At 39.3% G+C, this 70951-nt stretch overlaps 6 protein-coding genes across 11 annotated transcripts; 3 read left to right on the top strand and 3 right to left on the bottom strand.

The window, feature by feature from the left end:
- Positions 1–15351: 15351 nt before the first annotated feature.
- LOC135653867 (probable 6-phosphogluconolactonase 4, chloroplastic) lies at positions 15352–17223 on the bottom strand. Its single transcript, XM_065175483.1, has 3 exons — positions 16806–17223; positions 16574–16709; positions 15352–16047 (listed from the first exon to the last, which is right to left on the bottom strand). Exons 1-3 carry the CDS (start codon positions 17201–17203, stop codon positions 15559–15561), a joined length of 1023 nt encoding a protein of 340 aa, XP_065031555.1. The 5' UTR covers positions 17204–17223; the 3' UTR covers positions 15352–15558.
- A 4690-nt stretch (positions 17224–21913) lies between these two features.
- On the top strand, positions 21914–24773 carry LOC135581317 (protein yippee-like At4g27745). Of its 4 annotated transcripts, XM_065175525.1 has the most exons (4): positions 21914–22340; positions 22432–22584; positions 22783–23019; positions 24465–24773. In XM_065175525.1, exons 1-3 carry the CDS (start codon positions 22233–22235, stop codon positions 23008–23010), a joined length of 489 nt encoding a protein of 162 aa, XP_065031597.1. In that variant the 5' UTR covers positions 21914–22232; the 3' UTR covers positions 23011–23019; positions 24465–24773. The 4 variants fall into 4 exon arrangements, with proteins under 4 accessions (XP_065031597.1, XP_065031596.1, XP_065031598.1 ...); XM_065175524.1 differs by lacking the exon at positions 24465–24773 and having other exon boundaries at positions 21919–22340; positions 22783–23269; XM_065175526.1 differs by lacking the exon at positions 24465–24773 and having other exon boundaries at positions 21942–22340; positions 22432–22575; positions 22783–23269.
- Positions 24774–29940: 5167 nt separating this feature from the next.
- On the top strand, positions 29941–39325 carry LOC103970990 (uncharacterized). The gene is made up of 3 exons (XM_009384908.3): positions 29941–30356; positions 31636–31784; positions 38957–39325. The coding sequence occupies exons 1-3, from the start codon at positions 30171–30173 to the stop codon at positions 39087–39089; spliced, it is 468 nt and encodes a 155-aa protein (XP_009383183.1). The 5' UTR covers positions 29941–30170; the 3' UTR covers positions 39090–39325.
- A 2425-nt stretch (positions 39326–41750) lies between these two features.
- On the top strand, positions 41751–44226 carry LOC135653904 (RHOMBOID-like protein 3). Its single transcript, XM_065175545.1, has 5 exons — positions 41751–42170; positions 42550–42713; positions 43045–43208; positions 43303–43553; positions 43890–44226. The coding sequence occupies exons 1-5, from the start codon at positions 41896–41898 to the stop codon at positions 43999–44001; spliced, it is 966 nt and encodes a 321-aa protein (XP_065031617.1). The 5' UTR covers positions 41751–41895; the 3' UTR covers positions 44002–44226.
- Positions 44227–45218: 992 nt separating this feature from the next.
- Positions 45219–54299, bottom strand: LOC103970976 (probable transcriptional regulator SLK2). Of its 2 annotated transcripts, none has more exons than XM_009384885.3 (10): positions 54096–54299; positions 52757–53594; positions 52516–52647; positions 51677–51725; positions 50458–50672; positions 50277–50345; positions 47878–47978; positions 46986–47079; positions 46838–46907; positions 45219–46233 (listed from the first exon to the last, which is right to left on the bottom strand). In XM_009384885.3, exons 2-10 carry the CDS (start codon positions 53567–53569, stop codon positions 45392–45394), a joined length of 2385 nt encoding a protein of 794 aa, XP_009383160.2. In that variant the 5' UTR covers positions 53570–53594; positions 54096–54299; the 3' UTR covers positions 45219–45391. The 2 variants fall into 2 exon arrangements, with proteins under 2 accessions (XP_009383160.2, XP_009383161.2); XM_009384886.3 differs by having other exon boundaries at positions 50458–50564.
- Positions 54300–55554: 1255 nt separating this feature from the next.
- LOC135653866 (calcium-dependent protein kinase 26-like) lies at positions 55555–59031 on the bottom strand. 2 transcript variants are annotated; one of them, XM_065175481.1, is made up of 5 exons: positions 58858–59031; positions 57488–58215; positions 57108–57404; positions 56217–56621; positions 55555–56138 (listed from the first exon to the last, which is right to left on the bottom strand). In XM_065175481.1, the coding sequence occupies exons 2-5, from the start codon at positions 58062–58064 to the stop codon at positions 55870–55872; spliced, it is 1548 nt and encodes a 515-aa protein (XP_065031553.1). In that variant the 5' UTR covers positions 58065–58215; positions 58858–59031; the 3' UTR covers positions 55555–55869. The 2 variants fall into 2 exon arrangements, with proteins under 2 accessions (XP_065031553.1, XP_065031554.1); XM_065175482.1 differs by having other exon boundaries at positions 57488–58117.
- Positions 59032–70951: the final 11920 nt, after the last annotated feature.

Genomic DNA, 70951 nt, shown 5'->3' with positions numbered 1-70951 from the left:
GTCGAATTCAGGGTATGTGTACACCTTGAATGGAGGAGCAGTGTGCTGGAAGAGTTCCAAGCAAGATACCACTGCTGACTCGACCACAGAGGCGGAGTACATTGCTGCATCAGATGCAGCAAAGGAGGGAGTCTGGTTGAAGAAGTTCATCACAGATTTGGGAGTCGTGCCGGATAGTGAGGAGCCGATCTCCCTATATTGCGACAACAACGGGGCAATTGCTCAAGCGAAGGAACCTAGGTCTCATCAGAAATCTAAGCATGTTCTGAGGAGGTTCCACCTTATCAGAGAGATCGTGACCCGAGGAGATGTAGCAGTGGAAAGAGTTCCATCCGAAGATAACATTGCAGATCCACTAACAAAGCCATTGTCTCAGATTGTCTTTGAGCGTCACAGGGGTCTGATGGGGATCAGACACATAGGTGATTGGCTTTAGGTCAAGTGGGAGATTGCTAGTCATAAGTGCCCAGCAAGCCAATCACGTGAGTGATGGCACGTGTGACTTGATACAGAATCTTTTTGCTTATTATATTTTGGCGTATATCATTTTATAACTATTGCATAAATGCATATATATTGTGATGTCCTTGGATTTGTGCAATGGGAATCGGATCGTGATGAGATCACGATAATGAGATCGATTCACCTTTAAACACATATCCTAAATAATCCCGGTCATAGGTTACTCGAGAGGGACATCGTGATAACCGGATAGACTGGTGTGCTGTATACCCGTCCATATGATGGATGCAGCTGGTCTCATAGCTGCTCGTGTAGGGACACTAGGGATACAGTACAGGTGCTCATTGGAGAATGAGTTCACTGATTGATCCGCTTACGGAATGCTGGATGGTTGATGATGCCTTATTGTCAAACAACGATTCCGTAGTCCTAGTGGTGTATCTGGTTCTTAGACTTAAGACACCAAGGATGTCCTGTATGAGTGCTCCACTCTTTGATACCAGACTTATAGGTTTGGCTGTTCCCAGATCTAGTACAGCTGGTCATTGGGAGTGGTAGTCGACCTTACGAGGGCTATTGAGTGTCGATAGAGGATCATCCACTCTCGGTATCATGAGAGGAATATCCCATGTGTTCTTGCTCAGACAAATCCCTGGCCAGGGTCATTCGGGTTGAGAGAGAAAGAGTTCTCCGGGAGAATTCGATTAGAGCGAGACTCGAGTAGAAACCGTATGGGTCTGACAGCACCATGCTCGATATACGGTCTCTGGGATATTAGATGGATGAGGGACTATAGGTACATGGTAACTGAGGACAGACAGGTCCAATGGATTGGATTCCCCTGTATCGTCTGGGGACTACGGCGTAGTGGCCTAGTACTTCCGTAGTCGATGAGTCGAGTGAATTATTACAGAGATAATAATTCACTGAGTTAGAAGGAGTTCTGACAGGTATGACTCACGGCCAGCTCGATATTGGGCCTAGAGGGTCACACACATATGGTAGGCATTGCGATGAGTAGAGGTTCGGATATGAGATATCCGACGGAGCCCTTGTCTTATTGGATGCAGATCCAATACCCACTAGGGAAAGGACCCATTAGGGTTTTGACACGGGATCTCTATAAATAGGAGGGATTCACAGCCTCATAGGCTAGAGTCTTTGCTTGCCCTTCCTATTCTCCTCTCCCTCTCCCCCTCAGAGTAGGCCTGGAGTTTTGAGGAGCGTCGTCGCAACCCTGCTGTGTGGATCACCGCTAGAGAGGAGGACGCTTGACCTCCTTCACCCTCTCCTAAGGATCTGCAAGGAAACAGGGATATACGATCTCCCTAGGTAACACAATCTCTATACGTAGTTTTGTGTTTTTGCGGATTTTGCGCACCAATCTTCGCACGACGATGAACATCTTTTTGGGAATCGAGGATTTTTGTTTTCTTGTTCTTCCGCTGCGCATATGATGTCGCCCCCCCTATGATTTCCCAACACTATGAACGTACTAAGCCACTACACCATAGTCTCTAGACAATATAAGGGAATCTAATCTATTAGACATGTCCGTCCTTAGTTACTATATACATATAATCCATCATCCATTTAATATCCTAGAGACCGTATACCAGGTATGGTGCTGTCGGACCCATACAGTTTTTACTCAAGTCTCACTCTAATTGGATTCTTACAGAGAACTCTCTCTCTCAATCTGAACGACCTTGGCTGTGGACTTGTCTGAGCAAGAACACATGAGATATTCCTCTCATAACACCGAAAGTGAATGATCCTCTATCGATACTCAATAGCCCTCGTAAGGTTGGCTACCACTCCCGATAACCGATTATGTTAGATCTGAAATTTACAGACCTATAAGTCGATATCAAAGAGTGGAGTACTCATACATGACATCCTTGGTGTCTCAAGTCTAAGGATCAGATACACCACTGGGACTACGGAATCACTATCTGACAATAATGCATTATCAATCATCCAACATTTCGTGAGCAAATCAATCAGTAAACTCATTCTCCAATAAGCACTTGCATTGTATCCCTAGTTGATATGACCCTAGTAGGGTTAGGTCCTACTCAACCAAGAAGCAGCTAATAAAACCCTGTGAGATTGTAATAAACCCCACATAGCTGCCTCTATCATATAAAAAGGAGTAATTAGGGATTATATTTGGGTCTTTGGGCTTCCTAGCCACCGCCCCCTTTTACTGAGCTGGTTGGTTAGGATTGAGAGCAAAAGGGGTAACTCACTTAGGAAGCAGCCCCTAGGGCTATGGTTTAGAGTCCCATATAAGCACGTAGCCTTTATCTCTTTGAGAATAAGATTCATCTACAATTGAAGCTATTTGATCGATTTCTAGGAGGGTAGAACCCTTATAGTGTTCCAAGGGTTGATCCCCCTCAAAAATCAATCTACATAGAATTCCTTTGGGGTTTTATCATCTGGTATTAGAGCAGCGATCTTACTGCTTTTGCTACCATCCCTGCCACCTACAACTAGCCAAGCAATTCCTACAATTGCTCTTGACGTCGTCATCTCCACTGTCATCTTCTGTTGTAGATCAAATCTACTATCGTCACCTCTAATTACATCAGAGATCTAGTATTCTCTTATCACCAATACCTTTTGCTGCTACAATTTTCCATTCAAAATACCAAGAAAAAGTCTTTTTAGCTATCCCATGTTGCGAATTCCTTTCATCATAAAAGTTATCATCTTTGCAAACGAAGGATTGCTGTAGAAAATTTCGACCGTATATTATTGCCTTTAACCAATCTATTTGATATCCTTTTTGGACAAATTTTTTTAAACACTTCATATATCATCTTGGCTTTTATCTAAGTTTGATTTATTGAGGAATTCATCTAAAACAATGTTTTTGTGTTGTTGTAAATTTTCATCGTAAACCATTGGAATTTTTTGACAAGAATTCTGCTATCGCAACTTACACCAATTTCTTTGCTGTTATACTATCAAAATTTTCTTTATTAAATTTATCATTATTGTTTTTATCTAAACCAAGAATTTGCTGTCAAATTTTCTCCTCAAATCTCTTTGTTTTTGTTGGAAATTTTATCGAGAAATCGATGTTTCTTTGACGATAATTCTGCTCTTACATGACAATACCTATCTGCAGCAACTTCCATTGATTTCTATCTAACCTTTGTTGCCATCTACCACATATCTAAAACTTTTTTCCCTAACCTTTATCCACTACTATCATAGCCCTTAAACTCTACCAAACCACACCCTCAAACTGCACCCAAAATAATCACAAAACAAGCCTCAACCGTAGCCCATATCCACCAATCCACCAACCCTTTCGACCACCACATCTCTCAACCGATACATGCTTTTAACCCAATAACAAAAGAGGGATCTTAACATTACAAATTTGAAAGCATATACTATAACATCTGAGGATGCAATCAATGCTAAATTCGAAGCCTTCGAGACACGAATGAAAGATAAGATTCGGACCCTCTTTACCGAACTTAGTTTGGGCCGACCACCAAACTCAAAGAAATCACATCAAGGAGAGATCTCTGACTAAAGAGATGAATTCCAATAGAGGGGAGGCTCTATGACTTATTCCTACTATCCATGCATGAGGGTGGACTTCCCTAGATAGGAAGAAGGAGACCCGATTGGTTGGATCTCACGCGTGGAGCGATATTTTTGATATCACAAAACCGCGGACGCATCTATGGTGAAAATTACTGGTATAAATATTGAAGGGAATGTCATACAGTGGTTTGACTAGTTTGAATACACTCATGGAGTCCTCTTATGGCGACAATTCAAAGAAGGACTGCTGATCCGCTTCGGACCAACCGATTACGAGAACATTAACGGACAACTAGCAAAGATCTAACAAACCTCCACCATTCAGGAGTACCAAACCAGGTTTAAAAGGTTATCTAATTAAACTCGTGATTGGTCTAAAAAATAACTATTAGGGACCTTTATTAAGGGCTTGAAGTCGGAGATCCTGGAAGAAGTTAAAGCACGACAACCGTACATACTTATGACAACTAACTCTTTCGCACGACTTCAAGAGGAGCGATTGAACCATGAAGCCCGGAGGACTAAAGTCGCTCCTCGACTAGCAATACTGAAACCCTTAGCCCTCCCTACTATCAATTGAGCCCCTGCACCAAAAAGGTTGACAAGAGAAGAGCTTCGGGAGCGATCTGTGAAGGGGTTATGTTGGCATTGTGACGAGCCGTGGAGCCACGAGCATCGATGTAAAAAAGTGAGACTTCTTATGATTGAACTAGTAGAAGAAGAGGTCATTAAACATCTAAAAAAGAGCCTTAAACATTAAAAAGAAGATACGAAAGAAGAGCCACAACCGACTGACTTTATAGTACATACACTAGCCAACTATTCAAACACGCAAACGATGAAAGTTAGAGGCCTTCTCAAACAACAATCGATCGACACGGGCAGTACTAATAACTTCCTAAACATTAAGGTTGCAGCTTGGATGGCGCTCCACATCGAATGTTACAACAAGTTCGACATAAATGTCGCTAATGGTAGAATCCTAAAGTGCGACCAAAGATGCCCATAGGTGAAACTATTATTGCAAGGCCAAGATATTATCACCGACTTTTTCCTTCTACCAATTGATGACTATAAGGCCATGCTTGGCATAGAATGGCTAGCAACGCTAGGTGATGTCTCTTGAAACTTTTCTAAATTAATTATGAAATTCTACTGCAAAGGCAAATAGATCATCCTATGCGGGAAGGGCGGAAGCAACGTAACCACCGTTTCAACCCAACGAATAGAGAAAGTTTTACACAAGGTAAATGATGATTTTTTTATGCATCTCCATCAGCAACCAGAGGAGAAGAAAATAGAAATTAAAGATCAAAATCTCGCCCAATTGCTTGCTAAATTTACCGACATTTTTGCTGAGCCGCATGGTCTTCCTCCTACTCGGCAATATGACCATCGGATTCCAATTTTTCTAGGTAAGCCACCAGCGAACACTCAATCGTACTGTTATTGTCACCTTTAGAAAGATGAAATTGAAAAGATTGTAAAGGAGATACTTGAAATAGGGGTGATTCGACCAAGTTACAACCCCTATTTCTCATCGGTGCTACTTATATGCAAGAAGGACGAAACTTGACGGATGTGCATCGACTATCGAGCTTTAAATGACATCACAATTAAGGATAAGTACCCAATACCAGTGGTGGATGAACTTCTTGATTAGTTGAAAGAAGCTCAAGTCTTCACGAAGTTGGACCTCCGATCCAGTTACCATCAAATTCGGGTATGTGAAGACGACATTCCAAAAACTATATTTCACACACATGACGATCATTATAAATTCTTAGTAATGCCTTTTGGACTCACTAATGCTCCTTCAACCTTTCAAAGTCTCATGAATGATATTTTTCGAAGCTTTCTTTACAAATTTGTGTTGCCAAAGTGCAGCTTTCTCCAGCAAAAGGTAGAGTACCTTGGGCACATAATATGAGAAGGAGTGGCGGTAGACCCAACAAAAATTGAAGCAATGCAAGGCTGGCCGAAACCTACAAATGTGAAATTACTACGCGAGTTCCTTGGACTAAGGGGCTACTACCGTAAATTTATGAAGGACTATGGGAAGATCAGTGCACCCCTCATTTCTCTACTAAAAAAAGATGTCTTCCAATGGTTGGACAAAGCCTCCGCTGCCTTCGACAAACTTAAGGCAGCCATGATGACAACGCTGGTGCTAGCGCTACCAAATTTCAACCGACTTTTCATCATTGAGGCCGATGCATCTGGAGTTGGAATTGGAGTCGTTCTCATGCAAGATGGTTAACCACTCGCATACACCAGCAAGGCATTATCTCCCACCCTTCAAAAAATATCAATATATGATAAGGAGATGCTCGCCGTTATACACCTAGTAATGAGGTGGAGACCCTACCTAATCGGCCAGCGATTTTAAATTAAAACTGACTATAGAAGCCAAGTAATTTTTGGAGTAGAAGATATCATCCCCTAAGCAGCAAAAATGGGTAACCAAACTTCTGGGATTTGATTTTGAAATTATTTACAAAAAAGGAAAGGAAAACATTGTTGCAAATGCACTCTCACGGCTACCTAAATAAGCTAAAATTTTAGCCATCTTACTTCCTACCACTGGCTTCCTCGAGGACATTAGGGAGTAATGGAAGAAGGATCTAGAGATCAACAACATCATAAAAAAATTGGGGAAGGATCCAAGCGCAATAGCTCACTACACTTGGGATTCGAGGGATCTACGCTACAAGGGTTGTATTGCGCTTCTACCCGACTCCCTTTACATCAAAATCATCCTGCACGAAATGCACTCCACACCTTCAGTAGGGCACTCCGGATTTCTGAGAACATATAAAAGAGTGAAGCAAAATTTTTATTCGAGAATGATGAAAAAAATTATTTCTTAATATGTGGCACAATGTGATATATGTCAACAGCAAAAGGGTGAAATAGTGACGAGTCCAAGGAAGTTACAACTACTACCCATACCAGACTCAGTGTAGATTGACATCTCCATGGACTCCATCGAAGGGCTGCCACCTTCCAAAAAGGATATCAAAATTCACCTTGTCTTCCATGTGTCATGCTTGAAGCCTAAGTTAGGAGAACACGAGTCACCCCAGATCCAATTGCCAAACACCATTGAGGATAGAGATATTCAAGCCCAACCACAAGCCATCCTCGATCGCAGGATCGTGATGCGTCGCCAACGTCCCTCTACTGAAGTACTAGTGCATTGGAATAATTTACCACTTGAAGATGCCACATGAGAATCATATGAGGAGCTGAAGACCCGGTTCCCTGAGTTCATGGAACCTTAGCCTTGAGGACAAGGCTGATTTGGAGATGGCAGGCTTGATAGGACCCTAGTTGGGTTGGGTCCTACTCAACCAAGAAGTAGCTAATAAAACCTTGTGAGATTGTAATAAACCCCACCTAGCTACCTCTATCCTATAAAGAAGAGTGGTTATGATTTATATTTTGACCTTTGGGCTTCCTAGCCGCCACCCTCTTTTATTGGGCTGGTTGGTTAGGATTGAGGGTAAAATGGGTAACTCACTTAGGAAGCAGCCCCTGGGGCTAGGGTTTAGAGTCCCATATAAGCATGTAGCCTTTATCTCTTTGAGAATAAGATTCATCTATAATTGAAGCTATTTGATCAATTTCTAGGAGGGTAGAACCCCTATAGCGTTCCAAGGGTTGATCCCCTCAAAGATCAATCTACATAGAATTCCTCTAGGGTTCTATCACTAGTGTCTCCACATGAATAACTATAAGACTAACTACTTCCATCACTTGTACGAGTATATAGTACACCAATCTGTCCAGTTATCTCGATGTCCCTCTCGAGTAACCTATGATCGGGATTATTTAAGATATGTGTTTAAAGGTGAATCAATTTCATTATCATAATCTGATTTCCATTGTACAGATCCATGGACATCACAATATATTTATGCAACAAGCAATATAAAGTGATAAAATATTAAATAATATAATAAGCATAAAAATGCATATATCACACGTATCATCACTCATGTGATTGATTTGCATGGCACCTATGATTAACACGAATAATATGATTTAGAACCTTAAAAGAATAATGCCCTAAGTGATTATAGTGGCCAAAGCAAAGATAAATTTGGATGAAGATAGTACAATAGTTGATCACTTATAAGCTTCACCAATATTTAGCCCCTCAAATAAGATGTGTCCTCGTATTGAGATCCTTCACAGCAAATGAGGATAAGAATTTAATAGAAACATTATTAGAAGAATATAATTTAGCAATAGATATTAGGTTCTTCTTAGTATTAGGAACATAAAGAACATCCAAAAATAAAAAGGATTTTGAGGAAAAAGAAAGATTTGTAAAACCATTGAGTTATTTTTAGATATTTACTATCACCTATCATGATATTATTTAAGCCACCATAATACGAATGAAGAGACAAATTATGTAAGTCAGACAAAGCATGATGAGAAGCTCCAAAATCACTGATCTAGTTTAATAAAGGTTGAAAGGATTGAAAAGTAAAATTAGCTTCAAGTAGGTGTGGTACAGTAGGATACATAGAATAAGACAAAAATGATGGTTGAAACATCGATAAAATAATAAATTATAAATGATAACATTTCTTAGCAACATGACCTTGCATGTTATATATTTAATATATGACTTTATTATTGAATTATTATCCAAATTTATTAACACTTTGTTATGGCGTTGTCTCCGGAATGATTATTTGAACGATTGTCTTAATTGTAGAATTTACATTTGTTACTAGTATTAACTTTGTTAACAAAATTAGTAGTGATAAAAACAATACCAAAAGGTAGTGATTCTTGCTTAAGATAAAGTTGTTTTTAAAAAAAAAAATAGAAGTATCACGAGCATGAATCACAGTTGAGATCTTTTTTAATATGAACCAAGATCATTTAATATATAAAAAAGTAATCTCTTGGTGCATCAAACATAGCCTATAATAGTTAGAAATAGATTTTATGCCTCTTAAAAACCTTGAAAGGAGTTTCTCAAAGTTGTATCAGATGATCACGAGATTGGTTTTCAAACATTGTTGTAAGCTTAAATCATACTTCATGTAGGGAACGATTTGAGAGAGAGAGAGACAATGATATCACTTCTAAAAAGATAATCTGGACGGATCCAAAAATATATATTTAGGATTGATAACTTTAAGATTATTCTTTTTAATTTTTTAGAAAGGCAAGTGATGGTGTCATATGCATAACCCATAAGATTATAATAGATTATAAGAGAATAAAATTAAGTATACAAAGAGATATAGTTTATGAGCATAAGTTTGAGAGAAGCTTAAGCTACAATGTTAGTTGAGACAATAGTATTTTTACAAGTGGGAAATGATGTGAGATGAAGTAACTTCCAATAAATAAAGACTTACTAGAGCATAAAGGTTTGATATTATGAAAGAAATAACTAGCTTAATTTTTTATTGATAATAGATATAAATTTATCTAAATAAAAGAAATTATAAAATATAATAATTATATGATTTTATTAATTAATAATAAATATAAATTACTTATTTAAATTATTTCATAACGTAGAAGATCATGTTGAGATCATGATTCTCATTATTGATAGAATCATGATTACATATTATCATAATTTTTATAATTTAAAATTATATTAATATATTATTAAAATATTAAAAAAAATTATGATAATTTTATCATAATTTATTATTTATAATAATATTATTTATAATATCAGGAAGCAATAGTAGCCGACGATTGAACATAGGCTCACGTGCGCATCTAGCTCTGATCCCCTCAAGCACCTCGATCGACCGCCCAATCATGGCACGAGGAGAAAGAAAATGATGTATGTAATGACACTATGATTCCCGCATCGGTCGACTTCGAAGCATCAATGGATTGATTACGACCTCCTACCTATTACCCAGAGGCATGAACCTCCGGTCAAGCATGGGAAGACTTCATTCCCCATCCTGTTATTTTCAATGGCACTTGGATCACTTACTCGCATCTTATCATCATCCGCCGTGACCCCGATGCTTCCTCCTACAAAGTAAATACTGTCAAACAAGCCACTAGCACAATAATGGCGGAGCAAGCGACTTGGGTGGATTTCGCTTAAAGCATTCCTGAGTGTGAGCTCGCTATATAGCAGCACTAAGATGTCGATGTCCATTTCGATTTCGTCCTTGTCTTCGATGATGACAAGTAAGAAGCTGAGTGATACGTGACATCAGCCGCATTTGCTCTCGAGTATACGGTGGACTAGTTGCAGTGGTTCTGTAACCCTGAACTGTGATTGATTGGTGGACTGTAGGAACTACCATGAACTATGTGCAAGCACCCCTTCTGACTTCGTACCCCTACCAAGAGGCTTCTTCTACTAGAAACCGTGGCAGGAGGAGCTCTGGGTGATTAGTGTCGGGTGTGAGCGGACCCTAGGATGAGCGACCAAAGATATGCGAAGACTTTTTGCCCAGAGGTGCCTGAGACAGTTGGTCAAACACCTTTCAAGCACCACTATCGGTAGTTGTCAAGGGGTCAGGATGTGAAGGGAGAGAGAACAATTCCCTGGTGGAGGCTGTAGAAGATGTGATCGAGTCAATTTTGTGAGGTAGCCCACAGTGTTGCCCGGAGGTAAAAGCTTTGCATAGGAAGTGACGTGACGTGAGACGATATCACATCCCCTTTCCAGAACCTACCACTGACCGTCATGAATAGGATGTTGATGTTGAGCAGATCCACTTAAATCTCATTTGCAGCTTGGAACGAATAGCAAGGGTCAACCCTGCGCCTCCGATACCCGCGCACATCTAAATACATACGGATAATGCAGTCCTGTTATGGAACTGAGTATGTTGAGAGCGTTGATGTTTCTCTATATGGGCATGAGCTGACCATCTTGTATACCGTCAAAATTCACAACCAAAGAATATATCTAACTAATATCTTTATAATTAATAACCTTTAATATCTCGATCTTAACATTTTTAAAAGTTATATTGACATCCTTATACTTACGAGACTGAAATATTTAATTCAATTTCTTCTTGTGTCATCAATTTTGGATACCGTACGAGCTCAATAATAAACTGAAACGAGACAGAGTCAACCCATGCTTAGTGGTAAACCCTATGATATTTTCATCGGTAGAGACAACGATAGGAGAAGAAACAGTGTCATCAATTTTGGATACCGTACGAGCTCAATAATAAACTGAAACGAGACAGAGTCAACCCATGCTTAGTGGTAAGTATAGATATCTCAATATAATTTTTAAAAATATAAATATCGAGATACTCAGGAGATAACATGTAATTAACCCTTACATATAACTGAATATCCATTACTATTTGACTTAGTCAAAAACGAAAACTCTAATGAGTATACTATTATTAATTTAAGATTAAAATTTTTAATTAATAATTAAATTTAACCAAATTAATGAGTCAATTATTATATCAAGTTTATAAATTATTTTATTATTTTTTCATTAAATTGAACAAAATTGAGCAATTGTGATTCTGATTGATCATTTGTTATAATTGTTATGCTTAACTAGTTGCTTTATAATTTAGAGTTGGGATAGAAAGAAAAAAAAAAGATTGAATCCTACTTAAAATTAATAATTTTTAAAATAAAATAAAAATAAAAAATAAACTAATAATCAACTTGCTGCTTCGACCAGAACTCAAGAAAGAATCACTATATGAGATGAGTGGATCAAAATCAAACAAAAATGAGCAATTCTAAATTTACAAAGTTGGATAAAAAATTCAATTGATCATTTGTTATGTTTCACTAATTTTTTTTCACACTTTAGAGTTGGGATTTAAAAATAAAAAAGATGAAGCCGTACTTAAACTTAATACCTATATAATAATAAATAACTAATTACTTCTTATCGATGAAATCCCAGATGAATGGATCAATCATATACTGTTATAGCAACTACAACTAGAATCTTAGTATCAGAGCTCTCTAGATATAATAACATTCTAATTTAATCTCATCTCTAAGAGCAAAGCAAACCAAAGCAAAGCATTTTGTATCAATGATTTAGACCTAATAAAATTAATAGAACATCAATCCCATTGGCTCACATCCCTCTCGTGTTGTCTTCTCCCAAAGTGCCCCCATGTCCATGTTCTCTTGTATGTTAGTCCAGACAATTATGGAGTCTTATCGTTCCTCATATGGCGCCGACCTTCGCCTCTGTCAAAGAACAAACACACATACAAGTCTCTAAACAATGCAACAACCACTTGCAATATTTATGCTTGTCATAGTTGTAGACCTATTATGACTCGTTGATTTCATCCACCATTGTCCAGCCTGAACATTACTCAATCAAGCTTACAAAATAGGAATACAACTTGACCTGATCACACCAGACATAGTGACCTTGTCAAATCTTTGTTGCCTCCCATGTTTCTTAAGAGAAAAATCTAGGTTTAGAATCCCAATTCCAATTGAGTTTATGCACACAACTGTTTTCTATCTATCCCCTGCATCTGGCACATCTTTAGCCATCTGTTGAATCATGATAATTTAAGTGACTTCTTTTGTGATTCTGTATGTGTCTTAGTCCATAAATCTTCCTGGTTTTGGTCAATGGGAAATAGTTCTCCCTGGTAGTATGCTTCAGCTCAAAGACCTTCAAAGAATAAGATGTGAGCTTCTACAGTTGCATCAGACATTCACCTACTATAACACCAAGTCGGATATCCCATCGAACTTTAATCCACAACCATGTTTCAATCTGCTCAACTGATATGTCCCAGCACAAGATACAACTTGAACCATAAATAAGTGTAAACTTAGTGAAACTTCATATTTTTGTAGAGGGGGCTTAAAAACTTGAAATACCAGAAAGTGGATAGCAAAATGACAGTGAGTAAACCCAATATAACTTGCCTAGCATATTTGTTTCAATGAAAAGGAACATAGGCATCGAATGCATAAACATAAAAATCACAGTTTAGAATCACTGCCCTGCCGAAACAAAATTCCTCAGCACTCAGTCTTGAAGAAATAACTTTATGCTCGAAATGAATGGATCGCATCATAAATACATATTCAGCAGAGAGGCCTAACCACCGCTTAGAAAAATTTATATCTTTCCGTTAAACGCCTAATCCAAATCTACATAGAAGGCTGATAACGGAAATACCTTCACAAGAAAGGATCATAGTGCAACTGTAACTTCCATGCTGTAGCAATAAACATTAACCAACATTGTCATTCTACTTCTTTTTAAAGCTCAAGTCTGGTGCTATGACTAATTTTATCAATGCTGCAAATAATTTGCCTCCACCACGCAGATTTATTGTTTACCCATTTTTACACATCCCAGATTGTCGTATCATATGTGTATGCCAGCTCTATCAACTGAAATTTATTATTAGGAGTTGACATGGGGGAAATAACTAGTGTAATTTACACAAACAGAACTCTTTTTTGCTAAACCATTCCATAATCACAAAACAAAAAGAGCAGCTACTTATTAGATAATTTATCCATATAAGCTTCAAGTGAACATATATAGCAGAACTGTTAATACAAGAGCCAAATTCTCTCAAGATGTAGTTTTTGGTAATATTAGTTCTGTCATGCTATATTAACGAAGCAATATCAAGCAACCAACAAGCAGTGGTGCACTCATCATGAAACTAATAGATCTAAGCATGAAAAGCTGAACCAAGCTAGAAAGAGAAGACGTGAACTTTATTTTTTTCATGTTGTCCTGTGAGTAGAAGTTCCATCTGTTAGTTCCAGAAATAAACATTTTGTAAAATGCTAAATTAGATAAACTACATGTTAGCAGTTTATTGCCTCTAGCTCTATATTATATCTGTATATGTTCAGGTCAGGGGTGCAGGGTGGTGGTTGGCGCTGAACAATTAACCAATCTTAAGAACAGGTAAATAATTCACAATTTTAGAAACAGATTATAATCACATGATCTTGATGAGGATACTCCGAGAGCTTATCACTCTTAGGTTTCAATCGACCAAGTGAAAAATATGGTCATGGAGTCAGCTCAAAACCTAATTTCTTTTCTGATTGCCCACTAGCTGCCACAACTAATCTTTGACAAGTGACACTAGGATTTGGATTATAAGATCAGGATGATTACCATTTTGAGTAATGAAATAGGTATAAATAATTTTTTCCTTAACTAATTACAAATAAAATATAGCTGTTATACATGTGCAATGAATAATATTAATAATAATATTGTTTAATTCTCTTTGTTATGTGTTTTTTTAACCATGATGGATGGCATTATATTATAATTGTTATAGTTAGTACCTACGATCTTAGTTTTACATGTGTTAGTACCTTAAGAGACATCTTCCAATAAGAAGATATCACAACGAAAATTTGAATATTCTTAGTACTATATTTTTTTCTTAGTACTATAATTGGATTAACCAGTTTGCATGGAAAAAATTATAAGGAGACAAGGAGAACACTTTTCTGTTTTACAAAATTACAACTTATAAATCAAAACATCAATAATTTCATCTTTTCTTCTCTAGGAAAGATATATTTTTCCTTTTTTTTTTTGACAAATAATCTTCCTTTTCTAAAACATACTGGACTGCTTCAATTCTTTCTTTGCTAGTTCTTCAATCATTATAAAAATTTCCATTTATCAACGAAATCTTTGATCAACCCTTGGAAACTCCAATCATGCTCAAGACTTTCTTTTCATTTTTTTTTGGCATGCCTTCATTTATATTCTTTTTGACAATTTTGATAACTAATGTTACATTATTCAAGATGTTACTATATGGCAGCTTATAACATTTGCAAAAAGAACACCAAACTAGTGAAAAATTATTCAGAAGAGAAATAAAACAAAATGGTCCCATGTTAATATGTCATACTCTTACAATAAGTTACAAATCACCACAATATTTGCACTTATTTTTTATTAAATCTGTATCATATACACCATTTTTGCTAAGAACCCACCAAGTTTATGTATTTCTAAGGTGTTACCCCCTATAATTGTCTAGGAAGTTTGACAATTGTGATATGGACTACCAACCATCATAAATTTCCAGTTGAATGGTTACTCAATATGAATATATTTTGCTTTATGAAATTCTAAAACTGGATAATTTCCTACTCCCTAAATAAATAAATATATATATATAAATAACCAAATTACTAGACATATTTTTATTTTTTCTATTCTTAAGAGTCTAATTTTAAAAGAATAAATGTCAACATAAAAGATGCCATCATGCTGTTAGTTGTAACTCATGCATCACACAATATTTCACAGGTACAAGGAGGCTAGCAACTATTTACTCAGTGATCGAACAACAACCAATGGTTATTAGATTGACACAGTAGAGAAGTTTTAGAAGACAGATGGAGAAAAGTTTTATAGTCCATTAAAGCCTATAGACAAATAGGCCAAACTTGAAGCGTGCAAAGACAACTCAGAACATCTGGACAAATGAACTCTTCCAGACAAGTTATTCAAACAAAGACGACCATGGAATCTATCAGAAACTTACATGACTACACGCTTGCCTTACCTTGAAGCACTGAGACTGCTGCTTTATCGGTAAACCAAGTGAACTCCCCATCTTCAAGGGAAGCCATCTCAACAGGTAGCAAATCAGATGCACTTTTCTCACTTCCCAGAGCCTTACACACAGCACCAGCTTTCCCTGCTCCAGTGACCACCATTGCAATATAAGCGGATGAGTTAATTACAGGCAATGTGAATGTGATTCTCTCTGGTGGTGGCTTGGGGGAGTCCTTTATGAAGGTTACCCATTTCTCTGTCACATGAAGGAGAGGGTGGCCGGGAAAAAGAGAAGCAATGTGACCATCTGGTCCCATCCCCAACAGCATAAGATCAAATCTTGGGTATCCTGTCACTGATGACACTGCCACCACACCAACATTGACCAAATGCTTCAAGGCAGTCTCATAATCTTCAGCAGCACCCTCAGCTGATAAGGCATCATTGATGGCATAAACTTGACCTGGTGGAATTGAGACCTGTCATTTGAGGAACGAACAATGAGTAATGATCCCCATGCAATTTTCTAAAATATCAAGAATATAAGAAAAACTGATATGTCACATTGATACTTGCTTATCTTAAGTAACCAAAGCATCAAAATGCATATATTACCCGCGAAAACTTGATCTAATAAACCAGCAATTACTTGTTCTATTCCTAATTCCAGAGTTCTTGTTATCTAATTCTTGGAAGATAGGAAGAGGGATTCATAAACTTAGTCAACTACTCTCGTATGATTTTGATCTTTCTTGCAAACTAGCAAACAACATAATTCATCAATCAACATATAAATTTTGCAGAACTTACAAGCAATTCAAGCTAACAGTATAGATTTGTATCCATTTTATCTAATGAGCGAAGAAACTTGTCATAAGACATGAGAACCACAGATCAAGGGAGAAGTCACAGCGAGCCCAGCGAGCCACGTCTTCCACGCCAAATATTGCTACCTATCCACTAAAACAATAACAAAAAGGATTTTTTTTGTTAGGATTTTATTACCTTGGACAGAAATCCATCAAACGCCAACTTATAGTTGCTATCTTCGTGATCCTTCGGCACCACCCTTTCATCCACCCAGAATACATGCCATTTAGCCCAATCCACCGATTCCAAATACGGAGATTCCGTCAATTTCCTACAAAATATTCTTTTTGTGGGTGTTCCTCCATGCAAAAATCCACCAAACCCCCTAAAATAATATCCAAAATCTGCAGAGAATTAAGCTCCAAACCTGAGGGACATAATGAGAGATCCGCCAGAGAGTACCACAGTGAAGGCCCCCCTCTCGCGAACGAACTTCTCCGACAGCTCCGCCGTGTACTTCGCCAGCGAGACGGAGAGCACCTCCTCCCTGTCGAACACTAGCAATCCTTGCTTCCCGCTCGCGGCAGTCGCGGCGGAGGTCGCCTTGGAGGCCATGGCGGAAGGCGGGTACGTCGGCCTACGGTGGGATCGGAGTTGAGTTGGGGCGGTTGCGGTGGAGAGGGAGATCCTCGTCGCCGGAGCAAGGGTTTCGCACGGGGAGGCAACTCGGGGGATCGCCGGGAGCCTAGAGACCGGAAGTTGCGGACAGTGGCGGAGACGGCACGTGGGGGCGGTGGAGAAGAGTGGGACGGCGGAGGCGGCCATGTTATAAAGCGGTGGATCGCGTGAAACAGGTGCCTTTAGGTAAGTGGAGCAAATTGGGTTAGCTTGTATCCGTTGAGAGGATGATGGACGGTGATGGCGTGGCTTTGAAGAAGGAAGTAAAGCGTCTTAGTGCTTCGAGATCACGAACCCGGAAGCATTCTCGCTCACCGATTACTTGCGTCCTCCAACACAGGGAACAGGATTCGCAATCCACAACCACGAACATGCATCAATCTCCACATGGTGGAAGACAATGCTGTTATTATTCCCGTCCCGGCAAAACCAGCGAACAGGACTCTTCAGAGGCGATTCCTCCGCGAATGAGTATTATTCTGACGTCATACAAGGCATTTACGACGTCAATGCTCCGACGAATATATCTTAAACCGCTGTTCCCAGACTCGACCAAGACAGATGAGCCAACCCAATAAAATCTTGCACGTACAAACACACAACCAGGAATATGCATCATTTCTCCACGTGGAGGAAGACAACGTTGTCAATTATTCCTGTCGCGACAAAAACAGCGAGCAGGACTCTACAGAGGCCATTCCTTCACGAAGGTTGAATGAACAGAACGTCGTAAAAGGCGTAGTCGATGCTCCGTCTCACATATGTTGTGTTCCCAGTCTCGCCAAGACACATAAGCCATCCAAGGCCACACGCGTATACACGCACACATATACAATAACAATAATAACAAAATCATAAATTCTAATTATCTGAAATAAACTATTTAAATATTTTTATCATCATTAATATTTATTAAAAATATATTTAATTAAATTTAGAATATTTAAATTTTTATTTATTGTTTCTTCTAAAATCTTTTTAGGTCTTCATTTACCTCTCCTCTCACTAATATTAATTATTTAATCTTTTTTTACTATCATATTTGAATATTTTCTAAACACATAATCATGTCATCTTAAACGTTCTATTCTTATTTTATCGTTTGTCAAAATAATATCTAATTATTTATAAATAAAAATATTTTTTTATCTTTCATATTAACTCCACACATATATCTTAATATTCTCATCGTAACATTTATATATTAGTTCTTAACTGCCCAACATTTATATCTATAAAGTATTATTGATCTCATAATTTTTTATAAAATTTTTCTTTTAATTTTAAAGTATCTAATGATTACATAAGACTCTTAATGCCTTCACTATTTTAACAATTATGTTTTTACTCTATGAATAATATATTTATCGATCTTTTTTATCTTATTAAATAATTGATTTAAGATTTCTAAAGTTTTTACTTTTGTCCATCCAATTTAACTATATTCTCTTATCTAATTCTAAAATCACTAATATTATATTTTATATATTCAGTCTTAATCATATTTAATATAAGTATTATCTCCATAGCTTAAGTTTATAATTAATTTTATTTAATATTTTACAATCAAGATAAATATAATCAGTATATAACATATACTAAGAAGGTATATGACGTCACTGACCAATAAGTTTATATATTGATTAATGTAAAATTGTAATGATTTTGTGAATAATTGGTATAATCCTAAACTAATAAAAAAACTCACACTCTCTATAATTCGAACACTATATATATATATATATATATATATATATATATATATATATATATATATATACATATATATATATATATACATACATATATATATATATACATATATATATATATATACATATATATATAAGATACTAAAAATATTAAATTCTCATTTACATCTATAAAACCTTTGCAAGTTATAATTATTCAACATATCACTCGATAATTTTATAAAACCCAAGGCCAACTCAAAAATCATTAACCACCACCAATAAACTACAAGAAAAAGAATTTACATAATTACTAAACTAACAATTTACTATAAATTCATAATAATAGAAAACTTCAAAACTTAACATTCTAAACTTCCAAATATTAGAGTTCTTTTAACTTTTACAAGAAATATTGATTCAGATTTATTTAAAAATATATTATAAGCAATTGCGTATTTTTACAATAATATCATGTCAAGCCACCAAAAACTTATCAAAATCTTTTAGTATTCCACTGCCTTAGCTCAACCCTAATATTATAGTGAATGACAAGCTACGTTGAAAATTTTATATAACAATAGGGTGAGATATAAAGTTTAGCAAAGTGACTAAGATATGTATGGTGAAGGGATAATAGATTATGTGGCCTTAAAATCAAGGTGTAATGCATGAATATAAGAATCATAGATGATATTTCATTATATATAAGAATCATATATCTCATTTTATTAGAAGCATGCATACTTAACAAGGGAGCAACAAACGGTATATAAATTACTCAATATCAAGATATAAGTAATTAGCTTAAGAATAGAGTCATGTGTGACACTTATGTTAATTCCTTTGTAATAATAAAGCAAAGAGAGTTTAGAAACATATCAATAAAGTAAAAAGTATTTAAAAGCATATCAAAAATAAATATAAAATATAAGCTCAAGTATCATATTTGACATTTCATTTATTTCATTCATATCCAAAAACTACATACAAATATATGCAAGTCAAAGAAAATAGAGGATGAAGTGAAATTATAACAGATTCATCCATTTCTAGATGACTATTAATATTAATCTCTCATATTTCGAAGTTTCATTCACTCAGGTTTGAATAAAGTCATTGGGACTGACAAAAATATCACATACTTTACCAATAACTCTTTTTCCCATTTTTGATAAATATTCACATTAGTTTATAAATACCAAAGTACAAAAAAAATATTGTGAGCAAAAAAATTAGTATGTATAGGATGCACGTAGGAAATAATAAAAGCATACATGTGCATATAGAAAAACTTGAATTTTTGCAACTCACATTCAAATTCTAAGATTCACAATTAGGTTATAGCAATAAGCTTTCAATATAAAATTATTTAATGTGAAAATTTATTAAATAAATTCTCATACTTTCCTAAACCTAAATAGGAATACCTTAAGACCCCGCACTTTTAACTATTATTATTTTCGTTAATGTGTCCTTTACTTCGTTAGCTTTCATTTTATGAATAAATGTATGACTATTAAATCTATTATTATTATTTATCATTAAATCTAAGTGTTGTATGAAATATTTATTAAATAATTTATAAAAATAATTTTTTAATCTTTCCTATCAACAAGTATTCTTTGATCTTCATTGTATCTAATATTCTCTAAATCCTTTTATTTTTTATACTCTTGGCAATTCAATATATATCTTTTTCATCATCCTTATTACCTAATTTTTATAAAAATTATCATAAGCATTATCATACTAATCACTTTTTTAAGACTCCTTTTTAGATTCTTTACAACTTTTAAATTTTAAATTTTTATAATTTTACTAATCTTTAAAACATGATATTTTAGTAAAAATTATTTTTTAAATTTCCTCACACCACCACCAACTCTTTCTTAAGGTTACAACTCTACCTTTAGTTTTATTAAATATCTCTTTTGTTAAAGTTCTAATCTTATTAATCATGCTAGTCCAAATAATATTAATATTATCCTCATCTAAGTTTTAAGTTATCTTTCTTTTCATCTTATTTTTAAGAATAGTTATATTATTATATTTAAAATTTAATCATCTGATAGTAGTAAATTTTTTTTTCTTCTCATGTTTTTTTATAGTAAATATCTAATACTATCAAACTATGTTGATTCATCAAACTCTCGTTAGATATAATTTTATAATTTTTATAAATAATTTTATATGTCTTTCTAGTAAGAAAAAATCTATTTAACTATAATTGTGACAATTGTTATAAGTAATTAAATATTCATCTTTTTTCTTAAAGTGAGTATTCATAATTATAATATAATACAAAGTTACAAGATCTAAAATTATGTAATCATCTTTATTTCTCACCTTTATCATGCCTTTTTCCCGCATGATCATGTAAATTTTTTTGAAGTATAAGTTTTTTTATTATAGGCATTCCTTGAATTATATTATCCAAGCTTTTTCAAAATTTTCTTTTGGTTTGATTATCCAATCCGATTTGAAATATTCAAAACATCTTGTTCTTTCGTAAATTTAGAATTATAATTTTATCTTCATTTTTTTTTAAAATCAATAACATTGTTCTTAATATCCTTGTCAATAATAATTTCTACATTATCTCTATGTTATATTTTTTTGTATGTACTTAGTCTCTTATAAGCAAAAGATATTTATTTGATCATAATGTATACCAATTCTATCTAATCTAAAAGTATTTCTTATTCTAAGTTGATGACTTATTATTTATTCTTGGTCTAATTTTTTTATTCTCATTGATCTAAAAGAATGAGAGAATCCTTACTTAGCATCATATTCGGGTGTCAATATAATGGGTCACTTTTGAACAGTCTCCTAACCCTCCTAACCCATTATTTATGGTTTGAGATATCTAGGTGATAGAAAATATTTCACGTCATTTCCAGATATAATGGGTGATAATTTTCATACGATGATCTAACTTTATATTGAAATTAATTATGATCTATATTCGTAAGATCTAAAATAAATTTTATGTTGATTGTTAACGACTTAATATAACTGTATATCTTTTTCATCCGGGGTTCGACCTATATTAACAGAGTAACACACGCAAATACGGGAACAAAAACTTCAATTTGAACTTGGACGAGGATATGTGTCATGACAACATCCTATTTCAGATGAACGTTCTTCCTCGTTTCAAAGTTTAAATATATGTGAGGGTCGACTTGATCGTTACGACATCGGCGGTCTCACATAATTTATGCAACATAATCTTGATTGATTGCACGAATTTGTCGCCTTCTTCTGCTGCCCGTCGTCCGATTCTTCAAGCCCTCTCTTCACTCCAGTTCTTGATGCCCTCCTTATTTAATCTTTCGACCCGACATAGTTTTCCCTTTCCATCGCTCGCGTTCATCCCCACCATTGTTTCCCCTCTTTCTTGCTCGAGTAACCTTCTTCCCCGAATTCTATCGCATGTAATTTTCTCTATCGGCTAGTTTACTCTACTCCACCTAACCATGTCACTTCTCGCCCGCGGTTTTGCTCTGGGCAGGCATCCGAGCTGCCGCGATCAAATCCTTCCTTGGCAGAAGAAGGGCGGTCTCGATCACCTGAGTGAGTCTTCGGTACTTGGAATTCTTTTGAGTGGGTTGTTTGATTGAAGATTTGGGGTTGGTGTTTGTTAGTGTTGATGCATGATTGGGTTTTGAATTGAAGCTCCTTTGCCCTGTCGGTAGAGCCAGGAGGAACGGCTGGGCTGCCTTTGCGATGGAAGGATCGGTTGGGCCTCGAGTTTACAGCTGCAGCAATTGTGGCAACCATGTCTGCCTTCACGATGATATCATATCAAAAGCATTTCATGTAAATCCTGTACTGTATCTGCGTCTCTCTTCTTTCTTTTATGACAACTTCGCTTGAGAATTACATGATCAATTTGCTCATGTTTTAGAACATATTGCAGAGTAATCTTCTTGTTTCGGTATCATATATGTCTTCTGTTATGTTGAGACCCTAAGTGTTAGTGGAAGAAAGTGTTCATATCTGGTAATTTCCTGACAATTGACTTAGGGGAGACATGGTCGTGCCTTTCTGTTTTCTCATGGGAGGAACATAGTCATGGGGCCGAAGCAAGATCGGCTGCTCATGACAGGAATCCACACGGTTGCTGATGTATATTGCCACGACTGCGGGGAGGTCTTGGGCTGGAAGTACGAAAGAGCTTACGAGGAGACACAAAGGTACAAGGAAGGGAAATTTGTCTTTGAGAAAATAAAGATCGTCAAGGAGAATTGGTAGCTACATCGGGTATGGATCTTCTGTTCCTCTGGCACAGTCATCTGTACCAGATAGATCCTCCGCACAGTTTGTCTTTGTACATATTTGTAAACTCTGTCCCTGCTAATCATTCATTCTTGCTTTCTTTGTTGCTTGTGAAGGTTGTTTACTGGCTATTGTTGGTATCTTTGTGAATAATGCACATTTGTCAATGTTGGTCATGCAACCATGAATGTACATTGAATAATAGACAGAACTATCTGTGAGAGTTATATTTTTAGTTTTATGCTTGTGTAAAACTGTGTGATAAAAGTAGCCCAGAAGCAAACTTCGTTATTCATTCGATCAGTATTACCACCATAGAATTAGGCTGGCCCCAACACTGCCTTCTTTGTTTCCTTTAGAGATAAGTTTTAAATTATTAAACTTGTCACTATAGATGTGATCGTCCTATCTTAATTTACTGAAACAACTGATCTTAAATAGTGAATAAAACCTGGAAGATATGTTAAACACAGTATATATCACAATGTTTCTCATAGGTTCATTATCCATGACACGCTAATACTTGAGAAAATTTTCCGTGTCCATCCTTGATACATGTCGAATCATAAATACTCATATTCCTTGGATGGTTGTTATACTTCATTCAAGTATCTGATTCTGTGGTGCTTTTTAAAAAGATAGATGGCCTAGATACTTGGGAAATACTTCATGTATACTCACATGAGAACCATGTTTTTGTTGCAAATTAGTCCTTTGATGTTGTTTGTTGTTAAGCACATTAATGAAGTTGTACATAATGGTTTCATCGTAACTATAAGTTATTGTCACCTCTATATTCTTTAGCATCATGTTATTTTAAGTGACTGCTTGATGAATAGCTTGGCAGAACTCATTGTTTACTCTTTATCCTTTATCATGATCTGTGGATTTATATTTTAATTTTTAAAATAAATATCGCTTTCATACAAATTATATTTAATTCGTTCTTCTACATCCATATTGTATCTTTTCTCCCCAAATTCGCCCTTCCGTCACATCTATGTTATATCGTAATAGTATCTCATATATTCATTTATTCTTCATAAGATGCTATGACTTGCTTTTATAATGTTTATGGAAGAGCTAGTTTTGTTATGTTGCTTCATTAGCATGGGAGACATGCTTACAAAATCTATTTGACTAGACCATGTTTTCTTCATTAGCCTATACAAGTTTTAACAATTAATTTGCTTGTTTCACCTACAATTAGCATGCTCTTCTCACATTTTCTTAAGTGAAGACTGCTTGCCATCTATGTTGGATTAAGGGCTTGCCTGATCATCTATCAAAAGATAGAGAACTTATTTTTCATAGAAATGTCTTAGCCAGAAACAGGATAAGATAGGCTATTCATGGAACTCCTAGGTATTTTTGCTTCATCTTTTTCTGAAAAGGGCATTACTTATCTAGCTGTTTTGTTGCCTTGCCAGTGGGTAAGACAGGCAAATGGAAAGACAAGAATGCAATACGGTGCTCACTAATCCATTTCCTAGCAGCCACTCCAGTGGCTTACTCATGGTTTTGGCCGGAAACGCGTAGAAATCACATTTCATATTTGGAAAATTGGTCTATGAGAAGTAGCCAAGCCATGCATGCTTCACCAAGCTCGCATGTTTTGCTATTTGATTAGCCATGTTCAATTTGGGTTATACAAGTTTCAATTTAGTTTTCTGTTCTGGTTGTATATTTCTTGGAACATTTTGTTTGGCATGGCTATATGATCATTCTGTTCTGGCTTTCGTTTGATGTTTGACAAGTTTTACTAAAGTATACCTTGACATTTTCTCTTAAGAGTTATCTTATAAATAATGGAATGATGTATCTAATTCTCTGGATCCTCGCAAACCTAGTTTTTGGTCCTTTCGGACGTGATAAGTGGAAAATGTTGTATTTGTTTGTATTAACCTATTGTTTTAACATGTTTGGTGACCATAAGTTGTTTGGAAATCAGATATCCTGTTTTCACATGACTATTGAGCAAAGATGATTGGTTGGTGAAGAGGTTCAAAATGATGGAATATTGCTTGAAAAAAAATGGACATGAAACAATTCTACTTGGGGAAATTTCAGAAATAAATGCAACTACATTGAAAAGCAAAAGTGGGAAAAAAATCTGCATCAAAATTTTTAATTGTATTTTTTTAAACAGAAAACTAGATATAGAAATAGTGCAGAAATGTTTTAGATAGTAGAAAATTGAAGCATTAATGCCACCACAGGACTAACAAGTAATAGATTTCATTACCTTTGAGGACCCTTGACTTATGAAAGGTATGGATCATGTGAATTAAGTTATCCTTTAATCTCAGATAACTTGCTTCTGATCTGTAAATGCTTGAAGATAGCACATGGTATCATGACTAAGAAATAATGAGTTCTTTTAAAGGTTTAGACACCTGGAACAAGGATTACACTAATTGATATGCTACTTAGGAGATCAGTTGTAAGATTATCAAACTCATTGGCTTATTAGTTCAAACATTATTTTTTTTAGTGAATTCTCATCAAGCACAGATTCTGTATCTCTTTCATGAAATATAGGAAACTCATAAAAATATTTCAGAGCAGAAAGTTAAGATCATGAGTATCAGTTGACTTGTTTCAAGAATGTTGTTCAGTCAGTGGCTTATGTTTCTTCTTTAACCAGCTTGAGCATTTTATTACCTTTCCTAATTTTCACTCTCTCAACTACAGCATTATGGGTTTCTATTAGAGAAATAGAAACATCTTTTGAGTTGAGTCACATTGCAAATTGTATGGCAAAAATGATCCATCGAAGCACATTTACAAAGAAATCTCAGTGAGTCATGTTAAGACTCCCTTGTACTGGTTCTTTTGTCACTGTAACAAAGAGAAATGTTCTCTTGTGGCAGTAAACTTGTTCTGGTAAAATGATCTCACTTGGTGAAGAAACATGAACAAAAGCTACATCTGGATTTTGATCAATCTATCTGACAATTAAGTTCTTGCAGAAATGGCGCCATTTAGTATTTTGGAGACTAGCATACAATTTTGACATACCATTGTATCTAACTTTATGTTTGTGATGCTTCATTCATAATAAAGTGTTATGCAGCATTGAAATACTATACATGCACTCTCAGCCCAATCAATAATATATGATTGTTATACAGGTAATCCTTTAGCAATGACATTTTTTTAAGACTAACATCTTATAAAAAGCATAAGCAGAAGACAATCAGTAGATTTCACATTTTCACATTTTTCTTTAGGCTGAATCCATTATAATGCTTGATTAAACCATTTCACATTTTCTTCATACATTTCCCTTAGATATCCATCCTGTGTGTTCATAGTATACCTAATATTGCTGCCCCCCCTCCTCCTCCTCCTCCTCTATTGCTTGTTTTATGATACCTTTCTGTAAGATGAGAGTTCTGTACCATGAACCAAAGTAAGTAATTGAAGTATCTCTTATGTTAAAGTTATCTGGGTGTATCATCAAATATAACTAAAAGGCACGTTCTAAGCATCCCAAGGAAACTTGCATGCTTGTTCTCTGTTCCTCAATTTTCCTCGATTTTATTTTTTGATACCTACACACTGAAGGTGATTACATATTGGATTCCTACTGCATTTAAGTTGATATCATAAACAAAAGAAATCTACCATAAATGTCCACTTGTCAAGTTCTCATTAGCTTTATTGCTTGGCAAAGCTATGTTGTAGAGTCATTGTGGTTTTCTCGACTTACAGTCAAATACAAATCTACTTGGGGACTTCCCTCTCAACCTTCTGCTACACCCGTGGAGTTGTTTGATGTTGGTGACCAAATGTCCCCTTCTTTCTCTTGATGCATCTTGCTCGACCTCTCTGCCAACTCCAACTACTGTTTCCTAAATTTCATTCGTTGGTTCATCTCTCGAGTTCCACTAAGAACTTGTGTACAGCTTGAGCTTTGGACATGGAGTAACTTACCCTTGAAGAAACTTGTGAGTATGTGATAGCAGGTGTTGGAGAGACTTGGACATATTTGTTGGAAGGCGAGCAACTCGGAGGAGTAAGGAGAAGATTCGAGATGGGTGCTACCCATGGTCATGGAAGCCTGCAGACTTTGACCACCATCCTCTTCCCTTGCAATGGGCGTTAAGGATCGAGTCAAGGTCTGCTTCCGAGTTGTAACTCATCCAGCAAGCCGGAGAAGACTTTTCCGACGAGCGGACCGTTGACTAGAGCCACAATCCATGCCTGTCTTACAAGGTACGATGCGTTTGACTCCGTCCATACGATGCTCCACTTCAGTTTTCACACGCACAAGGATCATGTGGCTACAATCAAGTCAACTGGAAAGAACTATCAACGGCTATTTCGTGTGATGCCAATACAATATACGTATATTTTCGAGTGACCGAAAAAAAGGAAAGAAGAAAACTTCAGCTAGACAGTCTTATCTGGGACGTACTTGGCATCATATTAAAACTTAATAGTCTGCAGATTATTTCGTCAACTGCAGCTTGGTTGACTTCCCGGAAAGAGTCGACGCAGCGTTGCGCACTTGGCACGGCCACAAGGCGTCACTCACCCGGTTCCAGGTCAACACGAGAACTCTTCTTCTGTATGTTCATCTTCCATCTGACATAATGCAAGCTAGCATAAATAACCTCGAAGTCAAAACTATAGGTAATCAAGTAATAATATTGTGTACGGTGCTGCATTTTTATGGATCTGTGGTAGTGTTGAACAGAGTCTTCTTTAGAAGATAGAACTGAAGTCAGGATGCTGAAGAGTATACCTTCCTTCATGTCCACTTCTAAATGACATTATAATATGGAGCGTGAGAGGGAACACAAGAAGGGTACTGACTGACTTGCATTCATGCATGGTTCTATAACGGTTGACTTTGAATTTTGAACACCTTCCCTTGTTCAACTGGCGCGAATGTGGAGCTTTTCACTTGCACAATTTGATTGCACGATGCTGGATATCTGTGCCCATATGTACTGCTCTAATAGTACAAATGGGTAAAAATTACCCCATTATATTACATAAAGCTGCTGGAAGAGGCAGCTAATAAGTTAATGATCTCCCATGTAACTGGTGGAGTTTTCCATTGTTTAACCCAAAAAATTAATATCCTAATCATATTAACAAGCTGAAGCACAACAATTATGAAGGAATATTTGACTTGTGAACTTCATTTAATGAAGAAAGCAGCTGCTGGCCAACCAAACACTCAACTCTTGTGCTCTTTCTTGTGGACTGTATAAACTACAATCCAGCATTAGGGTTTCTGATGTTGTCATGCATTATTCCCTTCACAAACACAATTACCTAAAACCCAGGTGGATCAGCATCAGCACCTTAGGTGAACTCAAATAAATGCATATCTTTTTTTCTTCACTATTGTAATTAAAACTTGGTTAGGTTAATCAGTCTACCTTTACCATCTCACACTGTAAAACTGTCAGAGATAATTCTGATTTGATTTTGGTAAGATAAGTTTGTATTTAAAATTTAAATTTAGATAGATATTGAATTATGATAAGTTTGAGGCAGAACAGGGAGCTACTCTTGCACTTCTTCTTTTCTATTACTTAAATTCTTACATGGATCATATTCATTATGAACATATTCTCTCTCTATTATGGACATGCTCACACTATATTATGGATCAAAACCAGATTTGAAAGCCAAAACTCTGCATTACTCTACAGTACATGTTTTTCATTTGCTGCATAAACATGAAATTCTTCTAAAATGCTCATTCCACATCATTTTTATACTGTCCCATCCTGAAATATAATGTTGAATAAATATTACATTCTTAGATGTGAGAGTATTCAAAGCAGTCCATATAGAGTTTTGTCAATAATGCATCTGTGCATCTGCAAGGTTAGTAGTACTCTGGTTTCATTGCCTTTATCTATTAATAAGCTAGGGATTCCCATGTCAATTTAACACATCAAATCAACCGTGTTAATGGAAACCAACAGCTTTTATTGTTTAATAATTATGAAGTGACATCAAGTTTATAGTTTGATGATTATGATTGTTTACCTGCTATAAAGGCTTCCTCCTCTGTGTGGAATGATGTGTACTTAGAAAATTAGTATCCAACAGAATAATGCAAGATTAATCCTAGACAGTGTTCGAATATTAAATCAAATTTTAATTATAATAAAAATTTTAATTAGTGTTGAGATTCCTAATAAATTAAGTTAGTGAATAATATATATATATATATATATATATATATATATATATGTATATATATTTTTTTTAGATGAGTAAATTGGTCAAGACATTAACATATGAGATTAACTTATAAACCAACTCTAATATATTTGATCTGATGTTTTCTAATCCTAGAAATGTGAAAGTAATCTCTAAGAAACGAGTAGGTCTTTTAATTACAAAAGTCATAAAAACGCATAAAGATTTCATAAATATAAACAAATAAGATAAAGAGTCAATGTAGTCGATTTCAAGTAGCTTTTTAAATTAATTTCTTCTGTAAACATTGCATTAAACTGTATACAAAAAGACATTATTATACGGACTCTAAGAGATGTCTCAACAAAGACAGTAGACTTTATATAGTTAATGCATATTGATTTATTGTTGTGTTACACCAAATTTAGTAGCTACATGGTACACATCTCATTCATTGCTCAAGCCTTTAAATTGTCATCACATAACTGGTCATACAAGCTAAGCCTTCGAATTTAATCCTTGCAAAAGCCTTGAAAATTATTCCTATAGCGTACTATTCAATGTTTCATCCACAAATAGTCAAAGGGTAATATGAATTTTGTGAGCATTATTGCAGTAATTTGTATAAGAATAAATTCGGTATATTTTGAACTTTGCAAGGGTAGATATGTATAATAATTTACAGTAATTAGTAGTAACCTTAATGACAAGAAGGGGGCGAAGATCCAACCTTTGCCGTCTAATCTCCTCTGCTAGATGTGTTCTTTTCTGGACGCCGACGGAGAAGAACGAAATCAACCGACCCAAAAGTCCAATTACAACGCCTTGACCAAAAGCCATTCTCCTATTGATCTATATTAATCCTAACTCGACTTCGCTTCTCCGTCGCTCGCGCTTCTCGCTTTGCCTTTGCCTTGGACTCGAAGGCAGAGTTCGAAAGGGGAACACACTCGGCGAGGACGATGGCGAAGCTCTACGTGCAGACGGTGCCTCCACCGGATCTGAACAAGAACACGGAGTGGTTCATGTACCCCGGCGTCTGGAGCACCTACATACTCATCCTTTTCTTCTCCTGGCTCCTCGTGCTCTCCGTCTTCCGCTGCACCCCCGGCATGGCCTGGACCGTCGTCAACCTCTTCCACTTCGCGGTATCCGGCCTCTTTTTTTTTTTCCCTTCCTCGCCCCAAAGATTTCATCTTTCCCCTTTTTTGTGAACTTGATTTTGTCAGATGTTTATTTTCTTCTTCGTTTTTTTCTCCTTGATGAATGTCGAAGATCCCATTTCGAGTTTTGATTAAAAAGCTAAGGTTTTGGATTCTGATTGTTTTAGTTTCCGAAAGTTGGATTTTTGTTGGTGAATGTAGAATTGGTCGGAAGATTTCAATGGCTTTGATTTTTTTTTTTCCATTCTTTTTGTGGGTTTTGCGCTTGGAATCTGCAATGCCACACTGAACGCTTGCGTTTCAACTGTATTAGTTGATGTGTGTGGTCTTTTTTTCTGAAAAGTTTCTCCTTTAGGTTATGCTGACCTGAGGCAAGCTCGGTAATGACTTATTGTTTATGCTGGCTTTTCCATAGGCATATTTCTTTGCCATCTAGAAAGTTTTTGCAGCAGTTGAGTTATAATATAGGATCGAATCTGCCTTGAGATGATGGTCGATGAGGTAGTAGGTATCGAAGGAGGCATGTGGACAACTGCAAATGTTACCATCAAAAGTAACTTTGGCACTTCTCTGTCTTTGATGAGTAACTTCACTGAATCAGTTTGTTATTGGAAATTTGCTCTGATGCATTGGGGGGCTAGTGGGCTTAAGGTTTTTGTTCCTAATGCAATGGCCATTGATAATCCTCAATGGGCGACTTTCCTCCCCGTTGCTTGATTAGTGTAATTCTGCTATGCATTGAAGTGGTTCATTTCTGAGGCGGTAGAACATGAATCTTGATATTCTCATGTGATTCAACACGGTTAATTCCATCTAACAACAGTTGTGCTTCGGAGTCTGAGCATTTGCTTTTGTGTGTGTCAAGCATCATTCCATAATCTGGTAGAATTGGAAAGTCTGTTTGAATGTGTCAGATTGCATATTGACCAAATTTGGGTAATTCTCCTGAGAAGGGTCATTAGCTATGGGCCTTTTAGAGCAGCTCAACCTTCTGAAGCTAGGATGTTTCTTGCTTGTTGTTTTGGTGAATAATGAAGAACCTGATAAGTCGAAGTTACATTGACTCTCTTATCAATTTATTTCTCTATACAACCAGGATTGACTGATTACTTTAGATGTTTGTCATTTCTGTTTGAAGTAGTGCATTCTATTGTATTTCTTGGTTTACTTCTCTCTGAAATTTGCATGTTTAAGTTGGTTGTGCAGGATTACCTCTCTGACATTTTGCCTATCCTGATATCATTTTGTCTGGATTGTTTTTCAGATTACCTATTACTTCTTTCATTGGAAAAAGGGGACTCCCTTTGCTGAAGACCAGGGCATCTACAATAACTTGACCTGGTGGGAGCAGATGGATAATGGGAAGCAACTAACACGGAACAGGAAATTTTTGACTGTTGTACCTGTTGTCCTGTGAGTGCTATGTTTCTGAATCTCTATTGCTTATAATTTTGATATGTGTCCTGGACTTAAAACTAATGAAAAACCATCTGTATCAACGGCTAATTCTGTGGTTAGGCGATATGGTGCCACAAATATTAAGACTTGGACAACATGTCATTCTTCTTGTTCCAACCAATAGAGCCAAACTTGGGCATTCGTATGACATGCCAAGCACCAGGAAGCCTATTCCTTGCAAGTAAATATGCTTATGACATGTCATATGTTATATTGGTATAAATAAAGAAAAATTTGAGTACATATGTGCAATATGTACTCAATGATAGTAAAGCTGCAAGATGCTTGTTTAGAGCATTTGACGTTGCTCGTTATAAAGAGAGTCATTCTTATGTCTAGGGTGTTATATCTGTGCCATTGGTTGTCATCATTGTTGGACCTTGCATACCTTGCTGAAACTTGTGCATTTACCTTAGCTATATCATTCTCTTCAACTTGGAATTTAATTGGTTTCTTTGAGCATGTTTTCACTAAAGATTTTGGTCTTCTGGCCTTCCTTTAGATTATTTGCTCAACATCTTTTAAGTTTTCATTCTTCATATGTTCTTTTTCCAAATGAGTTTTATCTCTCTACCTATTTATTCTCCATTTGTTCCATTACAGATGAGGTTTATCTAGTGAAATTTTGTTAAAATTTGCAGTTATACTTGTCCTGTTTCACCCTGGGTTATGAGGAACATGTTCTTATGTTGGTTGTGATCATTTTCTGCTGGTGCATCCCATAGATTTATGACTATATGTTTTCTCTTTCACCCTGATAATCAGAAATTTGTTCTTGTTTCAATTGACATCATGTCCTACTGATGCAGTCCAAGGATAGATTTTATTTAAATTATGCTCATATAAATAATTTTGGTAGAGTAAGTTGACACATATTTGAACTTTTTAGATTCATATGTTTGTTGAGCATATTTTTATGTCTTAATTTTGTGGTACTGGTCTTTTGTGATCCTTAAAGTCTTCTTAGCATATGAATGGTGTAGTTTTCAGATAATTGTTGGGTCAAATATCTAGTCAAGAATAACCAACTTAAAAAATCTGGCTATCTCCAGTAAGATTTAGCATCCCCATAAAGTCAAATTTCTGGTTTCTTTTTTATAGTATTTGAGCATATTTCAATCATGGATCCTCCATATGTTAACAATTTTGTCCTTGACATTTTCAAAATATGGATTCAGAATAGATCATAACTTGAAATCTGAAAGGCTATTGGTAAATCTGTGATTTAATATTCTAATGTCAATCTAATGGCAACTTGCTAAAGTTGTTGGAATTCCAATGCAAGCAAAGACAAGATAAAAACTTGCTGAATAACTTAATAGTCCAGTTGACAGATGGGAATTTAATTTATTGGTTGTGGTTTATTGCTCATGCAACCAGAAGGAACAATCAAAGTGTCTCCTAAATTGAGGAAGAGTCTAGAGCTAGAGAAGCTTGTTACCTGAGAACATTATTTTAGTCAACATCACAGATTTATGATCAAACATTGTGTACTCTTTTTGTAAGATTGCAATTAGAAACTGGTGAGACTTAGATGCTGAGCCTTTTCATGCATTCTGGATATCTTCTGCAGCTCTTTGAGGTCTAATTATTCACAAACTCTATTTTACTTCTACTTACCTAAAGCTAGTACAGTGAACATTAGATAACTAATTATTTATTGCACATTTCGCATTGTGCTGTGATTTGATGGAGTATTGACTTCTAAATTCTAGAATAACTTCTTTCTTTGATCAGGTACATATATTCAGTTTTACTTTCTTCATTAAAGAGTCATGAGAGCTACATTGAAGGGGCCTAGAATTTAATTAGGTTCTAAATAGAATGAAACTAGTGGTGGCTATTAATGCTTCATCTGTTTTGAATATAAATGACAACTTCTATCCTTTAAATATTTATTTCGCTTCACTTTACCCTTTGGATTTCTAAAATGACTACTTAAGAAAATGATTGTATGCCTTTGTCTTTAGGATATATATAAATAGTCAATATGAGTTTCCTTTATGGTTTCTCCACAAATATAATTTTAGTTAAATTAGGATTAGAAATTATTTATTTATGAGCTATGCAACTTATTTATGTTATAAGTTGGATAATATTATAGGTTTAATTTGAGAAAGCTTGGTGAAATGATTGCCATCATTCTTTCTTCGCAATTATACTTGCTCTGTCTATGTTTCTTCTACTATATTTCTTCACTAAGTTGTGGTGTTTTTATGAGGTCTCATAGACTGATATATAAGTTCAGTTTGTTCGCAAGTGTCTTTGGATCAACTGTTATATCTGGTAAAGGAACTGGAGATGATTAGAAGGTGAACTATACATTCAAATGGCTATATCCTTGCGATTGTGTAGCCACCTTGTGTAAGAGCATTTTGTTGAATTTAATCATTTAACCTCTATCAAAGCAATGGTCCTAAGATTTGTTTAATCTTGATCAAAGGTTCATAGGTCAGCCAAAGATTCTTAGGTCTGCTTCGCAGAATGATGAAACAACATATCTGCAACTGAAATCAAAGAGAGCTGGTGCAATTTATGAAAATTTCAACCAACAGGAAGTCAAATCAGTCTTTTATATGAGATCATCAAAATAAAATGTAGGCTGAGGGAAAATGGATAATATTACACAGAATGCATCAAGGACTGCGTTGTGGAAGCTTATTGGCATAGCTTAAGATGTAAGTGGAATTGGTCTAGAGTTGAGTCAGTTAATATTTGAAATATAGTCCAAGGTTCTAATTGCTGTTGTTGAGATGAGGATGTTAAGACGAATATTTGGAGTTAGTAGAAAAGATAGGATTATGAATTTTTATGTTTATAAACAATTAGGTGTAGCTATAATAGAATACAATGAAATTGTTTAAGATGATATGAACAAATCAATAGGAGATCTATAGATACCCTAGTTAGATGAGGCGAATCGAATAAGAATAGTTCGTTGATTGTATATAAGTTAGTGAGCTCACTGAGGTAAGTAATGTGTAGTTTGTAGTAAGTATTTTAATTTTGAATGATACCGTCCGGTTCGCCAACAGACTAGTACTCGAACCGCCCGCCATCGGGCGGTACCGTTGATTGTGGCTAATTTGGTCCCGTTACTGCTTGAAATCGATCGGTAACGGTCGATTTCGATCGTCGTCGGCTACCGGGCAGTATTAGCAGAGGGAGGAGGAAGAGGGTGAAGAAGAGGGAGAAGAAAAGGGAAAACCTGGAGATCCGACGTCGCTCTCCCTCGACGATCCCGATCCATCGCTGCTAGCCTGCCCTCCTTCGCCGGACGCCGCAAATGAGATGTCGCCTCCTCGTCTGAGGCGACGAGGCCTCAGCATCGTCGATGACTTCTCATTCGCGCGAGGAGAAGAAACGAGGTGACACCATCGAGATGACACCGCCCTTTTTTATTTTTTAACTTTATTATTATTATTATATATATATACACGCCAAGTGGTATGCTCGTACCGTACCATACCGAGCTAAGTTCGATACTTGGTACAGTACGAAATTGTGAACCTTAGTTTGTAGGATAATTAATTGAATATTCCAAAGATCAAGGATTTTAATTTTGAATAATACTGCTTATACCAGGCGGTACGTACTGGTCCGCCAACAAACTTATACATGGACCGCTCGCTACCGGGCGGTACTGTCGATTAGGGATGTTTTCGCCCCGTTACCACCCAAAATTGATCGATGACGGTCGATTTCGACCGTCGTTGCCCACTACCGACTGGTATTAGCCGAGGGAGAAGAAAGAAAGGGGAGAAGAAAAGGGAGACCTTGGAGATCCAGGCCTCACTCCCTTGATGATCTCGATTCGTCGCCGCCCTCCCTCGCTGGACGTCGTAGATGAGATGTTGCCTCCTCCTCGTTTGAGGCGATGAGGCCTCGGCGTCGTCGGCGACTTCTCCTCATCCATGTGGGGAGAAGAAGCCTTGGCGACGTCACAGGGAGAAGAAATCGAGTGTCGTCGAGGCGATGTTGCCTTGTCGCCCTTTTTTGCATGGGGAGAAGGAAACCGAGCATCGTCGAGGCTACGTTTCTTCTCCCCACGTAGGCAGAAGAAACGAGGCGACGTTGCCTCGTCGTCCTTTTTTGCGCGTGGAGAAGGAAATCTCGGTTTCTTCTCCCCACGCGGGCAAAAAAAACATCAGTTTTTTTTAACTTATATATATATATATATATATATATATATACACACACACACACCAAGCGGTACACCAGAACGTGCCGCTCGGTATACTCGTATCGTACCATACCGAGCTGATCTCGATAATCTGGTACGGTATGAAATTGTGAACGTTGCCAAAGATGATTTGTACTGCACAAGGGCCTAGACTCCAGGGACTGCCATCTATCTCACGAGTCACTAGCATCAGCTGTGTATGTAGCTTTTGTTGGCAATAATTTGTCTAGATAGATGAGGGTACTTAATGATGCTTGAAATTGAGGTGTAACTCACTTCATTAACTATCACTTAACCTTAGAAGCATAATGAACAAGTTATATACCTTTGTTCTCCAGAAGTATATGAAGTCAAAAACAAAGTTGGTGCAGTCTATACTATTAAGACTAATTGAGATTTAGAAATAGCATATATTGCTTCTAGAAGGATTTCGTTGTCAATATGAAAATTTAGTGACAATAATTAGAATAATAGTGGAAAAATGGAGAAACAGAAGAGAAAGGAAGAGATGATAAACCCTTCTATTGAAGTTGGCCTTACTGCCAGAAAACTATACCTTTTATGATGGTCTTTCGCGGCAAATTTTAGTAACAAATCATAGAACATGACAATATTACACATTAAGAAAGATAATTGAAATTAGTGTTGGTTCTGATCAGGTTAATCTTAATTAACAACAGCAATACTATAACAGCAGAATCGACAGAGATATGCAAGTAGAAGATATATAGACGAAAGACAGGAGGGAAAATCAAGTATGATAGTATCCATAGGTAAGAGAAATAACTTACAATGCTTGTTTCAATCTACCAGACACCATTGTGTTGAATGAATATCCAGACTTTTTTCAAGCTTAGAATTCTACATAAAAGGGGACAATCAAGCTGCTGCCCTGACCTTGTTAGTGTAATTCTTTCAGGACTTGCTGCAACTCATTATCAAATTCCTTTAAAGCCAACTATTTGATTTTTTTTTTCATGGAATCTTCTTCTTGGTTTCTTTGACACTAAAACCCATCCAAACATGTGAACGTGAGATCTTTATTTATTGGCCACTCCAAGAAAACGTATTTGTTACACTTTTGCAACTTCTAAATCAGAATCTAAAATTAGATTTTCTGGATTTCATTATGATTTAATTAATATAATGCAAACCTACACTTCTCTCAATTTTAGGTTTCATCATCTGGTAACACACTTCTAGTCGAACTTTATAAATTTTGTAGTATGTCATGAAATGAGTATCCTTGATCTGAACCCACCAACTAATCCAAATTTGCCCAACTAAATTGAGTTCTGCCGAAATTAATTTTATGTTGGTTCTAGGACATCCGAATGCATCAATTTTAGATGGTCCGATTTTTGCATTTACCACGTCCCCCGATGTGTCAAAATGGTTGAGCTGGGATTTTGAAGTAATTAGAGTCAATCCTTTCTCTCCTCACTCCTAGCATATTTACACCCCATCTCATATTATCACTAGAAGTTTGTGTACTACAAATTGAATCGACCACCATTAATCCTTGAGGCTCAATGCTTAAATTCTCTTAAGCAGTCTAGCTCTCTCTGTATGCATGTTTAAGATGAGATCATGAGATTCTGACCCTAGTCTAATTTTGGCACATCATAATGTCAAATAAGAAAAAAAAATATATGTTATTGTATATTTTTGTTTTGTTGTGTGTTTTTATTTTAAATAATTTATATTTTGACCTGGATTCAATTTTACCCTGATGAGGATGCAAACAAGTTGGGCATAGGTGAACAATATTTAAACTTGTTATAAGAACTTGAATTTGGTTTGACTTTCCTTTCGCAAGCTGCATGTTCTTCTATAGTTACAAGTTTGAAAACTCGCTAAAGTTTGGACTGATAAAACGAAGATTAAGACTGTTAACCAGTCATAACATTTGGACTGATAAAACTGTCTAAAGTTTGGAGTGATATAATGAACGTTAAGACTGTTAACTGGTCGTATAAAGTTTCCAACGAAATCAAAACAACCGAGTAAGGCATCAGTTTTCACCCTAGTCAGCTCTTGACTGTTTAATAAAATATAAGTCCTTCTGGTGATTATTTTAAGAGGATATTGTTGAGTCAAAAATTGAGTATTGACTGCAACAGAAGCCCTTTTCTTTGATTGACAAATTCAATCATGACACATTACCAAGATTCCAACCACCACCCTTGTGTGTAGAGTTGGTACACTCCAAAAGATAATACTAAATGTTAATTTAATTTTAAAACTACAGCTGGTATTGGGTATGTTGGCATATTGGTATCCATTGGTCAGATATGTACCGCATTTACTTCCTTGTATACTAGGAGATTTAAAACCATGTCTGAACATTCACAAAACTGACACAATGTCTCCAATTGTCGGAGAGAACTTTTGATATTTAGTATAGACAATTAAAGGCTAGTATAGATGACTAAGAGGTAATTATTTTTTATGCAATGCTAAAATGAGCTTTTGATTTTTAATTTTACGAGTACATTTGTGACATGCTGAAATATCTTTTTGCCATTTTATCATCTTTTACTTGTAACTTATCAGGTTCTCTGAATTCTGAAATGAGTGGTTGAGCATGCTGGAATTCTAGCAATTATTTTGTTCTTTGCAAAGGACAACAGTGTTTGTTGAATATTACTCCAGTAAACTAGTATATACATTTTATTTTATGGATATATTGCATGCTTCGTGCATGGTTTTTCTTTTCTTTATTTTCCCTTCTCAATTTGGTTCTTGCTGATACAGTAAGGCCAATTAGCATATCTGTGACCACAAAAAATCATGATGCACACTATTTGTAATTGTTTTAAAGAAGCATCTAATGCTTTAGGCATTTGAAGGTAATCGGTTAATGTTGCCCGTTCTTCTATATCTTAAATCGACATAATATGTTCTTTCTAAATCATGTATCCTGCTTTCTGAATCTGCACAGGTACCTGATGGCTCTGCACACGACCGACTACCAACATCTGATGCTTTTCCTGAATACACTTGCAGTGGCCATTTTGGTGATTGCGAAATTCCCAAACATGCACAAGGTTCGTATTTTCGGGATCAATGAATGAGCAGTGACGCACACGAAAGATAACTTGGCGGTTGTCCTTTTAATTCGATAGCTATATCTTATAGGCCTAGTTGGTAACACTGAATACTGAATGAAGTGCATAATGCCAAAGTCGTGGTTTGTTGTTCATATACAGAACATATTGAAGAATATAGGAGTGGATGCTGTTTTGCTTTTGTACTTTCATCTATCGATTTTATATGAATATAAGAAAAGTGGTGTGCTTTTGACTCTCAATCTGGGGTTCTGATTTCTGCATTCTCTTATAAATGCTTATAGTAGCTGCATCATGTTGCATATTTAGACCCAGTAAAAGATCAATATCACAAAAGAAAATGTTAAGGATAGATATGTATAAATGTTGTCTTGTAACTTAATCCTATTAGCCACATATATTAAAAGTAGATGCCTTCAATTTGGCCTAAGAAACTAGTAATGCATTTATTAAGGGATATGATAGATCTTTCTATCGATCACTAGATTTGGGGCACAACTTTTGGGGTGCCTTTGCTGTGTTGATGTCCCTGTGTAAAAATCATTTTATAAATTGTATTTGTAAAATATTTTATTATACTACTGCAAGAAAACATCACTTACCGACCTATTCACGAGTTCTGCTTAGAACAGTGTCGTCGCTCTTTTGTGATGGGTTACTACATAAAATATATTATATGATTATTTTTTCTATGTACTTTTATTTTGCTTTTAGTTTTTTAAACAAATATAGTTGATATATTTGAATTGTCTTATAATTGCTTATTTTGTCATATATATATATATATATATATATATATATATCATTTTACATTTGAATCATAGCAAAATGTAGTATCCGTTTAATATTTGTATGTGATTTCAAGCTTGTCGATTAAAAACAAATGTCCATATTTATCATCTGATCTATCTTAACCATATGTTTTAAAAGAGCTATATTTATGTGCTTTAAAATAGGTCTATAATCCTCTTGATGGAGGTATAAAAAACATTGCAACTAACGTTATAAATCTTATACAAATCCATATCATATATCACAGTCATATCACCTTATTAGACCAGTAGTCGATAGAGTGTAAATAATGTACTTCAATTGTCTCGTTAGGGATATTTCAAGAATTATACAAAAATATGAAGCACCCTTTGGAAATATGAAAAGGGTTACATACAGGAAAAAAAAAAATTGAAGGAGATTACCATTTGCAATCTCCTTTTACTATTTTTAATAGTTTTAAATTATCCTTTTATAAATAAATGTAAATATTTTCTCCTCCTGTTCTTCATCTTCTCTTTCTCTTTTTTTTCTTCTCGTAGAACGATGGATGACAAATGGGATTGGATGACGTTAAGCAACATTAGCGGTAAGCAACAATAGCGAACAACATCACCTCTAATTATATGTGCAATAGCATTAAAGAGTCATCGCATCGTATCGACGATATCAGTAAAAAATAAAAAGGGAATAGCGATTTCCATAACGAATAGAGTTAATGATGATGATGACAGCATCAGTAATCAGGATAAAATAAGAAGCTTTAAAAAAAATAAAATTAATAATATTGAGATTATAAATAATAAAATAAAATGTTTTTTTATTATTTTTTAATGAATAATCAGTAGCAAGAAATGATGTCCGCGAATAGTAAGTTTCCAAAGGAAAAAAGACATAAGAAGCTTCGAAACAATAGACGTGAAAACCTGACTAGAAAAGCCCAAATCAAACCAATCAGGTCCACCACGTGTCAACCCACATGAGCTGCACCGCACTTGGATGTCTCACATCCTCCTCAAGCCTCTCTCTCTCTCTCTCTCTCTCTCTCTCTAACTTGCACCGAAATGATTGCTTAAATCGATCTCTATCTCTTATTTCTCATTTACCCGACATTTCTGTCTTCTCCAATCACTTTCATTCTCCCGCGGGACCCATCAGGAATTCCTCTTACTAATCCAATAATTCATCCCAATGGAAATAAAAGAAGAAAAAATATATATATAATTAGCTACGGTTACAAACACAGTTGAGCGGTTAAATCCATGGATACGGTCATCACGAACTCGAAAGCGAACGTGACGACGAGGAGGGCGGGGCGAAGTGATTGGTTGGCTAATCCACTTTTCCCCGCTTTCTATCTTTTAGCTCACCCACCCCAATTCCAGTGGAAAAAAAGGTGGAACAGTGGTCAAAACGTAGACGGCAAGAAAAAAATTAATTTTACATATTTATCCACTTGATTTCCTATGCTTATCCATCCACATTTCTTCAAATATTCCGATATTACAATTTATATCCTTTCAAATAATTAAAATTTTCATGTGCATTCAACTCAGATTGACCATTATGATTATTAATTTCTCATTCTTTCAACTTAAATCTAGAGGTGCAAATAAAATTATTAATTTACTGCCTAATATTTTTGAAGTAGCAACCACAATGACATATATTATATGCCAAATTAATGGAATTAGTATTAAAAAATCATTGGAGCTAATTTTGCTAAAATAAAATTAAGATTATCTCCTCCACCAAGCGCAGTGATTTAGTAAGTTTTGGTCCCCCAATTGAATCTACCCTCAGAACTACCAAATCCTCCATTTGACGTAACCGACAACGGAAATGAATGAGAGAGAGAGAACTGTACGCGAAAACAGAAAGAATAGTCACCGCCTCTTCACTCTGGTTCAGGAGTTCTTAACTTCCCCAACTCACCCAAGTCGCCACCCTTCGAAGCCAAGCGACCCTCGCTGGAATCCACCCACCCCGCGCAGCCTTAAAGGCTCCACCTTTGGGCGCTGTCGAGAGGAAAGCGACCAGGATGGCGGACGTCGAGGCGGACAGGGGCGGTGCAGGAAAGCGGCGGGGCGGCGGAGCATACGGCTACGGGCCGGCGGAGACGGGGGAGAGGGCCTGGACACCGTGGCTGGTGCCACTGTTCGTGGTGGCCTGCGTGGCGGTGTTCGTGGTGGAGATGTACGTCAACAACTGCCGCGCCCGCCCCCAGCCCTACGGCCCCTGCGTCGCCCGCTTCCTCCACCGCTTCTCCTTCCAGGCCATCCGCCAGAACCCCCTCCTCGGACCCTCCTCCTCCACGTAAATCCCAGCGTCTGCTGCTTCCTTCTTGGTATCTTGATGATAGTTCGGATCTTTACTCGCTTGCAAGCTTTGTTTGACTGGAAGAAATGTCCGATTCAAACCCTCCTTTTCTCTCTCCCTGTTGGAATTTTAAGTTGCTTACTCGACTTCAACTTTTGTGCTATCTTTTTCCTACCAATTCGTTTAGTTCAAGTGTGGAAAGTTGATGGCTTTCTACACTTTATGATCTGCTTGCTTGGTAATGTTTCGTTTCTCTTCCTTAAGAATAACATGATGTGGATTATTATGCTTGGCTAACCTGTGTAGAAGTGTATCTCTTATGCTTCTCAGTGAGAACCTGTTTCTCTTTCTCATGGACATCCCCTCTCCTTTTCAGCTTGGAGAAATTGGGGGCTCTTGAATGGTACAAAGTAGTTCATCGGAATCAAGGTTGGAGGCTTGTTACCTGTATTTGGTTACACGCAGGTCTTATCCATTTACTCGTGAATATGCTAAGCTTGCTCTTCATTGGAGTTCGTCTTGAACAGCAATTTGGTTTCGGTATGCTTCTATCTTCTAATACATTGGTTCAAAAGCATGTATGTGGATTGCTTACTAGCCCTACTTGTTTTGTTAACTGTAAGTAAGAAAATGGATTTATTTTTGTTGCAGCTGGCCATCTTGCATTTTGGATTTAAATTTTATTTTAGTATTAATTGAAAATTTTGAAGTTGGAAATGGAAGATGTTATTAAGTTGTTTCTGAACTATTTAAGACAAATGTATTCCTGGTTCAAATTGTTGTTTGGTCTGAGTATGATCTACGTATTCTGCTGCAAATGGTTGTATAGTTTTTTCTTTTTGCCTAGCATGATGAATTATCTGCCTTGCAGTGCGCATTGGAATAATATATCTCCTATCGGGCTTTGGTGGAGCGGTTCTCTCAGCTCTGCTCTTGAGGAATAGCATTTCTGTTGGTGCTTCTGGGGCCTTGTTTGGCCTTCTTGGAGCAATGGTTTCAGAACTTATTATAAATTGGACTATCTATTCCAATAGGGTGAGCGTATATATTTTATTTGTGGGGCTTGTACCGGTAGACACTTCAGTTTAGTTTTGCACCTTAGATTAACTAAATTGATCCCTTTTTGTAGGTTGCAGCTTTATTAACTCTTATGGTTGTCATTGTAATCAACTTGGGTATTGGCCTGTTTCCTCATGTCGATAACTTTGCCCATATTGGAGGATTCTTAACAGGTTTCCTCCTGGGTTTTGTTCTATTAATCCGACCTCAGTTTGGTTGGATGGAACGCCATGATCTGCCCCCTTCAGCTCAGGTTACCTCCAAGTACAAAGCGTACCAATATGTCTTATGGGTGATTGCATTGCTTTTGCTGATAGTTGGGTAAGAATGCTTCATTAGTGTTTCCAAGGAATTCACTTTATGGATAAAGTTGCATTGTTTAGTATTGCATTTCAAATTAGCATCACATTGTGCTACCTTAAACTACATTATAGTTTGCAGGGATTGTGGCAATTGCCAAATTTTTGCTATATTCTTAACAAGTTTACTTCATTGTGAATTAATCGTCGATCTTCTCTAATAACTTCTTACTGTCGCTACCAATCAATTACCTACGGAATATTTATACATTAGCAATGTGATTTATACTGCCATTGACAAATGTATTCTTAGGAACTCTGCTACTTGGTCGGTTCTCACTCTTTGGTTCTGCTGCAGATTTACAGTTGGCTTAGTTATGCTTTTTAGGGGAGTGAATGGCAACGATCATTGCCATTGGTGCCACTACTTGAACTGTGTGCCTACGTCAAGGTGGAGCTGTGAGGATTGAACAAAAATGAGATTCTTGCAGGGAAAACCAAATGAGTTCTGGGAGGATAGTGAGACAGAGTATCAGATGTTTTGTTCTGTTGTTTAGATACAGCTGTACCAGAGTTGTCGTGTTACCCACATTTTGCATATTTTGCATTAGTTGTATTAAGTTGCTATGTAGTGATGTTTGTTATAGAATATTACTTACCTTTATCGATGAGCTATCCAAGAATGGTAGTGTTAACGATCGGCTATCTGAAGTTAAAGCAAGGCTGTTGAGATTCCCAGGAAGAGCTACCATCCACCTTGCTCCGCGATCGGCATCTTTGTTTTGACTACTTTCTACTCCATTCCGGGTCGGTTGGTAGTTTTCACTCCACAAAAACCTTCATGATCGACAGAGTGTCTCTGTACTTTGGCTTTAATTTACACGATTGGTATTATGGCGATAAAATGCTGTGGATGCTTGCAAGGTCAAGCGAGATGGTGCAACTCAACTCTAAGAACACCCTTTAGTTGATGCTACTCTGCATCTGATGTGTGGTATAAGTTTTGTTAGAGCTTGTCAAGTGTATTGGTTTATATGCAATTCCAATATTGTTCGCCAACAGTGTGCAAGTTAAAATCAAATCAGGAGGTCATGCCAAATACATCATTTCAACTCAGGCTGATGGTTGAGAGGTAGAACCAACTCCATGAATCTTATAGCAAGCAAATACATTATTGTCCTATTCTTGGTCTTAATTCTTTTCGTATCCTAATATATATAGTGCTCTGGCTATCTCAATCAAAGTCCCTAAAAGAAAACTGCGGCCATGTAGAGTTTACTAGGAAAGACCCCTCATTTGTAAGTACCATTGTTGCATCATCCTGCCCATTAAACACACAACACCCACAAAAGACTCCCCAAGTGCTGCAAGCGTACCAAGCAAGACACTATGGCCAGGATGTCCACAAAACATAAGACATTCAGAAGCAGCTTGAAATGTCATAGATCTCTATGACCTTACTGAGATGTACCACCAAATGATGTACATCAATGAACTACAAGCTCACATGTATCTAGTTGTTGAGCCAACCTGGACAGCTCCATGACAGATATTTGACGGATGACCAAACACATGGGAAACAGATTCAGTGCAAGTATTTCACCAAAAGGACAGAGCTACCCTTCCAGCATTTCTATGGGGTTTTACCTATTACAGAAGTTGAAGTTGCAGCAGCAAAGACATGGCAAACCTCAAAACTGCCAATATGATATATCTTTCTGGTATAATTTGCACATGATATTAAATAGCATAACCATTACCGTAATGCAACTAACTGTAGTATACATCACAATTGATTTCCATTTCATTAATCGTTACCAACTTTACAATCAAGTTCACACCATCCAACCATTGTCCTCATCACCAAGATTCCTCATCAAACATCCCATTTGGCATAAGTTCCTGAGCAATATGATCTATTTCTGGCAAATCCATGCTCCCCAGCATGTCGAGACTTGCAATTAAATTGCTGCCACTACTGGTGGGGTTGTTGGCAGCAGTGCTCGATTTGAAACTGTTATTTCTGCTTGGTACTGTCAGTGTGCCATCATTAGGAAGGTTTCTGCACATATTTTGCAGGTCAAGTGTATTTCCAGTTGATCCAGAGTCGATCCTGACTGATGTGCCACTGATGCAACCTCCAATTATATCTTCGGCTGTGGGATTAGCATTTACATCAGAAGCAACAAGAGACTGCTGCGATGCTCCCTTGTCATCGATCATCTCTTGCAGCATTTGTTGAAGGACAGATTGCTGCAACTGTTGGTTCACTTGCAGGGTTTGCAGATTAGTCTGCCGGGACAAGCAACCATCCAATGGAAGTGGCACTTGATGTTGTCCAGATAAATTATTGATGGATGTTTTTGTCAGTATAGATGTGGCAGAACCCTGAAATTGTACATAGTCTGCATGTTTGGAACCACTGGTATTACTCAAAAAAGCTTCTTGCTGACGCACATTCTGCTTTAAATTCAAAGAGCTTTTCAGAAAATTCTGGTGGTTGTTTAGTGCGTGAACACTCTGCTGGCTGCTGTTAACAACTTGGCTAGCTGCCAGATTGTTAATTATACAACTGTTTAACCCTGGATGATTGCCCATAACTTTGTTCATAGATCTGTGATCACCTGGCAAACTATGAGCACTCATCACTTGCTCTGACTCCCACTTTTGTTTAACTTGCCTTGGATAGTTCTTCAAACTCTCTGTGGAAAAACTTATTACCATCAACAATCTAGACCCTGGTTATATTAGCTATTTTCTGCATCAATCATTTTAATAACGTTAAATGAGCGTAAGCAACAGAAAATTCTGAGTTTAAGCAAATATATATTTGAGTCCTTATATGATACAATTTTATAAGTTAAATCATGTAAAAAGAATGAGTCCGAATTCTCATAAAATTGAAGTTAGGTGAAGTCTAAAGTAACCTAATAATAATTTTATTTTAAGTCCTACATGAGTGACATGAACATATACTGTGACCTAAGTCATACAACGGAGGTAAAAATAATGTAACTTGAAGATCATTTGTTTCCAGGTATCTTCTGTGAAGTTGTAAAACTATTTGATATAATGTTATCAACAAAAAATGTATTGGAATCAGATGTAACACAGAAGGTCTAGTAATAAAATTATATAGTTAAGATGTTTAAGTGCCGATGCTTTAGCTTGAGACATCAAATAACATTATCCTTGGTCAAGAAAGTTTCAACCACTGATTTGAATTTCTGAAGCAGCACAGAGAATATAAGGGCAATGCTATGTACAATAACTAAACTATTAGATCAAATCTCGGAAGCATGTTACCTAGTGGTCCAATCTTCTGATCCTGGCTAAAATCAATCAGGTCCTTCATGCTATTGACAACCTCAGATATCTGAAAAATCAAATGAATGATGAACTTAGGAAAAAAGAATATGACAAAACACATTAACCCAAACGAGTTCTCCATTACCTGCAGGCACCTGACATATCTTTTGGAGAATCCTAAGTTATTCAGTGATTTTAAGTCCAAATCTCTTGCTAGTTGATGACCCACTGCTGCAAACCTAACGAAATGATCACATATCGAAGAGCATAAATGTTGGCCCAAAAAAATCACACATCACAATCTTGTCCGATTGAGAAGTAAAAGCTTCACAAGATGTCTATTTATCAAACAAATGAAGATAATAGATGTTTCCAGAAGTCATACAAGGAATCATCTTGTAGAACGGAACCCCCCAAAAATAGACTTCAACAATGCTAGCTGGCTCGGTAAGTCTCTTTCTTTCATGTATATAAAATAATTTACAATTATTTTGTAATTAGACAACATTATTTTACAACTACAAAGCATAAGAAACTAAATTCTTACTGTCCCCTCTTAGCCAGGAATCCTGGCTTCATCTGTGGCCACTCAAGATAAGGTTCAGTTGAGCTACCCGAGGTGCTACCCTTGTTGAACATTGATGGAGATGAAATAAAGATCAAAGACAAGATACAAACCTATGCACACAAGGCATCTCACATAAAAAAGATAATGACTATCCACACACTGAAATTTGCAAATATAAATTCCAGAGATGCGGTTCCAAACGTAACATAGTAAGTCATTCACACATTAATAAAGATAGTACATGAACAGTATTCAAAGATACTCAGCATCAGATATTATAAATGCATTACATTTACAAATTACATGTTCCTAAGAAGCTAAGATAGGAAGACTCTGATCAACGAATGAGAGATAATATAATTTGAAAATCTTTTGCATCAATGTCTAGATAAATGTGAAAAGTAACATATGATCTGAAAGAACTTGTGTTTGCTTTAAAAGCTTAGGATGTTTGAATAAGTTCACTCACAAATTGCAGCTGGATTGCAAGTATTGATATGAAACTTCAGTACTACTGCTTTCAGCTACAGCCGCTTGATATCTTTGAGCAACTTGCAACAATTGGTCAACCTGAAAAATTACAATTGGTTAACCTGAAAAAATTATGTATTGGTTAACGTGAAAAAAATTATGTATTCGTTAACCTGAAAAAATTATGTTAAACAGTTAGAGCATGATGACCTGATGAATTCCCAAAACTAGATTAACTTTAATAACAAAGACTGAAAGCAGCAGCACATGAAGGATACAACTTGCAACAAGCATAAGAGATTCAGAAGTTGGCTTGTAATGCTGAAGAGTAAGCAGAGTTAAAAATAAAAGATAAGTAGAATCTAAATTGGTCACTAAACTGTCACCATGACTGTGGATCAAGATTAACAAAATTAAGGTACTTTCCCCAAGATTAGTCTTTTTTGCATGTTCCTCAATATTTTAGGCTTTCACGTGTACCTTATTAATAAATAAAAGACCTAGATATGAGGTATTCATGGAATATGTCTAAAATAAACCTATACCAAATCGCAGAGAGCATAAATTAGAAGTGATCAAATTTGACATTATTATACAAGTAAGACCAATGTGAAACATGCACCAATATGCTCCTAAGCAGTGGAATCATATTAAAATCCTATGAACTTGGCTTTTTCACTAACATCACTCATGCATAGTCCAGTCATGAAAAAAAAGCAAATATAGATTCCTAGTCAACTACATATAGTTGGAAAGATACCAAAAGCTGGCTAGAAAAAATCCTAAGAGGCACTATCTCAATGTTCTGGAGTTCAACTAAAATATATTTTTGACATAATTGTGCAATCATCATAGCCAACTTAAAATAAGGAGCAAAGTTAATAATCAAATTGTGCATATGATCCCCACATGTTATCATACTTAACTGCATTCCAGCTAAAAAACAAAATAGAATGATTTATTTCACAGTCCAACTGCTTAAAAATGTCTGGAAATTAGGACGCTGAAAGTTCATGAATTGATGGGACCATTGATCTACAAAGCCATCTCCAAGTTGATTTAATTTTAATGAAAAATTTAGTGTTTCAGCAGAACAAGAGCAGTGTGCTTAAAAAGGTTAACTGATGATGACATTCAGAATAATAATGGTAAAAAATCGAATTTAAGTAAAATATTTTAAATAATAAATCACATAAATTGGATTACCATGTCAGATAGATTCACTTTGACAATGAGGTTATGGGTCAAGCCGGTTCATGCTCAAGGTCTTTCTGAAAAGTCAATGATATGCAAGCAGATAGATCAAACTCATCAACAATTATATTAACTTTTAGCATGAATTCTCTGGTACACTATCATTCAATGGCCTCCAAAATCTGTACACTTCACTTATTATGGGTCCTATTAAGATTATTCTTGCTTTTGTAACACACCATTGCCTAAGACATTGAGTCCAACATCTTTGTTGAATGCCAATTTCCCTGAGAGGCAGCAGAGCCCTCAATTAAGTGGAACAGTTGTATCATAACAAATCCACGGACTGGACGAGTAGGACAAGCAGAAGATATATAATAGACAACCCATTCCTTCCATGTTCACTAATCCCATTTTGATAGGCCTGTCGATCAGATTGGATCAAGCTTGCATAAAATATATAGATTTGAATCAAACCAGAACCCCAGCTAGTGGGTTGCTAAACCTGTGCCGGATCCAAGCCACTAGTTGGCATGTAAATTTGACCCGATCATCCTGCCACTTGCATACCAACCGCCCTCAATGTCTTGAAGCTATTTGTCGCGGCAGAGGCTCTTAAGGTGGATGCATGAAGTAACAGGGCAACAGAGCTCAGGCAGTCGACGGTGCCTGCGAAATCAATGATAGTGGCCTCCACATGCAAGGAACCGGAGTGCCAGCTCTGGCTTCCAAGCGATGACAGATCTCATGAAAGCAGGGGTCGGATCCTACAGAGGCACCAAGGAGGGTACAGTGGCAGAAGTCAAGTACGAAATGCAAAAACAGACTTATGGAGACAAGGAGACTGCAGAAAATGAGACAGCATTTGCCCTAAAGTTGCAGCAAGAGTGCTGGCAGTCAAACCAACGAAAAAGAAGGTGAAGGAGCAGCAGCATTCTCTTGGCATGGAATCCATTGATCAAAATAAAAATGACATGCTAATGTGAGTAGTCCAAAGAGGACTGGGAAAAAGCTCCTATGCCCTTAACAACATCAGCAATTATTAAATTTGATGAGAATATTACATGTAATCGAACTAGTTAGAGCAAAAATTCTGCTCAAAACAAATAAGATCATGAGCAAAAAATATTTTTTTTCTTGCTTTATTTTTTAACATTTTAAGAACCTTCCTAGAACTGAAATAGTTGCAAGTAAACCAAATACCTGAAGTGCTAACTGTCTCCGAGGAAGAAATTCTTCATGCTGTCGGGCACAAAACTCCCAGAATAGAATCTGAAGCATAAGAAAAACAATTTACAATTTCAAAACTAATACTGAAAAATGAAATTAAAAAGGAAACCTTCTGGTCTCAAAAGGAAAGCTAGTAGGCCATTCAATTTGGAACCTTCAGTTCTGGTGTAAATATTATTTGGAGTTGTCCCTCTTGAACAATACGTAGATGTTCATAGATACTTTCTTGAACAGCTTTTTTAAACTCCAAAATCACAATTCCTGAAGACAATTGGCGCTCATGGGGCATATCAAGGAACAAATTTTCATCAAAAACACCATGGTCGAATTTAATTTGAAAAAGCCGCGGAAGCACTTCAAAAGTAGCTTCTGCCAAAGAATATAAAGGATATAGTTGAAAGCAAGCAAAACTCAAAAGAGTAATTAGATTCACAAAAATATAAAGAAACAAAGTTGATAAAATAAAACTCAATATATGTACATACTAGTTCATTATCAGATAGATAAAGCTGCATGATTATTAATTTTTTATATGAATTTTAAATCAATCGAATTTCAAGAAGCAACAACCAAAGAGTGGTTCTAACTTCTAAAGACTTGCATGCAGATGTTTTAACTGACATTACTGACTGTGAACTTTCAATCATGAAATGATCTATAAAAAGAATTTTTGAAGCCTAATATCTAGAATAGGGTGAATGTGAATGTCACAGCAATCATGTCATCAATCTATTATTGATGCAACAAAGAAAATATTGAGACTTAATTTTCAATGGATTAAGGTTGACCAAATATTCAGACTCTCACACTCTATATAACTGAATTACTCTAAAATCTTTGGCTTCTAATATTTGTCTCCATAACTTTTTTTTTTCCTTAGTTCTTCTCATTAAAATAACTTATTAAGAAACAATGTAAGGGAGAACCCAATAACTTTTTTTTCCTAAGTTCTTCTCATTAAAATAACTTATTAAGAAACAATGTAAGGGAGAACCCAATTCATGTATCTTCAACCTACATGGGTCTGGGAAGGACCAATGTTACCACTATAAGTAGAAATGTTGTTTTTGTATCGAGAAACAATATACAAAAAAGAAAGGAAATTTGTGTTAAATATATTCCTTAATTAAAATTTTCTTCAGACATGTTATGCATAAGCTCAACATTGTATACAATAATGAATGCTATCACCACTAGTAAATACGTATATAAACCACCTTTCATTTAGAAGAGAAAAGACCAGTCATTATAAAATGTTTGTACAAAATAAATATATAAACTCAACAGAAAAGTTATCATCTATCTCATAAATTCCAAGAGTCAAAAAGACTGCCCTATCTAAAAAAAAAAAAAAAAAAGATGATTATACTAACCAAATCCCTTGACAGATTTGGAACCACAGATGTTGCACTGCCATGCATTCTGCAACAACAGAGAATGCAAAACATAATATTTAGTAAAAAGCAATGGAGAAGAGAGCCTTGTTATACTAATATGGAATAGATACAGATGGTCTCTGCTTTTTCTCTTTCTTTAGAAAGCATGATACTATTTCATGTTCCATTCAATTACAGACAAAATGAATTTTCAAATATGGGTTCATCTCAACAATGAGTACTAAACAAAAATCGAGAAACTCACAAGATACTATTATGTTCAATAAACACAGGAAGGGAACATAACAAAATGGTTCAAGTCACTATAACTGTCAGTTTGAGTCTATACTAGAGTAGGCTGCTTTTAAACACACCTAAATAATTAGTAATGCAATTAGGGAGCTTGAATTTGCAGCAAAAGAAATTCAGTCCCTCTAGAAAAAGAAGTACGAGTTTCACAAGGCGTGAAAGATCTTAGAGGATATCAAAAAGAACATGTTCAACCTTCAACTTCAGTTGCAAAACATCAGAATTAGTAGTAGACAAACTTACTTATGTATCACCTTATAATTCACAACGCAGAAGTTACATTATTTAAGTTGCCTCTACCCTTTTGCTGCAGTCTTGATGCAGCTTACAAGCATTCAGATCTTCCAATTTACAACCTAGATATTACATTGTGTAACTTGCCCCAACATTTTTTCTGCTATCTTGATGTGCTTACAAGGATTCGTCTTGTCACCCTCCTAGATTAAAATGCATATACTAATCCTGGTATAATTCACATGCAGAACAAACATTAAGTTGAAGAAATTTGAAATTCAAGGAACACTTACCACAGCTAACTGTGGGAAAACGCCAAGTGCATGGCTGCCCATATTATCATACAAGGACAAACACCACCTTTTCTTAGCTTGTATTGCAAAATACTCAGCCACAAACTCCTTCCAGTATAAAACGGAATTATCCTACCAGTGAAATTCACAGCTTTAGGACATCTCGGAATATGCCAGCGTGATAAAAGGGTCAATTCTCTGAACATATCAGATAGGTGCACCTACGAAATAATCAACTCACAGGTGGCCGATGACGCCGGTGATACAAGTATTGCATAAGTCTGCGATAACATATCTTATTATCAAGGGACTGTTTAGCAGCATTAGCTGGCGGATAAGTAGGTTGCTGCTGGTGCTGCAGCTGCTGTTGCTGCTGCAAAGTGACTGGGGCTCTTTGCATCTGAGAAATGGAATGCATTATCTGCTGTGGTTGACGATAGACTAGTCTCTGCTGTTGAGAAATGGCCTGTTGGTGCAGGTTCAGCTGGTCTTGTGGCTGCACGGGTTCATGTCTCTGCAGAAGTTGTTGGATCAACTGCTGCTGCAGAGCATCCTCATGCCTTATGTCAAGCCGTGGTTTTTTCCGTGCATTCATTAAATTGCTAGGCTCCTGTTGCATTAGCTGAGAAGTAGCCGTTGATAGCCCTTGTTTCTGCACCTGTTCTTGAAGAGGGCTCTGTTGCACATTTGAGCAGCCATCCATCACTGAAGAACCTGAGATGTTGGAGGAGAAGGAGATGGGTGAGGACGGGAGTCGCATATACGACTCGTTGTTGAAGCTGGGGCTTCTTTGCAACTGAGAACCACCAGAGAGCGCTGAGTTGGCGTCCGTGACGAAGGAGCTCGCACCAACACTTGGACCAGAGGAGTTTCCCGTGCTGTTGAGTATCTGGTTCATGTCACCAGAGGCTGGTCGGAGACCAGCATAACCTTTCTCCGACATGGAGCTCACAGTGGCTGGGGTCTGACCGCCATCGTGTTGGATGAAGACACCAGAAGCAGAGGAAGATAACGATGGTCCTCCAACTCCAACAGTGACTCGCGAATAAGCCATCGAGGGAGCGGAACCTAATAGGCATCTGAAATCCACAAAAGTATCAAGCGTCAGCCCTCTCTTACCTACCCCAGAAGGAGAAATAGAAATCTAATCGCCGCAGATTAGAGCAGTCTTTTTGCTGCCAATCGCATCCTGAATTCATAACATCGAACTTGAAACAAATTAACTCGAAATGCAGATAAACCGTTGAATCCCTTACTTCTGGGAAGAAAGATCGAACACTGAATAACCTCAACCGCAACTTCCACAAAGAAAAATGTGACACTTTACCGTAAAATACACCACAAGAAGGAACCAAAAGAACAAACCCTGATTTCTCTCTGGGAAAAAAGACGAGCTGGTTCCAAGAACACCATGATCGCGAAACTATCACAAAAATTCACCTTTGATAAAATCCAAGATGCAAATTTCGTATCACAATATCAAAAGAACCGACACTTTCGATGAACAGCCGAACAGAAGAAAAGGGTCGAAAACATCCGAAAAAACGAGAGCATATTAGCGATCTGTTGGCGGCACTTACCCAACGAATCGCAACCTGAATCAATCAGTAAATTTCGAAGAGACGACGCAGTGCTCATCTTCCTGCTCCTCTCTCGCCCCCGTTTCTAGCGGTTGCGCCGTCTGACGAGCGGCATCCTTTGCGGATCCCGGGAACTCGAAGGGGGTGCCCGTAACCGGCAGCAACCGTCCTCGGCGGCCATCGCCAACCGGCTCCGGCCAAGTTACGACGACACCCAATACCAGGGCTGTGGGTATTACAAGCATTTATATGAATCCTGATACGCGTCTCACGACCATTGGACCAGGCATTACAGAGACCATCCAACTCGGAATGTTGGGACGCCCCTTAAGTGTACCACCCACGATCGCACCCAGCAGAGAATTTAGGTGGGTCCAACGGATGTCAGAATCGCAGGTGAGAAAGCTAGGTGGGATTTCTGAGGCAAATAACACGCACATGCAATCGACGTTTTCTTAAAAGAACACGTTCGATCTCGTAGTTCGCTAACCCTTCGACTCTCACGCTTCTCATTTACCAACTTGGTAATTGGTCAAAGCATGGCCCCGCAGTTCGATCTCTGCGGGCTCCACATCTTGAGAACCTATTAGGAAATTATCTCCTGAGAAGTGTTATTACGATTACCCAAAAATCAATGTTATTGAAAAGCCAAATTACTCATTATATTCTTAATTTCATGGATTTCTTTATTATCAATTAAGTTTAGGTCCATTGAAATTTCTGTCATTGTTTTTTATCCAATTTCCTCAATGTGCTTTCTATAAAACTAATTAGGATGAATCAATTTCATGGTTAATATTAGGATATTACAAATAAAACCAAAAACATTAAGCAGCATAAATTGAATTCAATTTTATTCTGTTCGAATATCTAGTTTTTATTTATATTCATATTAAATCGAATTACAAAGTATGAAGAGCCCGAGTAATCTTTAACAAACCTGACTGAGTGCTATTTAAGGATGATAAGTAGTGAAATCGTCAAATGAGGAAATATATCTATCTTTTTTAACACTAGAACATAACACCACCCAGCTATTTTGTTGTCGTTTGTAAGAGTGACTAAAGAGTCTTGACAAAGGAAATTTAAGATCACGTTTGATGGGAGTACTGTCACTTTACTTCTTGGTGGTGCCACTAAATGGACTGAATCGAATGAGAGATACATTCCTTGTGGAGAGGAAAGAAGGAAGCAGACATTGGTATGTGCAGGAACACTACGTACTGGAAAATGTTTGTTGTCCTCATCTGGGAAAGCAACCATGAAAGAGAGCTATTATCCTGTCAATAATTATCCTTAACAACATTTCATCCTGTTGATAGATAAACTTTCCACTTCAGCTGAGTGAGGAAACTTAAAACAAGCTGTCGTTCGTTGATGAAACCCAGCAACAGACCCACTGTCGAACCTCATGAGAAATATCAAGCTGCCTAAACAGATTTAGACCAACACTAGAATATCACTCAAGATTTGCCATGCAGTATACATCATTAAGTAAACAGTTGATACAAAGAAAAATGTTAGTTGTTGCGTACAAATCCCCAAATGCTTGTCTCACACTAGTGATTCACTACTAATACATGTATAACACAAAACACATACATTGACGGGCTCTACCGTATGCTAAACAATTTGAACGAGAGAAGAAAGTCAGCTAATCAAGGACTTTCTAAACAAGGGCAGCCAGCTCAGTATCTGACACTCGAGTTAGGCTGACAAACTTGATATGAAGTATTAATCACAGACAGATTCATCAATCTGAGGTCTGTGGATGTCAGCAGACAAGGGAGGACCTGAGAGATGGTGAATCTGAGAGGTGTGTGCATGATGCCCAACGTATGACCGACTCCGAAACCACAAGGTCAAGCTGCTCTAGCTCTCCGAGCCCAATGGTGTGGTTCCTTCTGCTGTGGATGCCAATGCCTCTAGAACCAGTCACAGGAACCCTTCTAGCTTCAAGCCACTTGTGCTCCAATTCGCTAAAATCTCGACCAAAGCATGCAGCTGAGTCGGGCGACATAATGCGCTTCTTACAGCTGGCGTCTGCACATCCCACAGTAATATGAAAGGAAAATAATTAAGAAAGCACTATACAGAAAGAGCAACTGGAGAAAAAAATACCTGTCTTTGATGTGTCGGTCTTTGATTCATCACTTGTAAAACTGAATGTTTTTTGTTGCTCAGGTGTGAAGAATGCAAAACTTGGCATCACTGGTATTGGTGAGGAGAATCTGTGGTTGTCAGACTCACAACTGCTCTGGAAAGAGAAGCTGATCGTAGAGGGGCAAGGAGTGTCAAAAATAACTGAAGAAAATGATGATCTACAAGTGAATGCAGGGGAAGAATGATCTGCCAGTGTCTGGCAGGAAACAAGAGAACCAGTACTAAAGCTGACATCACGACTTGCAGAGACAAGCGGGGTCGAGAATGAACAGCTACCCAGATCTCTCAGTGTAAAGCTGATTTCACAGCATTGCCCACATGGGACTTCATGTTGCTGCATGTGCTCCTTTATCCAGGAATGGTCTGTGGAAAAAATAAGCCACCTCAAAGACTTGATAAACCAAGATAGAAGGGTTTGAATGGAGAAGAAAAATGCCTCGTAATGCAGGGGCCTCAAAAATGGGATGAGCTTGAACAGTTACTCCGTAACTTCAATAGTGTATATGGAACAGAAACAGCGTTGTTAGCAAAAGAATCATTGTTGAGAATCACAAAATTACTGTCTTGGCAACATAATTCTCTTCATTGGAGTTTGTAACCTTGGCAGCCTAATTCTCTTCATTGAACTTTATAACCTATCATCGGGAAATATATAACAATATTTGGATAGTTTTAGTCATATACATTAGATGTTCAATGGTTAAAATTAATCAAACAGCACTTTTCCAATGGTTATTACCATTGAGCATAGTATCAAACTGCACGTAATCCAAATGGTCATGTTCCAGGTATAATATTATTAAGAAATTAATTCTATCAGGTGAAGTCTGTCATACACTTATAGCTTACCTATAACTTGTTTAGCTGTGAGTCTCTTGGCAGGATCCCTGAAAAGCATTCCTCTAATTAATTCCTTTGCAGAGTCGGAAACACTTCTCCATGGATCAGATGGAAACCGTAGTTCAGCAGATCTAACTGATTCAAATATCTTTGACTTGGTCTTCCCCCAAAAGGGCGGCATCCCACTAAGAAGAATATAAAGGATCACTCCTGCACTCCATACATCGGCTGCCTCATTGTATCCCCCTGTCAATACCTCCGGTGCTATGTAAAATGGACTTCCAACAGTCCCAGACAAGCTCTCCCCTGTTGATTACATTTAAAATTAATAAAAGCAAAATAAGTGATATAACAAACTGACTTAAGTGAATTAAGAATGATGGACATACCTGGCTTAATATAAGTAGCTAACCCAAAGTCTGCCAGTTTAATTGGTGAAGATGAAGACTTGGTAGCCATCAGAATATTCTCGGGCTTAAGGTCCCTGTGAACAACACCCTTGTCATGGCAGAACACTACGACTTCCATGAGATGCCGGAACAGGACGGCAGCCTCACATTCAGGGAAGCAGCCATGCTTCTCGAGGCGCTCGAAGAGCTCCCCTCCAGCACAGAGCTCCATCACTATGTGCACATAGTCATTATCCTCATATACAGCCTTCAGGTCGACAACATTTGGGTGGCCAGAAAGCCAAGCCATGACCTCAATTTCAAGCTTGATGCTCCGAATATCCTCGGGGGTAACAAGGCGATCCTTTGCAATCGACTTGCAGGCGGCTGACTCACCAGTAAGCATGTCAGAGCAAGCCCTGATAACTCCGAATTGACCCCAACCCAATTCTTCACGTAAAGCATATCGGTCTTCAAGGTAAGAGATATAGGGGGCTTCTAGGATAGGATCACTGAGGCCAGGGACCTTGTAGCAGCTGTAGAGTGGATCTCTGTTGTTGCCCTTGGCAACAGCCATAAGAAGGAGCTCAAAGCTCCCTGTAATTGACTTTTTCGAGTACAAACAACTTCCTGATTGCAAGATGGGAACTTATTACGATCTCGTATTTGACATAAACCACTAGTATACACGCCACCAACTCAGTGAGATATGAAGGGCAACGGAGAACCTATGAATAATTGTTAAAAGATTACATGCTTTTCCTAGATATTAACCTAGATAACCAAGATCAAATCTCAATTAACATCGTAACATAGGAAAATATGACAAGAAAAGAATGAGGAAGTTCAAAGCACGAAGGACCGAACCGGAAAGGAAAAGAAAATTACAAACTTCAGGAAAAGTTAAAAGGAAAAAACAACTACTTTCTCAAATATGTCCCCATAGTGTACCAAATCCAAGAGCTCAAATTAAACTCCAAGCGTGACACGATGCACGATTATAGAAATCCGACTCGGAAAAGAAGAAAGATGGTGCCTTTACAGACTGCGAGACGAAAAAATCGATTTTTGTCACAGGTTCCAGAGAGTAGAACCAAAATAATTACTCACTCGCACCCCAGAACTGAAATCATGCTGATTTCAGAAAACCCTAACTGATCAATACTTCCCTACGAACCATAGTCACCCGGAGAAGCCCAGTTAGTTCATCCCTAAAAATCACGCGTTTGAACGGGCAACTCGCTCGGAATAGAATCAAAAATAGGAAATCCGTCGACAATCACAACTCCCAACCCACGAAAGTCCGAGATGACATCAAACACTCGAAGAAAAAAAAAAGCATAAGAAAAAGCAAATCGATAAAAGATTACCTCGAATCGAGGAGAGAAAAGGATCAGGAGCCGAGGCGATCCAGCGGGGCTCAGTTCCGATGCATCCCTTTCGCCAACACCAACAAGAGACTTCACGGCCTTTCCGGGGCTGATGTCTCTTAAGCCCCTGTTTTGTTCCTTCTAAGTGAGCAGAAGAGAATAATATCAAGTGAATGGAGACTGCCTTTATGAAGAGAATAGTAATTTTATGTTTGTTTTAGGAGACGAAGAAGACGTTGACTAAACCTTGACCCTTATCCAATTCCACTTCTCTCATTGGTTTGAAATAATAACTATTATTATAATTCTGAAAATCATATTTCTGTGTATATAATAAATAATAAACGAAAATTTAAAAATTGTAATATTGAAAGATAATCACAATTGTTTTATATAGTATAATCCTCTATATATATATATATATATAGTATTATTTGATTTAAATTTCTTAAACTTGGAGTGTATTAATCCCTAATAATTTGAATATGATGATCTACATTATAAACCATAGAATCATGAAAACTTACGGTCATAAAGGAGGTCAAGGTGAAGATCAAACTATTATGCGTGATATAGTTAAGTTCAAATTGAAATCTAAATTATCATATAATTGGATACGTACGTTTGAGTGTTAATATCGAATAAGATCACTCAAACTTTGCGAAACCTTCTCCTTTCCTCCTTATTGACTTACGAAGAAGGAATGAGAAAAGATATCTTGATAATAAGATCTCTATGAGATATTGTCATTATATAGGTGCGAATAAAGGTATTTTAGTTAAAAAATAAAATTATAAAAAATATATTAAAAGAGTTTCTCTCATTGTAATTATCTTCCAATATTTGAATTTTCTTTTACTAATCGATAATCTAATTATATCCTTAATATATTTTATCCTAATTAATTAAACCACAAAATCTAATATACATCCACTTGACTTATTAATTAAGATATAAAACAAAGGGTTTAGAATCATAATAAAAAATTAAAATTTATTTTAAAAAATAATTTTATCTAATTTGATTATTAAATTTTAAAAAGTATTTTATATGTGATTAATAATTTTAAAAAATAAATTAATAAGTCTACTAATTATAATAATACTATATTAGGTCTAATTGTTAATGTAAGTTATAATGATTGTATATCATTAATATTATTTCTTAATATACTATAACATTATTAGTTTTTTCTAATGTAGCCCATACTAATTTTATCTTATCAAGAAATTCTATTATTATATTAAATAATAGCATGTATATGTATAAATGCATATAGGATGATAGAAATAAATAATTTTAATTATATAAAAAAATATTAATTATGATGCCTACTCAAACATGAATTATCATATCATTTACAGGTTGCTCATACACCTCAAAGAACATGTTCCTTAACGACCTTAAACGATAAAGCTTTAGTGAATAAATTATTAATTAATACAATAAAATTTAGGTTGTCAATTAACACTAATTGTTTTCAGACTTATTTTCTTTACTTAGAATCGTTAGAGTATTTGTCATTAAAATAAAATTATTATAATATTATGATAAAATATTTTTAATGACTTGATAATTAAGTTTGTGAAATTTTATACTCACAAAGCCTAATCAGTGATTTCAAAGTATATCAGGGAATCAACTTCCATTATTAATTATATGATAATAGATTATTTTATATTTTTATATATTATCTCTCTAGCTAACATATGATATAAACTCAAGACAATTTACGAAATCAATATCTAAACATTTTATTATTTAAAGATAAATAAACCTCCAATATATGAACATATAGTCTTTCGTATCCCTTGCAGATATATTACTCTTTTCTTTGCAAATGTATTTATCTATCTACAAATGTATAAAAAATTTTAAGAGCTCTTATTGGATTTTTTTTTTTTCCTTCTACGTCATACATAAAATGAACTAAGAAATTGTCTAGTATTTATAAAGCATTTGGCTCTCAAATTTTCAAGAATATTTTTTCTGGAAAAAAGAATTTTCAAAATAATTAAATCAGAAAACATGTTTACGAAATTTTCTTGCAAGTAAAGTTAGTTAATTGAGGATTTAAAAAATACATGTTAATTTCAAAGAGTATATATATTGTTTCATCAGTATGTGAGCTCGCAAAAGCAGATGTATGGTATTAAATCCTCAAAGGTTATGCTAATCGTATTATATTGAATGGTCACTTGAAAAATAATAGACTTTAATAATTCATATAGAGAAGAGATAGTATAAGAATGATATCACTCACTCTCATGGTTCAGTTAATTGCCACATATATAAGAATGATGCAGTGATCTTGTTCTTCATCTATCACAATCTTTCTTTAATGTCTTTCCCTTGCCTTTAGCCTTTGACAACTAAGCTAATCCTAACCTTCTTAACGCTACCATTCATTTTGATCATCTTTTTCTTCACTTAATGATCGAGAAATGATATCCCACACAAACATGTTTTTTTTTACTCTTCGAGACCTAAATTATCAAAAAAGTAATAGATGATGTGGGGAAGATGAAAATTGTCTTGATATTTATGACTATAGATCGAAAAGTTGGAGTACATATGGGAAACTAAGGTTTTTTGGTAGCAATTCATGCAGTTCTTCGCTTCATTCCAATCTTCCATGTATTTGTAATAAAAGGAGAAGATATGATACCTGCAAAGAAGAATTTTAGTCCGACAAGTCCATGTCTTTTTCGCGAGCACAGGAAGCATATACTACAGCATATGCGCCTCTTTCCATCCATCCCTTTACAATGGAGAGAAGAAAAGAAGGAGAATATGTCTTCTGACTCCCCCACTGGCTTTCTCTCCTTCACTCACTCTCCACATCTTCCTCTCACCTTAAATGCTGCCATGAAGAAACGCACAACGCCACGAAGAATCACATACTGAGGCCATCAGCTGTGGGTTGCAATCTGAGAAATGGACTTCAGGATTAAAAGGGAGCCTCCTTGAGGCTGCTGTGGGAGAGGGATATCCATGGCATAACCCTTCCAAGTCCCCTGGCATATGCCACTGATTCAGGGGCTCACAATGCTGTCCCTGACCCGAGAGGTTGCCCTATAAGAGACCGCAAGAGAGGCGAAGAACAGTGTGGAGAAGCAGCAAGCGAAGCAAATAGATAAGAGTTCGCGAGTTAAGCGAGCCAGTTGTGGGGCTTCTCTCCCTTGGCAGGTGACTCAGAGAGAAAGGAGGTAAGGTTGAATGCATCGGTGATGCGTTTCCTCCGATGAGTCAATGACCTGCCAAAGGAGACTTGCCCTACGACTGGCTTCAGCTTAGAGCACCGACCAATGCCGTTGCCGCTTCTCATGCACGATGCAAGGTGAAGTACGTGCACTCTTTAGATATCTTTGTGCTGCTTCATCGAAGCTTATCTCTTCGAGTAGAAAGTGAGAGAAGGGAAAAGTCATGAACTGTGCATCATGTAACCATGTCTTCTTGCTGACTATATAGAGAGAGCCATTTTTCACGACTGCTAGTTGAAGTGAAGTGGTCAATCTTTGTGAAGGGAAGCAATTAAATGAATTGCCGCAGATTTAGGATTATTATTGATAAGGGCAATAATGGCGACAGGATGCGAATGACGCCAGTCACCCTGAACCAACGCCTCACGCCCCGGTCAACGAAACCCCGGGACGCCGACCCAGGCGCATTAACGCCTCGATTGGACCCCGTCCGTTACAACAACGCCACCACCCCTCAGCCGACGAGCCCGGTTCTTCGCCCTCTGGGCTCGGCCAAGGCTAGGGAACACGTCGATCGAGACGCGCCATACCCTGCAGCAGCTCGGCCTCCCACGCAGCCCCAATGGCCGTGTTAGACGCCACGTGAAGTATTCACCTGCCCCTACAAACAATGACGTCAGGTAACACCCAGGCCCACCTATAAATACACCCGAGTTCCAAACAAAGGAGGGGGAGGGCAACGACAAAGAGAAGATTGCTGCCTCCCTTCTTCCAAAACCCTCTCCACATCGTTGCTAACTTTATCGTCGGAGAGGTCGGGCTGAATTACCGCCCCTACCCTCGTGCAGGTGCCAAGACGACACCCCCGCCCACCGACGGCGCCTTCCCCGAGGGCTCCCGACCGCGGAAGCCAGGACACGCCACCGAGAGATCCCCCGACCACGTGATTCAGACCAAGCCGCGTCGGCCCCGAGGCCACGGCTCAAGGGTGTTTGCACTAACATTTTGGCGCTAGAGGAAGGGTCCCCAGCATGTCGCGGAATCATCGGGATGGTCGTGTCGGACTCACGATTGGAGGGCCATACGCGACCGAGGGAACGAGGGAATTCCCCCCGCTTCAAGAACCTCGGGACGAACGTCCCGCTACGGCTTCGGAGCGCTACTGGCGGATCTTCAACAACCCGGGCCTGTTGCCCCCCGAAGGGGGCCCCAGCAACCCATCGCCCGTTTCGTCCGAAGCCTTCCACGACCTCACTCACCAGGTCCAACTACTCACCGACATGGTGCAAACCATTGTCCCCCTTGTTTCTCGCCAATCGCGGCCCCCGGTTCCCCAACCGTCATATCAACAAGGGGCGCCCAGCCGAGCTCCCACCCCGCCCCAAGAGCCCCCCACGTCACCTCGGATGCCCCTATCTCAGCCCGGGGAACAGGCGATGCTCTTCCCAGGTCGTACAGAGCCGGAGGCGCTATCCTCAAGCTCCGCGGATTCCCTGCGCACTCAGTTGCGCCTCGTCAACCAACGGCTTGACGATGTGCAAAAGGAGATCCGTGCCGGGTCGCCAGGGGGGCCCGCGGAAGCCAAGCATCAGGGATCGCCGTTTGTTCCAAAGATACTAGAGCATGCCATTCCCCCAGGCTTCCGACTTCCCCCCCTGGACACTTATGACGGCTCCGCCGACCCGTCCGACCACACGGCGGCCTTCCGGGCCCAGATGGCGTTATACGGAACTTCGGACGCCCTAATGAGCAGGGCATTCCCCACCACGTTGAGAGGACCGGCCCTCGCATGGTATGGAGGTTTGAAGACTGCGACGATCGCCTCATTCGACCAGCTCGCCAAGGACTTCGAGCTCCACTTCATAGCTTGCGCACGCCCGAAGCCTTCCATGGCGTTCCTCCTCGGACTCAGCCAGAAAGAGGATGAGCCCCTCTCCCTTTACGTAAATCGCTTCGCGGCAAGGGTCCGGGAACTCCCGGACGCTCACCCTTCGCTGTCAATGCAAGCGTTCGTGACAGGCTTGCGTCCCTCCCGACTCTTCTGGTCTCTCGTCGAGCGACCCCCTACCTCGGTCCCCGAGATGCTCCAACGCGCGAACCAGTTCGTTGAAGTCGAAGCCTGGACGGGGGGAAAGCAACAGGAATCCAAGAGGGAAAGACCAGAGCCGGCTGAGGGACAACTCCCTCCCAGACGCAAGCTCCACCAGCCCGATCCTCCCCCGCTACGATCTCGCCCGCTCCCGACGGGCGCATCGCGAACAGAGATCTTTCTCCAGATCAGGGAAAGGGGACTGCTCAAAACCCCCTACCCGATGAACAATCCGCGAGAGCTGGCCGACCGGTCAAAATACTGCCGCTTCCACCGCCAAAACGGACATGACACTGAGGAATGCCGCGAGCTTTCGCGGCAAATCTATGAGCTCCGCCGCGAGGGGCGTCTCGACCCGTGCGTACAGACAGGCAGTGACCCCCCGCCCTGCCTGACCGACCCCCCCGAGCGCTTGATCAGCGTCATCACAGGGGGCCCAGCCTCCGGGGGGGACAGCATGTCCGGAAGGAAAGCCTACGCCCGCTGGGCCAGGAACGAGGGGCCCCGTGGAACCCCCGACCCCCGGGTCGCATTTCCCCCGGAAGGCGCCGAGCGACAAGAGCACGATGACGCACTCGTGATCACGGCCAAAATCGCCAATGCCCAGGTGAGAAGGATCATGATTGACACTGGAAGCTCGGCGGATATATTGTTCCTCGACGCCTTCCAGAAGCTGGGGCTTACGGAAGAAGCTTTGGAACCTGTCCGCTCGGACCTCACGGGGTTCACTGGCAACTCGGTCACACCATTGGGATCAGTCACACTACCTCTGACTCTGGGAACCCCGCCCAAGGCCAAAACAGTGATGTCCACCTTCCTGTTAGTGGACCTGCCCACAGTGTACAACGCCATCCTTGGCCGCCCCTCCCTCAACAAAAGCAGAGCCCTGGTTTCCACCTACCATCAGACTGTGAAATTCCCGACCCACGTAGGAACGGGAGAAGTTTGGGGAAGCCCCCGGGAATCCAGGCAATGCTACCTAACGGCGGTTTCTCTACACAAGAGGGCGAAGGCTGAAGCACCCCTGGACGATCCCAGAGAAATGAAGCGGCCAAGTCTGCACCCCGAGCCGTCAGCCCCAACCTATGACGTACCATTAAGAAAGGACCGCCCGGACTAAACCATCAAGGTCGGTTCGGATCTGCCCCAGGGCGAGCGGGAGCAACTAGTCAGACTCTTACAAGAGAATGCCGATATTTTCGCCTGGTCGCTGTCCGACGCAGCCGGCGTGGACCCGAAGGCGGCCCAACATCGCCTCAATATATCGCCGGAAGCCCGCCCGGTGAAACAAAAGCCCCGACCCCAGGCCCCGGAAAGGCAGCAAGCCATCCGCGAAGAGGTGAATCGGCTCCTCGCCGCTGGCTTTATAGAGGAGGTCAAGTACCCGCAATGGCTGTCCAATGTAGTTCTGGTAAAAAAGCATAATGGGAGCTGGCGAATGTGTGTTGACTACACCAGCCTCAATCGGGCGTGCCCTAAAGATTGCTACCCCCTCCCGAGAATCGATCAGCTCGTGAACGCAACCACGGGGCACGCCCGCCTCTCATTCTTGGACGCCTTCTCCGGATATAATCAGATCCGAATGGCACCCGAGGACCAGAAACACACGGCCTTCATCACTAGCCTAGGAGTATATTTCTACAAAGTAATGCCGTTCGGGCTGAAGAACGCAGGCGCAACTTACTAGAGGACCATCAACAAGATATTCGCCCCACAGATAGGGCGAAACATAGAGGTATACGTGGACGACATGATTGTGAAAAGCCGCGTCTCAGGAGATCACTTAACAGACTTGGCAGAAACATTCACCACCCTCCGAAACTATGGTCTACGACTCAACCCCGCAAAGTGCGCCTTCGGCGTCAGGTCAGGAAAGTTCCTTGGATTCATCATACACGAAAGGGGAATCGACGTCAACCCAGAAAAGGTCCAGGCAATCCTCGACATGCAGGCTCCCCGAACGCTTAAAGACCTACAGCGACTGAATGGACGGCTAGCAGCCCTATCCCGATTCCTGTCCCGGTCGGGCGATCGCTGCCTCGCCTTCTTTCGTGCAGTAAGAAGCCCAAAGAATTTCCAATGGATGCCCCAGTGTGAGGAAGCTTTCCGGCAAGTCCAGCTACACCTAGCCAACCTTCCCCGCCTCACGACAGTCACCGTCAGGGAGGAACTCGGCATCTACTTGGCAGCCTCTCAACATGCGGTTAGCTCCGTCCTTATCAGGGAAGCTGGCGAACAGCTCCCCGTCTACTACACCAGCCACGTCCTGAACGGGCCCGAGGAGCGATACCCCCCGATCGAGAAGCTCGCCCTCGCGCTCGTGTTGGCGGCCAGAAAGTTACGCCCCTACTTTCAAGCTCATCCGATCAAGGTAATCACCGACCAACCCCTCAGTCAAGTATTGTCAAAGTTCGATATAGCAGGTCGACTCCTCAAATGGTCGGTCGAGCTCGGGGAGTTCGACATCCGCTACGCACCCAGGACCGCCATTAAAGCGCAGGTGCTAGCCGACTTCATCGCTGAGCTCGTCCACGCTGAAGGGCAGCCTCCCAACGAACTAGGCGGAACATGGGTCCTACAGGTGGACGGCTCGTCCAGATCAACGGGGGTCGGCGCAGGACTCGTGCTATCCGCCCCCGATGGGCTGACGTTCGAGCGTTCCCTCCGCTTCGGGTTCCGTGCTACCAACAACGAAGCAGAGTACGAAGCACTCCTGGCGGGGCTCAGACTATCCCGCGAGATGCAGGTCAACGCCATCGAAGTCCTTACCGATTCGCAGTTGGTGACCGAGCAACTTAACGACGGATACGAGGCCAGAGAACCCACCATGGCAAAATACGTAGTAGAGGTAAAAAACCTAGCCTCCTATTTCGCACACTTCGTGGTATCCAGGGTGCCAAGACATCAGAACGACCGAGCCGATGAGCTGGCCAAGCTAGCCTCGAAGCGACCCCCGGGCACCGCCCTCGGAATCGAGGAGCTCCCCTCCCGCTCTATCCCGGTCTCGTGCGTGTCCGCAGCCGACACCCGAGCCACCTGGGTTGGGGACATGCTGCGCTACAAACGCGATGGGACCCTCCCCACCGATGAAGCCGCGGCTCGACGTATCCGCCGAAACCGGGCATGGTACTCAGAAATGAACGGACGGCTGTACAAGCGGTCTTTCTCCCACCCTCTTCTGCGGTGCCTCGAACCAGAAGAGGCAGCAACAGTCTTGGCCGAGGTCCACGAAGGGATTTGCAGGGAGCACATCGCCGGCCGAACCCTGGCCTGCAAAATTCTCCGCCAAGGCTATTACTGGCCCACCATGGTCCAGGACGCGAAAGCCTACGTACAGAAATGCGGCCCGTGCCAAAGGCACGCCCGGACCCCCCAACTGCCGGCGGTACCGCTCTCCCCCATCAGTTGCGCGTGGCCGTTCGCACAATGGGGGCTGGATCTCCTCGGCCCCTTCCCCCCAGCCTCGGGACAGAGAAGATATATTGTGGTCGCGATAGACTACTTCACCAGATGGCCGGAAGCTGAACCGCTGGCGACGATCACCGAGCAGCAGATCAAGAAGTTCATATGGAGAAACATCGTGACCCGGTTCGGCCTACCCAGAACCATCGTCACGGACAACAGGACCCAATTCGCTGGCAAAAGGATTCAAGAATTCTGCGCTAACTATGGAATCCGGTTAAAACACAGCTCGGTAGCCTACCCCCAGACGAATGGACTGACCGAGGTAACAAACCGATCTATCCTGGACGGGCTCAAAAAAAGGGTATCAGCTTCCCGAACGGCCTGGGTCGAGGAGTTACCCAGCATCTTGTGGTCCTTACGAACCACCCCCAAAACAGCCACCGGGGAATCACCCTACAGTCTCTCGTACGGGACCGAGGCCGTCCTACCCCCCGAGGTGGTATTTCCGACTCCTCGAGTAGAAGAGTATCACGAGACCACATCGGACCAGGGACTACGCGCCGGCTTGGACCTGATCGAGGAGCGACACTCCGACGCACACCTGAGGGATCTTTCTTACAAAAGAGTCGTTGCCCGGGTATACAACCGCAGGGTACGACCCCGGCCTATCAAAATGAACGACTTAGTTCTACGAAGGGCCGAAGTCAGCGACCCGACCAAGGCTAGGGGGAAGCTGGCCCCCAACTGGGAAGGACCTTATCGGGTCACCGAGGTGGTCCGACCAGGCACATACAGGCTCACGACAATGGACGGGTCCCGCTTGCCGAGAACTTGGAACGTCCGGAACCTCAGGAAATTTTTTGTTTAGAACAAGGGAAGTTCGCTCCACCAAACAAAAAGCCTCTTTGGCCGGACAGTACAAGAATGGTAGAAAGCTTCCTTTATTTCAAAAAAGGAGCCGAGATACAAGACTTGGCACCCAGAGGAAATACAACAACTTAGCGCGCGGGAAGCCGCATGCGACAAATACAAGAAACCCGTCCTTACTGGCGGGGGACCTCCAGGCGGTCGTCGAAGGGAACCTCCTCGGGCATATCCACACCTCGGTCCGAGGAGTGTGGGGTGAAGGGGTCCTCGTCTACCTCGAGACCAGGATGCCGAGCACGGAAGCGCGACGTGGCGACCCGATACCCGTATTCGAAGGATACCCGCCCCGTCCGCGTCAGCCCGAGCTCGAACCCCTCCGACCTCTTGTACGCCTCGATGAGCGCCTTGTCCTTCAGGGGTCGAAGCAGGGTCTCCTCCGCCAATGCGTCCGAGGCCCTTTTTACCTCGGTGTTCGCACCCTCCAGCTTTTTGCTAAGGGCACTCGCCTCTGCCTTCACCAGACGGAGCTCGGTCCGTTCTATCCGCATCACTTTTTGGAGCTCCTCGTTGGCTTCCCTCAAGGCGTCGTTGGCCTCTTTGGAGGCCTCAAGCTCCGACTGGAGACGGACCACTTCCGCCTCAAAACCCGAGGCACACTCCTCGGTAGCCGCCACGGCCTCCGGATCGTTTTTTGCCCGAATCTCCGCCATCTGGTGGCAGAGCTCGGTGTTACGACTGACGAGGCCCCCAACGGTATGGCCGGCATCTCGCACCCTGTCCATCAGGGCCGTCGCATAATGGAGACCCTGCAAGAAGAGAATGGGTCAAGGAAATCGGTACCAAGCAGCCGAACCCTAAGAGAAAGGTATACTTACCCAGACCAGCGACTGAGCAGACTTGCTGAGGAGTGTCTCCGAGGACAGGGTGTACAAATCCCGAGCCAGGTCGGGATGGAGCGCCCCTCGCAGGAACGCCGCAGAGGGATCCCCTCCGGCCCACACCCTATCCCCCCGGCAAAGACCTTCCCAACGGGCGACCAGCGGCTCGCAGGGCTCACCACGCGGGATCTCGCTGACCAGCCGCGTCAGAAACGGCTCCCCGTCCCCGGCCGGGAGTCGGCACAAGTCACGCACGGAAACGGGCCGAGGCCCCTTCCCCGCCGCACGCCGACCAGGCCCGACCCCACCCTGGTGAGAGCTCGCTCCCGGCCCCCTCGACGCACATGTCTTCACCTTCTTCAAAGGGCGCTCGTCCCCCACCTCCAAAGGGGCACCCTCCGTGCCCGGACGCGGTTCGGTAACCGGCGCCGGGGGAGGGGGTATCGATTCGGCTGCCGAGGCCGGCTGTGGAAGTTGGGATTCGGTCTCCGGAGTCGGGGAAGGAAGCTGCGACGCCGGGTCCCCCAGGAGCGACCAGAGGTTCACCATCTCTACAGGAAATGGAAAATGTTAGCATCCCGCCCGACACAAATGTCACTGACATACCCTGAGGCACTGGGCTAAGGCCCGCCGCGACCAACCACTGCTCGGTCATGGTATGGATGGTTTGCGACTTAGGGAGAATCTCTTTGAGCCTCTCTCGAGCTTGGCGATCCACCTCGCCCAAACAAGGGGGGGTATTGTCAATCACCCTCCCAGACCACCGAACCCCGAAGCCCCAATCCTGTGCACGACTGACATAAAAAAATCTCCCCTTCCATCCCTTGTTATTAGAAGGGGCACCCCCAACGCGAAATCCAGTTCGAGCCGTTAAGAAGTAACCCCCCGAGCCCTTGCAAAAGCGGTAACAGGAAAGAAAGAGGCTGAGGGTGGGGGTGATATGAGCATAATGGCACTCCCCTAGGAATACCACTAGGTAACGCCAGGAGTTCGGCGTCACCTGAGACGGAGAAACCCGCCAGAAAGACAAACAAGACACGATGAAGGGATGAAGGGGGAAACGCAAACCCGCCTCCAGAGCATCAAGGGACAGAGCGAAACCCTTCGGCAACGGGTCATACGCCCGCTGCCCTGGCTCAGGTGCACTGAGGGCATAATCGCCCGGGACGCAATAACGTTCGCGGAGTCCCTCCAGCGAAGATTCACTCATGGTCGAGTCGATGTCATGCGGCCACATCAAAGCCTCAAGCGACCGCGCCGTCTCCTCATCAAAGGACTCGGCCAAGGTCGAAGGAGGACCGCCCCCTCCAGCCCTAAGCATGGGAGAGGAAGAGGGAGAGGAAGACGGGGAGGAAAGTGAAGAAGGAGAGGACGACATCTCGACTGACCTCGAGAAGAAGACAGAAACCGCGCGGAAGGCCGGGAAGAAGCTTGGGGACACAATGGCGGGGCTCGAAGGTGGAAGCGCAGCAGCAAGGCTTCGAGGAGAGGACAGGCGCCTAAACGTTTAAAGGAGATATCCCGCCAGGGTCAACGCCTCATCGCTTCCCGAGAATGGGTGGCAACACATTCGCGCAAGCGCGCGCCCGTTACGTCGCATCGGAGAATGCCCAAAGGGGCCCCGAATTAAAGGAAAGGCCTGACGTGGCGAA

Source organism: Musa acuminata, unplaced genomic scaffold (genome assembly GCF_036884655.1).
Source record: "Musa acuminata AAA Group cultivar baxijiao unplaced genomic scaffold, Cavendish_Baxijiao_AAA HiC_scaffold_42, whole genome shotgun sequence".
In the NCBI taxonomy this organism is placed as follows: domain Eukaryota; kingdom Viridiplantae; phylum Streptophyta; class Magnoliopsida; order Zingiberales; family Musaceae; genus Musa; species Musa acuminata.
Note: the sequence above shows the minus strand (reverse complement) of the source record. Positions and strands in the feature narration are given on the sequence as shown.

What these genes read in the sequence shown, in the direction of transcription:
- LOC135653867 (XM_065175483.1), bottom strand. Translation starts at nt 17,203, where the DNA reads ATGGCCGCCTCCGCCGTCCCACTCTTCTCCACCGCCCCCACGTGCCGT. An exon ending in TCTCTCATTATGTCCCTCAG is followed by an intron (nt 16,710 to 16,805) that starts GTTTGGAGCTTA and finishes AATATTTTGTAG; the next exon opens with GAAATTGACGGAATCTCCGT. An exon ending in TTGATGGATTTCTGTCCAAG is followed by an intron (nt 16,048 to 16,573) that starts GTAATAAAATCC and finishes CTCAAATGACAG; the next exon opens with GTCTCAATTCCACCAGGTCA.
- LOC135581317 (XM_065175525.1), top strand. Translation starts at nt 22,233, where the DNA reads ATGTCACTTCTCGCCCGCGGTTTTGCTCTGGGCAGGCATCCGAGCTGC. An exon ending in ATCACCTGAGTGAGTCTTCG is followed by an intron (nt 22,341 to 22,431) that starts GTACTTGGAATT and finishes TTTGAATTGAAG; the next exon opens with CTCCTTTGCCCTGTCGGTAG. An exon ending in AAGCATTTCATGTAAATCCT is followed by an intron (nt 22,585 to 22,782) that starts GTACTGTATCTG and finishes CAATTGACTTAG; the next exon opens with GGGAGACATGGTCGTGCCTT.
- LOC103970990 (XM_009384908.3), top strand. Translation starts at nt 30,171, where the DNA reads ATGGCGAAGCTCTACGTGCAGACGGTGCCTCCACCGGATCTGAACAAG. An exon ending in TCAACCTCTTCCACTTCGCG is followed by an intron (nt 30,357 to 31,635) that starts GTATCCGGCCTC and finishes ATTGTTTTTCAG; the next exon opens with ATTACCTATTACTTCTTTCA. An exon ending in ACTGTTGTACCTGTTGTCCT is followed by an intron (nt 31,785 to 38,956) that starts GTGAGTGCTATG and finishes GAATCTGCACAG; the next exon opens with GTACCTGATGGCTCTGCACA.
- LOC135653904 (XM_065175545.1), top strand. Translation starts at nt 41,896, where the DNA reads ATGGCGGACGTCGAGGCGGACAGGGGCGGTGCAGGAAAGCGGCGGGGC. An exon ending in GGACTATCTATTCCAATAGG is followed by an intron (nt 43,209 to 43,302) that starts GTGAGCGTATAT and finishes CCCTTTTTGTAG; the next exon opens with GTTGCAGCTTTATTAACTCT. An exon ending in TTGCTTTTGCTGATAGTTGG is followed by an intron (nt 43,554 to 43,889) that starts GTAAGAATGCTT and finishes GTTCTGCTGCAG; the next exon opens with ATTTACAGTTGGCTTAGTTA.
- LOC103970976 (XM_009384885.3), bottom strand. Translation starts at nt 53,569, where the DNA reads ATGGCTTATTCGCGAGTCACTGTTGGAGTTGGAGGACCATCGTTATCT. An exon ending in TTTTCCCACAGTTAGCTGTG is followed by an intron (nt 51,726 to 52,515) that starts GTAAGTGTTCCT and finishes CTGTTGTTGCAG; the next exon opens with AATGCATGGCAGTGCAACAT. An exon ending in TATTTACACCAGAACTGAAG is followed by an intron (nt 50,346 to 50,457) that starts GTTCCAAATTGA and finishes CTTATGCTTCAG; the next exon opens with ATTCTATTCTGGGAGTTTTG.
- LOC135653866 (XM_065175481.1), bottom strand. Translation starts at nt 58,064, where the DNA reads ATGGCTGTTGCCAAGGGCAACAACAGAGATCCACTCTACAGCTGCTAC. An exon ending in AGCTACTTATATTAAGCCAG is followed by an intron (nt 57,405 to 57,487) that starts GTATGTCCATCA and finishes TGTAATCAACAG; the next exon opens with GGGAGAGCTTGTCTGGGACT. An exon ending in GACCGACACATCAAAGACAG is followed by an intron (nt 56,139 to 56,216) that starts GTATTTTTTTCT and finishes TGGGATGTGCAG; the next exon opens with ACGCCAGCTGTAAGAAGCGC.